This window comes from Balearica regulorum, chromosome 1 (genome assembly GCF_011004875.1).
Source record: "Balearica regulorum gibbericeps isolate bBalReg1 chromosome 1, bBalReg1.pri, whole genome shotgun sequence".
Lineage (NCBI taxonomy): Eukaryota > Metazoa > Chordata > Aves > Gruiformes > Gruidae > Balearica > Balearica regulorum.
Window position 1 is genome coordinate 199,342,000 of NC_046184.1, and position 59,825 is coordinate 199,401,824.

Here is a 59,825-nt window from a genome sequence, read left to right on the forward strand (position 1 = left end):
TACAGATCTTTACTTCAGTATACAGAAACAAACACACCGTTGTCAGCAGTACTTTATATACTCAGACAAGTTTTTATTATCTCACAAGTCATATATACAGTATTTCACCACCTTCTAGCTTTCCTACACACAGCATTCTTTTCCGGTAGGATTTTTGGTCACAGTGTTTTAAAAAGCAAAGACTCTTTACTGTGTTGTAGTCAAGCGTCATTTAATAGCAGTCATTCTTGGTTGGATGCTTTGGGAGAAGTGCAGGCTGTGTGAGGCAGACCTGAGCCTGACAGCAGTGCTGGGAATGCTTTACAATCAAAGCCCAAAGTGAGGGCTGCAGCGCTGATCCAACTAATTCATGCCTGACTGGCCATAACCTCCATCCTCAGAAACTTTCCTTAAAGATGGGGTTTAAAGGACACTATAACTAGAAGAGGCCTCTTAAATTTTTTAATCTGTTAGTAACAGAGATCAAGCTCCAAAAAATTAACACCTAGTGACTTTTCACATGGCAAGTAACTTTGATTCACTCTTCATACTTTCTGCTAGATTATTTTCTCTCACGAAAAGAACTTTAGCCTGCCCTTTGCGCAGTAGCAGTGAAATCAAGGGTGTGCCCGCTAGTGAGGATACCAGAAAGGTTTCTTACAGTTGTCAGAAAGCGCACAAGATTTCAAAGGAAAAACAACCATAAGTTTTACTTCTTAGCTGCCTGCTGCCTTTGCTATGCCTAAATCTGGCTACCACGATCATTCAATTTGTATCAAATTAGCAGTTAGTTTATATGTTCCTAATCTTCCAAGGTCAAGCCATCTAAGAAGGTCTCTGAGGTGTTTCTCCAGCCTTGCCTCACTCGACAGAAACCTGCATTTTATCTGTCCGAACTGGCCCCCGGTTACGATTTCCTCGGGCTGCCACGGCACTGGGGGCAATTCCGGAGGGACCCACAGGATTTCTGCTAACACTTGGGAATCAAACCCGGCGCAGGGCCGCTCTCGCAGGGTACCGAGCCCACTCTGCCCGATGCTCGGTCCCTTGGCAGGGCTCTGGGCAAGGACGTCCCGGAGGAACCCGAGGGCGCTCCCGGCGGGAGGCACCGGAGGCTGTTGGACCGCAGCAGCCCCGCTCTGACCCCCCGCAGCTCCCGCCCCACGCGGGACCTGCCCGGCGCCCCCGCTGCCACAGCAGAGCCCCTCGGTCCTGCCCCGCGGCGGGGATGGGCGCCCCACATCCGGCGCGGCCCTCGCCCCGCCCCGGGCGCCCCACCGCCTCCGCGGGCGGCCTGAGGAGTCCGGAGCGGGCAGGGGCGGGCAAGGGAGGGGTTAAAGCCGGCGGCAGGTGAACGGGGAGGGACCTTAAAGCTCCGGGGCGGCTAGGCTGGGACCGGCCGCTCCGCAGGCACCGACGAACTCCAGAGCGGAGCGGCGCGGAGCAGCGCAGCGCGGCGCGCCGGTCGCGTCCCGGGTGCCCTGCAGAGCTGTGCCAGGTGAGGGTCCCGAGCGGCTCCCGTGTGCTGGAGCGGTGGGATCGGGATTATTAGGCTGTGCGCTCCCCCGAGCGGGTCGGGATCCGTGTAGTGTGCCGGAGTGGGGCCCGGGCCGGAGGCGTCCCCGGCGGGGCTGGGATCGGGGACGGCCGTAGGCAGAGGAGAGGCGATGCGGGGCCGGGGTAGTCACGCCGCGTTCCCCTGCCCTAGTTGCCTGCGGGGACCTGTCGGCGAGGCAGCCGTGCTTGGGTTGGGGCTGGCCGCCATCGGCCCTCAAAGCCAAAACTGGCGTTTGCAAACGGGTGTCACTGACAGGAGGCCATGGCGATCGGCCGTGGCTTTTCCCGCCGCAAAAGGCTCGCTGCGGGCTCCGTGCCCGCCCCGGCGGTCCTGCCGCTCTGCACTTCAGCGGGAGCAAAGCTCGGCGCAGAGGGAGGGATAGGCTGGGAGCTGCCTCAGGGCGTCCAGCTTCTAACCACGAAATGGGATTTCGAGTGGTTTCCAATAAATGGTGTCTTGGTTGGCAGGGTGAGTGTCCCGGTAGATTCACTCAGTCCCCACAGCCAATTTCAGTGTTCCTGTAGTGACAGATGAGCAGAGAGAAATGTGGGGGTTTTTCCCCCCAAAACTTGCGGCACTGGTTCAGAACTGCAGTGTGAGACTGCGCTTGAAGCCCAGGCTGTTCATCCCACTGGGATATGCACTTCAAATACTTTCCCTCAGTCCTGATTAACCGCTTATGAAGGTTTCATTGACTTTAATGACTATGCAACAGACACGAGGAATTCTTAACAGAAAGATGGAGGTATCTGATCATAGCTTAGAGTTTAGGTCAATGTAAAAAGTTGCATAAAATGCTGCCAGTTTCAGCAGAGACAAAACATGAGAAGTCTAAAGAATTCCAGCCACCCTCTCAAAGCTTTTTTTTTTTTTTTGTCTTACCCAATTTCACCTTTCCTCGTCACAGTAAAACTGACCTCTCCCTGTTGCCTCAAGGCTTATCTGTACAAGCTAGGCCCTCGTACCAAGGGTATGTGTTGGGGCACGTTAGTCCTTTAGTTGTGTTGTAACTACATCAGGGTAGAGAAGTTCTTTCCCCCCCCTTTTTTTTCTGTTATGTGAGCAGGAGAGATTTTGAAAACTTTGACCAGTGTGGCATTGCAAGGTACCATACTCTGCCCACGGCACACAGCCTGTGCTGAGACGGAGCTCTTGTCCGTGGCCACTGTGGCTCTCCCACACAGCAAAGTTGAGCCCTAGCCCTGAAAGGTGATGGACCAGCAATACAAGTTCCCAGCTCTGGTTTCAAAGTGTTTTGTCTGATTCAATGATCGTTTCCAAATGGCTGTGATCAGTGAAAGCTGGAGACTGAATTCTGACTTAAGCAAAACTTACGTTTAACTTTCAAAGGAGCAAAGAATATGGATTTTAGTTTTCAAGAGCAGGAGGAAAGGAGGAAAGCTGAAATGGAGCTTCCCTGAAGTTTGATCTCGTGTTTATTCTGCTGGGGTGTGATAGCATCTAGAAAATCAACACAAACTCTTTAGCTGAGGGCTTTTTCCTCCCAACTCTATGGCTCTGCTTGTCTCCTTTTTGGATGAGATAGCAATGAATGTGGAAGGGCAGGCTCTGCAGTATCTTCCTTTGCCTGTTGGTTCGTGCTATATGTGCATGCAGCCCTGATAGAGCCGACTTGAGGCTTCTCAGCAGTGCTGGCAAAATGAAACGCTGTACTTCTGAGATGAAGGGCCTGTTGAGAAAGGGACGTGTCTGAGCTACAGCAGAAAGCCTTGGAGGTCTGCTAGAGGTGTCTGGGAGGAGTGGTGGCTTCTACTGAAGAAGGCAAAGTAGTACTTACCTTGGAGGCAAAGAAAGCACCAGCCCAGCCTTCTAGGGCTGTGGCATTGGCAAAGAAATCCTATGAAAACTACTCTTTTAGTAGAGTAGAAAATCAAGAAGTAGAAATCTCTACTTTGTCTAGGTGTGGCCTTAACTCATGCAGTGATAATAATTTCTATTGCTTTGGAAAATAGATTGAGAGGCAAAACACGAGAGTCAATCACAGAAAGGGAAATATCTCAAGAAAGGGGAGGAGGGCATAGAGAACGCACAGAGGAAATGTATTTGAAGATGTAACTTATTTCCTCCCCAAAGCCTTGTTGAGAAATATAACAAGGTATGCTTGTCCCATCATATAGAGAGAGCTTGATAAGCTGTTTGAATCCATAAACCTATGGGTGACATTTATGAAGATGATTTGTGTTTCCCTGACTCTTGAGTGAGTGTTAGGAAGTCTTCTCATTCATAGAAGGTCTAGAGCTGATTCTTCACCCTTTTGAAAGCTGACCATTTGGTGTATTATGTCATCCAGCAGGTAAAAGGACACAGAAAAGAAGATGGACTGGGGAAGTCTGCAGGCCGTTTTAGGAGGCGTAAATAAACACTCAACCAGCATCGGGAAGATATGGCTCACAGTCCTGTTCATCTTCCGTATCATGATTCTGGTTGTGGCTGCAGAGAGAGTCTGGGGAGATGAACAACAAGATTTTGTCTGCAACACACTTCAGCCTGGGTGCAGAAATGTTTGCTATGACCACTTTTTCCCCATCTCTCACATCAGACTCTGGGCCCTGCAGCTGATCTTTGTTTCTACACCTGCACTGCTGGTGGCCATGCATGTAGCTTACACCAGGCATGAGAAGAAAAGGCGGTTCAGAAATGGTGAGAAAATTGATATTGAAGAGCTGAAAAATGAGAAGATTCACATTCGGGGCCCCCTGTGGTGGACGTACACCAGCAGCATTTTCTTCAGGGTAGTCTTTGAGGCAGTCTTCATGTATGTATTCTATTACATGTATGATGGGTACCAGATGCCTCGCCTGGTGAAGTGCAGTGCATGGCCCTGCCCCAATGTAGTGGATTGTTTTGTGTCTCGGCCCACTGAGAAAACAACATTTACTATTTTCATGCTTGCTGTGTCTGGGATCTGCATGATGTTGAATCTGGCTGAGTTGTGTTACCTAGTGATAAAAATTTGCATGAAAGAACCCAGGAAAACAACGGTTTTAAAATAATTCCCCAGTTTCAGGATTTTCTAGCTCCCCGTTTCCCTCAGACTTTCTTAGGTGTCAGAAAACAATTGGCAATATTTTCACACTCGAGGAAAAGGATGAAAATGAAAGTTCATTCACGTTTTAGAAATGTTAGCCTCCCTGGGAAGCTGCCACTGAGGCAGGTTTTAAAGATCATGAGCTAATTCAGTATTCCTGCATCTACAAATAGAGAGAACAACTTTCTGGCAGCAGCTTTTCCAAGTATGCCTACTGCTGGGATACTGTTGTTGGGACAGAGTCACTTTGCAAAAAGTGGGAGTGGAAAGGCCCAGAGAAAGCTCAAGTGCCCAGAGGAGAGCCAGGAATCACAAACACACTGTGTCATCTTCAGAGGCAAGCCAATAACAAGGGGTTTTGGTCAAAAGTAGGGTGAAGGGTTTTGGGGGGAAACTCACAGCTTGCAAAAAGGAAGAAGACAGGGAGGTGATTGTGTTTATAGCAAGTGTCCTATTCTCTCTCTTAAATATTCTGGAGAGCAAGGAAAAGGGCTAGGACACAGCATGCATTGCCATGGAGTACTTATCAGCTCTGCTGGGCACCAGCAATGGGTTTTATCTTTTTATCTCCTCACCTGTACTGAGGAACATCTCCTGCAGGGTTGGAGGTGGCCAGTCTCAACTGCTTGTGAATATCATCAGGTCAGTGCTGCCTCCCCACACTCACAGGGGCTGCAGCAGCGGGAGGAATTATGTTTGTTTTTTCATTCTCTTGGTCAGGTGAAAAAAAGGATTGGAGAAGGTGGGGGCTGTGCAACTGTCTTCCTCCTTCTCTTGTTCTCCCCAAACACTTTGTGAAAAACCTCAGTACAGTTTATTTTATTCAATGAATAGACTTTTTACTGCCTGCCTCCTTCAGCTGTGTGCCTTTAAAAGTTGGGTTTTTTCCAGTAAAAGCCAAGAAAAATTGCCTTGTTTCATTCTGTTTGTTATCTGAAAGAAGTGCTTCAACACTTCCAGCATGATATGCAGTAGATTGCACCTACTAGTGCTCCTTCCATCAGTCCCTTTTTCCTGTCCAACCTGCAGTTTTTCTCATAAAACCTTCTCCCTATCTGAGGTAGCTTTCAAGCGAGTCCATCAAACCACTTCCAATCTCTCTGACATTCCCCACTGTGAGATTGAATCACCCTTCCTCTTCTTACAGTAGGTCTAGCAGGAATTACAGACAACTTACAGAGCTAAAATAGCAAAGGAACCCAATCAGAAATGAGGAGGAACTTGCTATTTTTCTTAAAGCTCACATTGCTGAGGTGTGAATTGTTTATTACTAATTTGAAAAACTATGTGAGTCAGTCTGCTCTTGTCTCTCCAAAGTAGTCTGAAAACAGTCTGAAAACACATTTTATGCATGTCATAGGTGGCTACACCAGCACATACGGCAACACGGTTTATTTCCCAAGTGCCTGCCCATTGAACCCACGTCTAGAAAGCTGGCTATTTCTCCTCCTTAGCTTTAATAACTGGCTTTACCCCAAAATGAGTGAGCACTATCTCACCTTCTCTGTTTGCATCCATCTTTTACTGTACATTTAAGTTTATCAATGTTGGAGTAAATAAAGCTGCATTAATTAATACCCATGACCCCTCACTGTGCACTGGAAGCGGAGAATAAGCAGGCTCTCATTGCTTGTGAGCTACATCCAGTGTTACAACTTGCCTGCAGGTGGAAATTGTCATCTAAGAGGGGAGCAAGAAAAAGAGAAAAACACCATCCTCGGAAGCATGAACAAAAAGATAGAAAGTGATTAATAGTGAGCTGAACTGGAAACTTGGACTGTGAAAACATCCTTAATTCAACTCTGAAGAACAAAGCTTGGCACATATCAGTTTTGTGCTTGGTAAAGTTCCTGCATTGTTCTGTGTACAAGTACGAAGAGAACAAACTATCTACTCCCAGTGCTCTAGTATTACATTTCTTTTGTAACAACAGGATTTTTATTTTTTGTCTGAAATTATAATTAAAGCACTCTTGTGGTGTCTGTTTTCTGTATTACTTGTACATGCTGTGTATTACCTAATGTGTCTAATGAAAATCTCTTTACCGTAATGGAAAATCTATGCACCAATACTACATTTAATAGCCAAGGGCTACTGGAAGGATTTTAGCCTGCTGCTGCAGGTTGATTTTTCAATTGATTACATTGCCTGTGATCCTGCAGACTGCAGGAGCTGATAGTGGAAGGTCACATATGTGCAAAATCAAACGTGCAAAGTCAGCCTTGTACTAGCAGAACTGCAGCTGGAAAAGGTTGGTAATAAATAACATAACCAGCTCTATAAGGGAGAAAGTTTGTTTTCCCAGCCTGCCTTTGAGTTTAACTGGAACTTGGAATGACCAAAACTGGTCACACTACCACTATGAGATTACCTTCAACTAGCAGTCAGGCAAGCAGATTATCACAGGGGAAAAAAAGGTAGAAATAGCAGAAGTGTCTGGAAGTGGCCAAGAGAGGGCTTCAATCCAGAACTGTAACATCAGGTTGTAATAGCTGTAGCAGGATATATGTACTGTCTGTGAGATTTCTGTGTATGTTAAATTTGAGTAAATAGCTGCTTTCTAGGGAAAAAAAGTTCAGATACTTCATAGGAACTAAGCCCTTTGTACCTGTTTCTGTGTGCTACATTGCATGGTTGGCCTACAAGTGGGTTTCATACAGATTAAAATACAATGCTGTGTTGGAATTGTGCGTGCTCTTTCCTGAAATACACTAAAAGTGTCTACATTTTTGGCACTTGGTTCCAAGTCTGAAGTCATGACTAAAAGGGAGGCTGATTCCTTACTGCCCACAGTCTAGTGTAGCCAGGATATAAAGTGTCAAGTAATGTGGTATCAGAACTGGGAAGTGTAGGAGTGAGACTGGCTAGAATTATATTGTGATTGAAGTTACCAGGAGTTTACCATTGGCTTCATCAAGGCTAAAATTTCATCCAATACCTTGAAACCAAATCTACAAACATTTTTTGTCAGAAAAGGTGGGGTGGGGGAGGAAACTAAGCTATTAACTCATAGACCCAGCTAGAGAAAAATACCCTAATTTAAAAGGAAACCATAAGTCTGTATTTAAGACCTTTATTAAAGGTTTTCTTAGACAAAAAAAATTAATAAAAAATATCCTTCAGGTGTTTTACAGTTATCATGAGCCAATGTACTGTGTTATTTCCTATCTGACAGCAAGAATATAAAAGTCAAATGGTATGGTCCATGCAGAGAAGAGCACTCCTGTACCATGGAGGTTCAATTTGAAATAGCAACACTGTTAAAAGTTGCTTTATTTTGTAAAAAGTGTATGCAGCAAATGAGCAACAGCTAAGAGCACTTTACTACAAAGTGAACTTGGTGAAAATGAACCTGTTTTTCCCCTGATCATAATTCCCTCCCCTGCAAGTTAGGCTAATGTGTTTTACCAGGCAACAAAATCACACTCAAAGAATTGCACTGTATTTTGTCATCACCTGTACTGATATTCAGGGCAGCCACTACCCTGGGTGTTAATTACAGGTTTCTTTAGATTTTCACTTGCTTATTATACAGTCATTTGAACCTGTTTGTAGACAGTGGCAAGAGTAATGGTAACTATCTGAGGCTTAATGAGCTGAGACTAATGGCAATGACTATCTTCAAGATAGTCCAGGAGGTACATACACTTTTTTCCCCACATCTGACCAACCCAGCTTGTTGTAATTTTCTTTTACAGATTATATTTCTCTTCTGTAAAGTTGTCCCAGCTCTGACCTGGATATTTTCTCTCTAAGCCTTCCTAGCCACCAAAAAACACGGCTTTCTAACCTAAGTTTGGAAATGTATGAAGCTTTAATCAGCATCCCCAGCTGAGGAAACAAGTCACATCTCCAACTTTCCACCTTTGAGAACATAGCTTGCCTCTCCTATGGTTGGTCCCCCCATATTACCATAGCATTCAACCTCAGAACTGGCCACATAATTGCACCTACCTTTTCCCTTTTTCTGCCCATTAAATCACTGCCACTAACTCAATGATTATTTTACACCTGCCTGCTCTATGCTCAATTCATTGTATTTTACTAAGTAAGTAAGTCATCTACTAACAGATATCCTCTCAGAATACCACCAGTTAGTCAGATGTTTGCATAAGCCTTTCTGGTAAAGGAGTGATAAAGTATCAACATGACATACAGTTTAGGAAAGTACATTTTGAGTGAACTGTTAGAGAACTTCTACAGTTGAGCTATGAATCACTGCAGGATGTGGATGAATGTTTCGAACAGCAGGGTATATTCTGCATGCTGCTAAGAACCAGCATTTCACTGACAGCCCGGCACAGTACTCAGGATAATGAATACTGTAGTGTGTGAATGCAGTCACACTGGACTGAAGCAGGTGGCATTTTGCCAGTGGACAAGCAGTGCTGGGCAGGCTTACTTGCTTAGGCGAGGTGTATCTTTTCTGTTGTCTTGGCAATTATGGTAATATAAGCTTGTCAGCTGGGAAAGACAATAGCAGTCTTAAAACTTTAAGTTGTGAGCATGAAATTTGGTTTAAAAGTGTTTTGCAGATCATTTTCTACTGATGTTCAATCTTTCTTTAAGACAACACATAAAAATTCCTCCCATACCTCTAAGTGACCCACACATTAGCAGGAATGCTGCACCTTCTTTTGATAGGGTGACTGGAAAACTTGCTATCTGTTTGGTATCCAACTATCAACATTTCTTTTGTCACAAGACTTCTTTCACTTGATTTGAAAGTATTATGGCAGTCCTAGTACACAGAGTGAACCCTGAATCTCATTGTTTCTGAGTTTCCCAAACTGAAGGATAAAGGTGACAACTATGTCATGTTCACAGGGAGCAGAACAGTTTAATCAAGCATTATTTGTTAAGATCATTGCAACAGGTGCCAGGAAAAAAAAATAATTACAATTATTGTGTGGTAAAGATTTCAAACCTATTATATCTTGCATCATTAGTGTAATGTCTGCTTACAGTTAGTCATGTCCCTGCCCTAGGTGTTGCATCCTTTCCAAGGACTGGGTGTTTAATACACAATTTAAATAGCTTCAACAATCTTTCCAGCACAAATAAACAAAAACAGTCTATGCACTTACCCGCACATATGTGCACACAGACACAAAGGAGCAAACTACCTAAATCATTATCTCCCTGTTATCTGATAGAAGACTGAGACATTGCAACATGGATTTGTCAGGAATGATTTCTGCCTATGCCATGATAAAAGCTTTTGTGTATAACAGTAAAATAGTCATTAATGACTCATTGTCAGATCGTAAGGATCCACCAAATGGGATAAACTGTATGCAGCTGGGAGGAGCTGCAGGTACAGGGGAAGATAGAATTCAATAAGATCTTTATCACCAGGAGAAATGGTTTAACAAAAGCAGTTTGAGAAGTTAGGAAGGACTAAATGCTACTATTGTGAAACACTAAGCACTTGCAGAAGTGTAGGATGGAGACCTGTTCTGAATCAGAGAACAGTTTCATAGAGAAGAGCTGGAGTTTGTAGTAGATCATTAGTGGAACATGAGTCAACATTGTTGACTTGGAAAAGTATCATACTGGTATGAATTAAATGTTTGTCAAAAATAAGACGTTTGAAATAATGTTTCCACTCTTCTTAGCACCTTAAAGTCCTTATCTGGACCCTACTTTGGGGTGCCATCTGCCCCAAAAGCCCATTTATCAGCTGGAGAAATCCAGGAGTCAGGAATAACATAGGACTAAAACACAGAACGTGTGAAGAAAGCTTGAAATAAATTAGTTGGCCTGGAAAAGTCTGAGGAAAGACCCAACAGCACTCTTTGAGTATACAAAGAAGATTAAGATATTTCTCTTTACATCCACTGACAACAGGACAAGAAATAATAGGCTTACATTGCAATGAGGTGTACACTAGTCACTGCAAAACCTCTCTGGGAAGATGGCTAAGCATTGAGTTGGATGACAGACTTTTCATCTCTGATGACTGTTAAATGGTAACTTCAGCCCAACATCTGTTGAGGATGGTCTAGGTACAGGACTCTGCTCTGGGACAGAGGGAACCTGTAAAATCCATGAGGAAGGGGACTGCAACTGAAAGAGTCAGTGGTACAGGTTCCTTTTGCTGAGCCAAAGTTCAGCTGCTGAATCAAAATCTTCATATAAATTCAAGTTTACTTGTCAGTGCAGAGTCTATCCAGCATGATCTCTGTCATCATGGTTCCTTTGTGCTTTTAGCAATTGTAATAATACATTCTTCTGCTATAATAAATTCCACCTGACAAAGCATATGAGGTGGCTTTGTGAAAAAATAAAATTGTATTTAATATAAATGAAGTTGATTATGGAATTTATGGTGGTTTTTTTTTTCTCCTCAGCACAGTGGGTAAAAACCTCGTTCTGCCTCAGTTGTGTGTTTCACAAAACAAGTATTCCTCCCAACAGGAGGAAGACTGAAACCTAGATCAATTTTCAGTTTTGCTGCCCAGTTGACTATATACACAAACATTGGTGGAGTTCACTGAAGCCTGGTCTGCATCCAGGAGAAGTTTCACAGCAATAGCATGCCATTTTCTGTTACTGGTTTCTTTCATTTCAAAGGCAGACCATCACATTGTGCAGCAGTTTGAATTTTATAGAGAAATTGTCCTATACATGAGCTTGTTTTTCTATTTCAAAGCAAGATATCTGTTGCTGTTCCTTTCTGTGGAAGGTAGCCAGTATTTGAGGCTTTTACAAATTCATCATGCATGTCAGCAAGGTATATTCCTGGTAAAACACACCATATTTGCTCTTATCCTCAATACAATGAAAAAGAACATCCTTGTTTAGGAGCTTTGGTTGTGGTTTGGCACAATGAATTGTTCACTGGTAGTACTAGTTTAAGGCATTAACACTGATGTCATCCCTTCCTGCTCGTTCTTATCCTGCCTGTGTCTCCCTCCTACCCCATTTAGCACAGTCCCTCCACTCCAGGACCTTGATCTTGCAAGCACAGTTGTTTGCACAGCTGCGTTCAGCACTGGATTGGCTGACTGTTTTAGCTGATGAAGAAACAAATGTTTTGCTTTGCTGGATTGGTTTTTAGCTGGATCAATTCCTTTATCTGGCTTACTGGAACGCCACATGAACTTTTATGCTGTCGTGACTGTGGGGCAGCAGGACGCAGTGTTGGGCAAGAAGAGTTGCAGGGAGTGAGCGGAAGGGGCGGAGGGAATGGAAAGGTGTTAAGTTCTATTTGCTGCTGCACACACTGCAATTTCAAACCACAGCCTCTGGCTGTATTTTCTTAAGTGACTGCAACTAGAAAGACAAAAGTCTTACTGCCTTTTCCCTCTTTTGCTGCTGTACCCTCCCTCCTCTCCACTGCTCTATACTGGCTCTGCTTCTCACCTACTGGCCCTTGCTCTGACACAATCTCACGTTTGTACGAGTTGATTTAACTCACTAACTCAGCAGAGAACTATTTGAACTCTGCATTTTGATTTGTTTTCAGCTCAGTTATCTTTCTGCCAGGCTTGTGGAAGGCATGAATGTATTTAAAATATCAGTAATTTTATTTTTTCATATTTCTGCCAGTAGTATGGGGAAAAAAGCATCACACCATGACAGAATGATAAAAAGTATCATTCCTCTTAGGATTCTACATGTCCTATGTCTCTCTTTTTTGATTCTTCCTAACAGATGCCTGGCTTGTACAGTTACAGGTCTTCCTCTGCTACATCTCACATGGAGCTTTTGCTTCCATGAAGATGACCTGAAAGCATCTCACTGCTACATATCCCAGAGCAGTCTGGTTTTTTTGTTGTATTAGGAGACGTCGCACAGTTTCCAAAGGACTTTCGAGAGGAAGCTTGTTCTGGTGGGTAAAATGCCAGCCTAGAATCTCAGTGCCATTCTCAGAACCGTATTACCTAGGATGAGTTATTAAGTCTTCCACTGCCTCCATTTCTACAAACTAGAAGTCACAATAACTCTTCCTACAAACTAGAAATCAGAGTAATTCTCCCTGTCATCAGTTCTTATTTGTTAATATGCTGTGTTCTCTGACGTGCTTGTCAGTAGTGTCTAACAGAACAGAACAGAACACTAATGACTAATTGGGACAATAATAATAATAATTACTATATGACATTAAATGACTACTTCAGTCTTTTTATTACCATTTCATTTATTAGTTAATTCTTTCTAAATTGTTTTGATTCATCCATGTAGAAAACAACTAGAGAAGAAAAGACTTTAATCCTTGCTCCAAACTGTGCCTCCTGAGGTGGCAGTACCCTTTCTCAGCATTTAACTATCTTTAGTGCCATCTTCTGTAGCGCAGCGGCATGTCAAGCGCAATTCTTTTTATTGACACCCTATGCAGTGCCACAACGGGCTGAACTGAAGGCATCTGTAGCTCTTTTTTTAGGCTAACTGTGTGGACAGAACTGCTATCAGTACTGCTGAGCCACCTGCCACTTTGGCATGACTGACAACATGTACCACAGTTTAGGGCTCCTTCCACTACACTGGGTTTGGATGCACAGTTATGGTAAGAGCGATCCTCTTCTGTACTTCAAAATAGATGCTTAAATTAGAAATAGCATGGGGTAAACACTATTTTGGATCAAAACTGATCTGAAAAAGGTCCATTTTTCTTTTTGAGCAGCAGCTCAGGTTCAGACTAAGATCAAGACATCTGTCTTTAACTTACGAGATCTTTTTATCATTTCATAAAGCTCGGTGCCTCTTTTTTATGTTCTTTCTTTTTACCTTGCCATGCAAACCCAATTCTTCTGATCTTAAAAATACCTACCTGCCTGTTCTGTCTACGCACTTCTTGAATTCACCTTGTTTCTGTGCCAGGCAAATCATATACTGCTAAAGGTCTGTCTATGCATAGAACAGGGGTTGTCACCTGTGTGGAGGCTTGGATGGAAGACAAAAAGTGGTACTAAAAAGATAAAGGAAGGCTGAAAATTATGTAAATATGGACTTTAATGTAAAAATGTAAATATCACCTTAAGTTTTATGTTGCTGTCTAGTGGTAATGACAATGGAGGGAACTCTTTAAACATAATAGGGATTTGGAGCACCCCAAAGTGGCATCTGGCTGCTGGCAGCGCTGTGCACCTTTAACGGTAAGTGACAGTGAGGAAGCTAGCAGGATGGCTCTTTCATGGGAAGAATCCCTCTGTCAGAAAGTCTACATGAAGAGATACTTTTTAACACCATTGTTTAAATCTGAGCATATCTTCCTTCTGAATAAATTCCTCAGGGAGACAAGTCCAACTTTTTCTATTTCCCCCTAGTTTAGATCCTCCTATTCTAGTATGTGACTAACAGCCCTCCATACCTGCTCAGCATGCTTTCATGTTTGGGCTTTCACCAGTACATAATTGGGTCTTTATTTTTAAAGCTGTTTCCTTCAAGTTTCCCTCAGGGATTTAGCATCCTTGCCTGTCTCACTTTCTACAAATGTCCCAGAGGGTTTTGTTGGCAGCCTAGACCTCTTTTTGTAAGAATCCACAAGAGTTCTTAAAAAGGAAATTGTTATCTGATGGCTGTATCCCATGGTAGACAGGGACTGCATCAGATTATGTCTGTTCGAAATGTGTTGAATTCTATCTTAAAACCCTTCTGTGGCAGTACTGAAAGGCTGCTCTAGAACCTCACTGCTCTCCTGAATATTTTTTCTTACAAAAAGTTGTCAAGGCCAGTTTATACAGATGGTGTGAAATGCCACTTGAAACCTTCCAGAGACTGAAAAAGCAATCATGGAAACACCCAGTGCTTCATGCTATTAAACCTTTTGGACAGATGGTTGGAAGTGAGAGATTTCTCTCTACCTCTCCCTAAAATCAAACCTCCTGCCCTTCAGCTGGTGTGATGAGCTGAGGGACTTCACTGCATGAAGGAAGTTATAATGTCAGGGGTTACTGGGATTCCCTCCTGTGCCCTACAAGTCCCTCATGCCCCAGTGCTTCAGCATCCACACTGTGATGGTACTACACTTATAATCATGGCAGCACGGTGTTTCAGATATATCACCCATCTCCGAATAGAGTCATTTGTCCTTGTGCCACCACTAGTGCTTAGATCAACAGAGATCTTCCTTCCTACTGTTTTCAGCTGAAAGATTTATTGGGAGCAACCAAGCATTGCAAGGATGCAAGAACATGGGAATGGTCTTTCCATTTGCCACCAGTCCTCTGCTACACACAGCTCCTCAAAGCTTCTCAAAATTTTTCTTGGATGGTATTTTTACCGAATAGAGCAACTGAGAGCCTTGAGAATGACCCAGTGTGGTTAAGATTTTGGGCTCTCTGACTGTAGAGTAGCTGTCAACAGAAACTCATGCATTGTTGCTGAAGAGTCGTTGAGTCATCATGCTAGTTTAAGTCATTCTAATGTTTTCCTTTCTCAGGGCAACACTAAAGAACACACAAACACCTAAAAAATATAGGTGATAGTAATATTTTTGAGTACTGATACTGAAAATATCAAGAGCCGCATTTAAATCATCATTTTGAAAACAGTTACATCTGATCTGATTTTTCAAATAGTCTGTGCGCAACAGCTTGACAGCTAATCTTGAGTGAGGGAAATCTGTGGGGAAAAAACCTTTTCAAAAAAATTATCCATAATGCCTTCTTTTCCTAACATAGGCTCAGTCCCAGGTATAGGCTCTCAAACTTTGAAGACCCAGGCTTGTCATTTATAAAATTTGACAAGTGTCTTGCACTATTGCAAGGAGTTGATGCAATCCTGCCTTCAGTCTGAAAACCAAAGGATCTGCCTTGACTGAAGGGCAGTAGTCACCACCTGTGAAGCACCCCGGTTCGCAGGGCTGGCAGCTCTTTGGGGTTCTTCATACAGGACATGCAGGCAGCAGTAAAGTTTACCTCCTCTCAGGAAAAAACCCCTTCCTTTCTGTGAAGAACTTTTTCTTGTCTGGTCGTTTTTTTATTATTATTTTTGCGTAAAATATATCTAAGACCTCATGGATGACAGTAGGTTTCTCTCCTTTAAGATTTACGGACAGTGAGGGAAGCTCTCCGCTGAAGCCAACCGGCTCCGGCCAGCCGTTAGGAGCCCGCCAACGGCCGGGGCGCGAGAGGGGCGCGCGGCCGCCACTGGGCGGCGCTGCTCCGCCCAGCGAGAGAGCGGGAGTGTGTGTGAGAGACCCGGGGACCCTCTCTTGGACGCGCGTTTTCCTTCCTGCAGCCCCGCGCTGGGTGGGCGGGCACCTGGGCCGTGAGCTCTCTTCCTCGGCCCTCAAGGTGCGGCAGACAGTGCCGGCAGCCGTGCCCCGACTACCAAGCGCCCCCTCGGGCGGCCAGGACTGCCGTGTCTGAGGGGGAGCAGGAGGCGGGGGTGAAGGGGGGCGTGCAGGTGGCGGCTCCCTCCGCGTTGCCTTCGAGCGGAGCCCTGTGGGGCGAGTGAAACCCCCGCGGGGAGGGGTTTCTTACACTTTTATCCTCTCGGAGGAAGGAGCTGTTTATTTCTCAGGAAATCCCACTCTGGCCCGCGAAGGAGGATGGATTATCTGCACAGTGACAACGTTTTAAAAGCCAGGGAGAGAAGGGCAAATGTCCCGGTCGCTCCGCTCAGAGCTTCCCGGGTGAGGACGCAGGGCTACCGGCCCGGCCCGCAGCCCCTCCGAAGGGGCTGCCTGTGAAGCTGTCAGCTCTGCCCGCTGTGGGAGGCGGGCAAGGGGAGGAGAGAGAGGGAGGTACGGGTGCCCGGTGCCTGCAGGGGAGGCCGTCAGAGGTCCCCTGCTACAGGCGGGCTGTGGGCAGCCGGCCGCCCGAGGGGCGCGTTGCCAGCCGAGGCAGCAGATAGGGCGCTGGGCACCGGCCTCCCGGCGCGTCCCGCCCCGCCCCTGCACCCTTCTCCGCCGCTTTTTTCCATAGCCCGAGCAAAGTTTGGGGCCTTCTTTTCCCCCCAATTAAACGAGCTATGCGCCAACACTGTCTGGACTCTTCTGAACGAGTTAAGCTTTTGCTACTTAAAATAGCCTTGTTCCCGCAAAGCGTAAGTATAGCGACCCTGGGCTGTGCCGCTCGGCAGACAGCTTCAGGGCACGGGCCCGCAGCCCGGGGAGGGGGGCTCCGCCGGAGGGGACGTGGCCGCCGGCAGATTTGGAGCCTGCGCTGGGAGCGGGAGGCGGGGGCCTGCTGGGGCCTCTGCCCGTTTGCCGTGCCCCTCGGCTCTGGGCTGGGCGCCAGGGAAGGGCAGGACGAGGCCGAGTTCTGCGCATCGTGCTGAGGAGGAATAGTAGAAAGGGCCGCTACTGCTTTAAATACCTCTGTGAGGGACCCTGGTGTGAGCGTCCGGCTGCTCCTGCCCCGGGGAGGGAACCGTTTGCCGGCAGCGGTGCTCGCAGATGGGACTGATAACTGAGCCTGGTGTGGCAGGGACAAGTGTCCAAACCTCGCACAATACTTCAGAAAATTGCAGTGGAGGGGGAAACACCACGTATTGTTTGTGTCCAGCATTGTTGCAGCTGTTGCCCACCCAAGTGTGTATGGGTAGGGCCATGTAATTCCTTTAAGGGCTACCACTAACATTTGAACATTTATGTGCATTTCAAGCCAGTTTTATACTGGGAGTAAAGTTAAATACTAAATATGAAGCAGAGCTAGAACTGCTTTCACCCTTGTAAATGGTGCCATACAGAATTACAGAGTTCACGAGTGTAACCCAAGATGGTTCTGGTGTTTCTTGAGGTGAGCTCTGAGTTACCTGGCCCTTACAAATACTTTCTCCTGATAGTGGGGAAAACAGCTAAGTGGCCTCCCTGCATTGATCAGACTTTTACCTCATTCTGTTCTAAGAGTTAGCAAAACCGTGCCGGTTGCTCACTTGTTCACTTAGGACTCACAAGGGATGCAAAGTATTTGACATGAATAAATATTCTTTGGAAGATATTTATAGCTTGATTAGGCAAAAGTTTGCTGATGTTATAAGCAATAAAAGTTTGTGGGTTTTGTTTTGTTTTGTTTTTGTGGGTTTTTTTTCCCCTGTAGTCAAAAAGAGTATCAGAAAAGTATTTAGGTTCATCCCTGACTCACTGAAGATATCACATAAGCCTAGGATGTTATTAGGAATCCTGAGTGTGTGTTAGGTCTTTCAGACTTTGGCATTGATATGAGGAAGGAATTGAACTGAGTAGCCAGAACTACTAGAGTTCCCCTTTATGGGAAATTTAAAGGGAAAAGGGAAAATCCTACTGGAACATTTTAGAATTAAACTAGAAAAAGATTTAAATGGTTTCCATAAGACAAAAATGTAGGTTAAGACGTTTGAACAGGGTGTATAGCACTGTCTCCCTTGCAGTTATTGTAACTTGCCTGAAGTCCCCTCAGACTGATACCTGTCTGTTGGGGTAACTGCTTCTCTGTGGTGAAAGCAGGTCTTGAGTCTTTGAACACCAGAAAGGCTCATCTTTCCTTTGTATATCTGGGGTGGGGGGCGGGACACTCCTTACTGTGCAGTTTTTAGATCCATGTGGCTGATCATATGTGGGCACCTGACAAGTCTGTCTCATTCATGCTTCACTCACTCGGGATGTAGGGACTGTTGCCCTTGTGTTTGATGGCTATTCTGTAGTCCCCTGGTAGCTCCACGCCCTTCACACCTTTCAGAGTTTTATTGGTAAGTCACTGTCTTTTAGTTCCAATGTAGAGCTCTAAGATGGCATTTGAGTTTTGTGGGGGAGAAAAGGAGTTACTTTTTGTTCCTGTTTTTCTCCTGCAAGTAGCAAATCAGAGCAAAGGTTTGTTATGCCAGGGAAAAGAGGAGTTTAACAGGTGGGGTGTAGCTCTCCTCCTGGGCTCAGCCCTGCGCTCCTTGCGCTTTTGCTTTACTCAGGCCAAACTTTCATTCAGAAGTCAAGTGAAGTCAAGAAGAAGTCAAGCGAAGTTTTGCCTGGGATTTAAGGAAGAGGCTCCATAGCAGTAAAGTAAGTTTAAGAAAATAATAAGATCATCTAAGGGATTAATTTTTAACAAGTGTTTAAAATACAATGAAAATGATAATAGATGTGTCTGAAAGTATGACACTGTGAACAAGAAGAAAGGTATTTTTCAAGTCCTCATTTAAACAAGTTTATAAAGCAAATTATGAAACCTCAACCATTGTGTTTCATATTTATGTACATGAACAAATATCATTAGGTTTCATTGGAAATTATAGTAGCTCAGTCTGTCCCTTCACATCTGTCAGTCTGTGTGGAATGACACGGTCATGCTGCAGACTTTGTGCAGGGTGACTACTTTTATCAGATTTAAATTAGCAGAGTTAAAAACCTAGTAATAGTGGAGATTCCTGATTGTTTAGTGTAAAACCATAGGAAATATTGCAAGTTGTTTTCTCTTTTAACAGCATTTTTTTCTCATATTGGTTTGTAAAATCTAGATAGTTTTGAAGATAAAGACCTAAATCCCAAGATTTGAGACTGTCACAAGAAATGAAAGAAAATGTGGACTGAATTTAAGAAATTGTATTCAGACAAGGACATGTTAGGTTTAAAAATAATTGCTAAGGCACATTTTTAAGATATACCAGTATAATAAAACCATGAATATACCAGGTGTCATAATCGGATAATGTATGTAACATAGCTGTGTAGTTATTTATGTGTGTGTATGCATGTGTACATGTATATAAGTACATAAACATATGCATATATGAGTAAAATTATAAATAAAACTATTCTATGATTCTAAGAAAATTATAAATAATTAAAACATTGTATTTCACACACTTCATACATAGTGATGAACCTCTTTGGTGACATCATCAGAAATAGAAATAATAACTGGCAAGTTTATAGATGCCAGATAATAATTATTTCTTTCCTGTAGAGGGATATATATGTGTCCTGGTTTACATCACAGCTTTTAAAATTTATTCTCTCACTTGCTTGTTCTCTTTGTCACATACACACACACCCCCCATCCACAAAGTGTATTTGTGTGTTTAATCTTAGTAATTAATGGCACAACATTGATTCTTAAACAGAATGCCATGCCAGTTTTTATGAACTGCCCTTTTTTCGATATTTGTCTCAGAGGAATGATTTTCTAAGTGACACAAGCAATATACGATTCCTGGTTCTTATTAAATGATCCCAAGGTTCATGAAGCCCTTGCTTTTCATACCATTGCATTGGATTATTTTCTGAGACAGATTCTCGGTCATTCCCTAGCGGGTATTTCTGCATGAATGTCATGAAATACAGATAAAGATGTTTCATTTCTTAATCTACATTTTTTCCAAGCACAGAAAGAAAAAAATATCTTCTTTCACAATCCGTATGTAAGATTAGGGTTTAACAATTGCCTAGCTCTATTTCAGCAGCGCTGACAGTAGCACTGTACAGCTGAAGTTTATGTAATAGTACAAAAGCAAGCTTGGAATTGTTCTCAGCTAGAATACTGAGTTGTGGCTGTTCAAATTTAGATTTAGGTATGTTATTGTTGAACTTAATGGTGACAACTCAAATATTCTGTGAGCTCTGTGAGCCCTCTGGTTTTGTTTGATGTCATTTAGTCATTATTTGTATCAAGGCACCCCTTTAAAATTGTTGATGTGATTTTTGGCTGAGTTATGTTGGCTTTAAGAATGACTCACTGGAGTGACATTGAAAAAAGATACGAGACCTGGATTTCTGAGAACCCTCCAGCCAGTGGAGATATATATCTTTGCATTGCCCTTGGAAAATACGTCCTTCCCATATTTATGTATTATGTGTTATACGCATTTGTAGTGAAGGCAATGATTACTGCAGTTCATACTAAGATGAAAGCATGGAGGTTTTCACCTCTGTACAGTTAAGATGCTGTGAAGTATCTGCTCACTGCTTAAATGCTTTGTGCACAGGGTGAATTTTCAGGCTCTGACATACAGAAATAAATCTTTTAATACAGAAATAAAGCTTTTAATTAATGTAAGCATTAGAATAGCTTTTTAAAGTGTACCCTTTGAGAAATGCATCATGTCACATCTTTGGTGTCCTGAATGATCTCAGCCTGGGCATTGTTGGCCTGTAGTAAAAAGAAAAAAAAATCTTCAGTAGTATTAGTGAATGGGGAATGATTGAGAATAAATTAGATGGTATTATTTGTCATCTTTCCTTTACATTTTACAAATTTTTCTTCTTCCACTAATCACTAGATAATTCTTCAGAAAAGCACAAAAAATCCTACTTTTTTATTGTAGTCAGCATAGCCTATTGATCTCCGTAAGAGATATACTACAGTGTGCCTATAGGGGAAAAAAAAAGATTGCTACCTTTGTTCATCTTACATTGCAGGGGTTATAATTTTTTTGTGAGGGCAGATGAACTTCATTTTTTAAACAATAGAAGGTAATATCTGTCTTTATGAAGAACAGTGTGCAGCCTCTGTGCCATTGAGGCAAGGGTAACGGCAGCCATGCTGAAAATGGACCATAATTAATGAATTAAAGAAGATTTAATATGTGCTAAGTTTTGCTAATTAATATACTTTCTATTACAAATATTAGTAACAAAAGAACAAACCGTAACTTTGACTACTTATTATCTGAGCTGCCTATTTTGCTTGATCTGGATAGAAAAGAGCAAGGTACAGAGAACTGAACTGAGAGGCACAGAATAATGCAAAGTATAGAAGAGAAATGAAATACAGGATTTAGGATTAACTAAACTTCTTTAGTCCATCAAATATCACATTATTCATTTTGCTTTTCCTACATAACAGTCTTTACAGCTCAAAATGAGAACATTTCCAAACAACAATTTAGTTCTGTCCAAAGATGGAACTAAGCTGATTATATCTTCAAATGGTTTTGAGCAAAAAAGATACAAAATTTGTTCATTATTCCCTGAAAAATTAATACTTCTGAAGGTTAAAATTACTTCACCATCCAAAATATTGTAAACGTCCTAAAAATAAGACTGAGGATTAAATTTTAAAATCATATAAACATATTAAATTAGGATTATAAAAATAAAGTATTCTAACAACATTTATTCTGATTTACTCTGATCAGAGGGCTGGAGCACCTCTCCTATGAGGACAGGCTGAGAGAGTTGGGCTTGTTCAGCCTGGAGAAGAGAAGGCTCCGGGGAGATCTAATTGCAGCTTACCAGTACCTGAAGGGGCCTACGGGAAAGCTGGTGAGGGACTGTTTATGAGGGAGTGTAGTGACAGGACAAGGGGTAATGGGTTTAAGCTGAAGGAGGGTCGATTTAGATTAGATGTTAGAAAGAAATTCTTTACTGTGAGTGTGGTGAGGCACTGGAACAGGTTGCCCAGAGAGGTTGTGGATGCCCCATCCCTGGAAGTGTTCAAGGCCAGGTTGGATGGGGCTTTGGGCAACCTGGTCTAGTGGAGGGTGTCCCTGCCCCCAGCAGGGGGGTTGGAACTAGATGACCTTTAAGGTCCCTTCCAACCCAAACCATTCTATGATTCTATGATTCTATGATTCTCTTTGGGGTTACTGTTTCAAGAGGGAAAAAACTACATTCCTTAAAAAAATTAAATATATTTTTAAAAAATGATTAAAATTTATTTTAGGACCAGGGACATTACTACACAAAATTGGTATTTCATTGTTAATATCATCATTTGCAGTTTATCATGCTGTGCTGGAAAAATAATTCAATTGCATTAAAGAGAATGTCTTCTTGTAGAATACCAAAGATCTGAGGTTTTTAGGGGGAGTTTTTGTTGAATTAACTTTGTGGGGATAAAAAGTGAATTACTATTCCAGGATTTACAAAAATGCAGAATACTAAGGGGTGTGGTGTTGCTTTTTGAAAGTATACTATTCTGCAGTTCCAGGTATTTCACTGACTCATAGTAAAATCAACTTATTAAAAAAAGTAACTGAAATAACTTTAATTTCTTTAATTCTCTTAAATAAGACACTGAAAGAAGTTCAGTGCAGACTTTGGAAATGCTTCCTCTGGAAAAACAGTGACATCATTGTTGAAAATCACAGTAAATACAATACTGGAACAGTACATTTTCTCAATGGTAAATTCCTACCTGTAATGGTGAATGCTTTTTCTTCTTCGGAATTGTAAGATACATGGGTATTTGGACAGGAAGTATAAAAATAAAGAGAGTAAAGTGTAATTTACATTTGTAAAATATTCTGAGATTTTTAAGCAAGAGGATAATCAGTCTTTTCTAATAGTGTTTTTTTGCATGCAAATTGTTTTATCTGAATTAGAATTATGAGCAACCTGGTCTAGTGCAGAGTGTCCCTGCCCGTGGCAGGGGGGTTGGAACTAGAAGATCTTTAAGGTCCCTTCCAACCCAAACCACTCTGTGATTCTATGGTCTAAGTATTTTTGAAAATATTGAAGTTAGCTGAAAGTAAAGTTTTGTGTTTTGTTCGCAGTTGAAGGTTGACATATAAAATAGAGACCTGTGTTCATTATGAGAATGAAATGTACTTCTTACACATTTTCCAATATTCTTACACATATTCCAATTAGCAACAGGACAAGGATAACAGAAGTGATACGAGCAGGTAATAGCTTGTGTCTCAATTGAAGGCAGCTTGTGAGGAATCTGATCTTAAAAAAAATCTTATACTTTAAGCCTTTCCAAATCAGAAGTTGTATCACTGCCTAGAATTGAACATGGAAAGCCCATCATACATGAATTGGTGGAAACCATTGAGAATACATACCAGTTAATTATCATAGAAGTAAGGTCATAGGATATAATTTTATTTTTCCAAGAAAATCTCTGTGCACAGTTGCTGAAGTGCCCTTGAGTTGTTTCTTTGTTTGTTTGTTTAAATAATGTTGCAGTACATGTGGTTCAGTGACACCAACTGGCAGGACAGAAGGGGAAATGGCATAGAAAACTTTCCACCATTCCTCTCAGAATTTCTAATTCTTCCTGATATTTCAAGTTGTTCAAATAATTCTATCTTTTTAGAAATAAACAAACTTAAACAGGAGTAGGCTTTGAGAACGTGCTTGTTGGTGGTGTACATATTCCAAAATTAAACTGTAAATTCCATAAGTTTGGAGTCATTATTTTTCTGTGTTTATACAGTATGAAAATGGCAGAGACCTGGGACATTACTGACCTCCTAAATGCTGGAGTAAATAAGTCCTGATAACAATAAAATTATTAGAGTTTGGCAAACTTTGTATCACACTCTGATACAAGTGCAGTTACATTAATTGTAGGAATATTCTGTTTATTGAACTGACTTCCATCTGTTCTTTTCTAAAAAAAGGCAAGAACAGTTAGAGGTATCTCAGGTGGAGGAAACAGAGAAATCATGTTTTTTAAATCATGTAGAAATTCTGGTTACGAATCTTTCTTGCCTGTTATTGTGTATAGACACTTAAACCTGTATTGGCTAGGTGAAAGCACTGAACATCCCACTTCTATGCTCACTGAAACCTATGGCTGCATGGTCACAGGGTTATGTAGTTCTTAACACAGGTGTGCAATATTCTGCAAAACGATGTGCACTTCAGAAATGTCATTTGTTGAGCATCAGTCTGTTCCGCCCTGGCATTGTGTAATTACAAGATTTTTTAACATTGCTCTAATTGCTCTAATGTTCTTATTGTAGGTTAGAGATCTGAAACAATGGGTGACTGGAGCTTTCTGGGGAGACTCTTAGAGAATGCGCAGGAGCACTCCACAGTTATTGGCAAGGTTTGGCTGACGGTACTGTTTATCTTCAGGATACTGGTGCTGGGGGCTGCTGCTGAGGAGGTCTGGGGAGACGAGCAGTCAGACTTTACATGCAACACTCAGCAACCTGGTTGCGAAAATGTCTGCTATGACAAAGCCTTCCCCATTTCTCACATCCGCTTCTGGGTGCTGCAGATCATTTTTGTTTCCACTCCAACCCTCATCTACTTGGGCCATGTGCTGCACATTGTGCGCATGGAGGAGAAGAGGAAAGAGAAAGAAGAGCTGAAAAAGAAGGCAAGCATCAAAGACAGCAACTACCCAGGAGCAGCAGCATCTGGTGGTGGTGGTGAAGGAGGCAGCAATAACATCAAGGATCTTCTTGGCAAAAAGGGGAAGGAGAAGCTCCCGATTCGTGATGAACGTGGTAGAATCCGTATGGGGGGTGCCCTGCTCCGTACCTACGTCTTCAACATAATTTTCAAGACACTGTTTGAGGTGGGCTTCATTGTGGGCCAATACTTCCTATATGGCTTTGAGCTAAAGCCAGTCTACCAGTGCAGCCGCTCACCTTGCCCACATACTGTGGACTGCTTCATCTCAAGGCCCACTGAGAAGACCATCTTCATCATCTTCATGTTGGTCGTGGCCTCTGTTTCCCTGCTGCTCAACATGCTTGAAATATATCACTTGGGGTGGAAGAAGCTTAAGCAGGGCATGACAAGCCGGTACAGCCTTGAGATGCCTGTCGCAACAATGACACCAGTCATGGTAACAGGGGAGTCCAAACCTGTTGCCCTTCCACCACCAGCACCACCCGTGGTGGTAACGACTGCTGTGCCCCCCCCTGTTCTGCCTGACACCCGTGCTGTCACACCGCTGCTGGCTCCGGTGACCATGACACCGTATTATGCTACGGCTGCTCCAAGACCACGGCCCCCCTCCAACATGGCCTCCATGGCCAGCTACCCTGTTGCTCCATCAGCTACTGAGGAGAGGCGCCGTGCTGTGACTCCCACGCCTATCTCCACTCCTGTCACCATCCCGACCCCCATCCCCACGCCCACGCCAGCCGTCATCAACTACTTCAACAGCAACAGCCATGTCCTAGCAGCTGGGCAGAACTGGGTCAACATGGCAGCTGAGCAGCAGGGGAAGGTGCCCTCCAGCTCAGCAGGCTCCACTACTCCCAGCAGTGTCCGGCATCCCCTTCCCGAGCAGGAATTGCCGCTGGAGCAGCTATTCCCACCCCCAGCTGGGCCTCCTGTTGCTGCAGCCAACAGTGGCAGCAGCACCAGCCTGAGCGGGGCAAGTGGCAGCAAGTGGGATGTGGAGGGTGAGGAGGAGCTGTCAGAGGAACGGCCCATCTCAGCTGCCTGCACCACCGTGGAGATGCATGAGCCACCGCTGCTTGTAGACACACGGCGCTTGAGCAGGGCCAGTAAGTCGAGCAGCTGCAGAGCCAGGTCAGATGACCTGGCCGTGTAGTGCGGTCACTCCTGCTCAGAGGAGCAGGTGATGGAAGGCAGAGTGGGCAGGGGAGCTGCCTGGGGAGGCCAGGCCTGGCGTGGGTGGGAAGGCCTGGATTTCAAACTTTGACGCTTGCTGTTTTTGCACTCTGTGAGTTGTAGTGGGGAAAAATATCAACATTTTCTAATAGGTCAGGGGTAGCCGAAGCGCAGCCCATGGGCCAGGGGCCAACCCCACTTTCCTTCATGTTCATGGTAAATCTCCCAAGGGCAGCAATAGGGGAGGCCTGCACAGGTAACAGGTAGTAATGGTATCTGGTCATGTGCCCTGAGGCTGACTTTCATCTGAGAACAATATCCCTAGTGCCCATCATCTCCCTCTCGCCCTTGCCTTCAGTTCCACCCTTTTTCACATAAACTCTACATGAGTAGATGTGATGTTTTCTTCCTCTTAAATCTTATGTAGCCCTATGGCAAACATCAGGGTGGCATACTGCCTACTGGCACTTGTCTCTATGGACCAACTTGCCATATTAAAGGTGACTCATTCTTTTCCATATAACATGAATTAATGAAGCCTTTGTGCTCATGGCAAATCACCAATGTGGTCCTCGGCCGGGCAAAGTTTAGGTAACCCCTGTAATAGATTTTTGAGGTTCATCTTTCTATAATTTGTTTTTACTCTTGACCTGTTAGGAAGTGTTCGGTTTGACCTTCTATCCAGTGTTTGCCGACCATGATCACACCATGTTTTTAAGCCCACAAATATGTTTGAGCATGTTTGATTATAATTTTAGATGATGTCTGAAATTGCTTAGAGGAGGACAGGAATTTAAACCACACCTCAGAAATTATTACACAGAACAATTTCTCTTCAGAAAGCAAGGATTATTATTTCAATACATTGTGGCCCCATACGTTCCCCGTGGACAAACAATAGGATAAAGTACAGCTCTGCATTTTAGACTATTAAGTATCAGCTTAAGTTTGTTGGAAAAATGCTTTTTAGAAGTAAACTTGAGTGCATATTTTTAAGTATTTGAACATTTTGAGAATAATTTTGATCTGTAGGTTTAAAGTTACTTGACTGTGTACTTAATAATTTTAGTTTGATCTTTGATCTTACAAGAAAATGTAAGGGGAAGGAAACTTACTAATGGTAAAATTCCCAAAGCAACATTATTTCCTGTTGTGTTCTACCTTTTCCTTTAACAACAATCTGTAGTGTCTTGCAGGTCAGTGAAAACAGATTTAGACAATATTGTATTGGAGAAAAGGTGGGTAAAATATCTGGGCAACATGTGGTGGCTGAAGGGTCTGTTCTGATCCCACTGAAGTCACTTGCAGAATTTCCATTCAATTTAACAAGGAGCAAGATTTGGGGATGGATCTTGCAGGCCTTATTCAAGCAAAACTTAATATTTGCATGGAATTTTGGGAGCCAGAAGGAATGTAGATTTGGGGCCTTAGATAAAGACATTAAAATCCTGCTTTTGAAAATTGTGTGTTTCCCTTGAAAATGGTTGAGGAAAGTACTGGGTATTTTTTTCTAAGGTGCAGCTTTCCCTCCAGCTGGCTCTGTCCTTCATTCTTTGTAACAAGTACTCTCACAGACATTAGTCAGAATTTTGAATGCCTGATAAGGCTTGGGAGAGTTTGGGTACAAAAGGAATGCAGGATTAGGCCCAACCTCTCCTCTAAGCAAAAGCCAAAAGAACTGAAGCTCAGAGTCGGTCCTATTGCTGCTATAAATCAAAAGTACTGCAATTGGAGAAGAGCAGTCAAACATACTGGGATAGCCCTTGGCATCTTCAAAGTATTTGGCCTGGCAGTGCAGTCCTTACTCAGGCAAAGCAGGGTCACCCTCTAGCAAATAGTTACAATTGCCAGTTATCTCTGCTGTTAAATGTTTTCCTGAATGTGTTTATTTTATGCAACAGTTAAAATATATTCCCACTGCTCAAGATCAAACATTTATTTTTACTGCTTTCTGACTAGATACAAAGAGTTTCTCATGATCAGAGGCACTGTTGTGCAACCCTTGGGCATGTTGTCTCATGACTTCCTTGACCTGCTTGTGGTGAACCAGGTGAGGAAAGGTCTTTCTGCTGCCACTGATCTTGGAGGCAGACACTGCATTAAAAGTCAATGTACAGTAGTACAATAAAGATATTTACTATTAGATGTTCAGCTTCAGGCATGCTGTCATGAATTTTCTGTGTTATAAGCCATAAAAACACTTTCTGCAAGAAAGCTAAAAGCTAAATTCTACTTTCTCTTGTATCCATGTAACCATACTTAACTAAATTTGATAAAGTTGCCTAGATGTAAACAAAGGCAGAGTTTAACACTCCAAATTTTTAGATTTACTAGCATCGATAGTAGCAGTTTTATAAGTTTTGCTAAATGCCAAGTAATTATATTGCTGAAATAATGCAATATGCATCTCTGTATTTTAGTACATCAAAATTCATGGGCTATATTTTCTTTTCTTTTACGCTTCTGAAGAATGAAGTCAAAGTCTCTCTGGAGTCTATTTATATAAACCACCTGGAAGATGTGCTTTTTTATATCAATGCCTGAGAGCAAAACTGACTTCTTGTTTTATGGAGCTCTGAATCTTGCAGTCCTTACTTTAGTACACCCCTCACAGAGTGTGTCCTGCAGGATTGCATTCATATTGTATATAAAAAATAATAACAGAGATAGGTTTAATTTAGGATCAGCTGATACCTAGTCTGCCCTTTTCAAGTTAATGTGTGTGGTTAGACCTGCAGAGAGTTCAAGTGCTTTTGAGGAATATATGGTATTTTCAGGCAGAGTAACTACTGGAAAGCTGTAAAAGGTCATTTTTCCTGTTAGGTGAAGCTCGGGGGGAGAAATGTAACTATTGCAACCTCCAAGAGAAATCTGACAGAGCATCCAAGCAGTGCTGGTCTGAGAAAGCAAAGCTACAACTCACAGGTTACATTTTTAAGATCAGCTTAAGTTTCATCACATAACTATACAGTGTCAGGCTTCTTGGTTACCTACAATTTCATTTGGAGTTCAGTAATTGTTTCTTCATTTAAGCTCAGGTAACTGTTTTGGCAGAACTCTTCCTTAATGCTTACAACTGCTTTTAGTTGCCACATTGCATCTGGGATTGGATTTGTTGAAAAAAATCCTTACTGGTAGAGCCAATTTTGAGTACTTTAAGTAATCTTTGCTCATGAATGATCACTGAATTCAACATGCTATGACTAAGGCATAACTATGCAGACTTCCATAGCTCTAGATAATATGTGCAAACACCAACTAACTTGAAGAACAGAGTCTGTTGGCAAAAATAATCTGCTAATTTCCAAGTCGTTTACTCTTCCGCAACAATTAATTCCAAAGAGGGAGCTGGTAGCAAACGATACTGGTCATATGGCTGTTCGAGCCACAACCGTGAAAGATCTTATACACACACCTAACATGAAACCAGCAGGTAAGTTATTGCAAAAACATATCAGAACAGGATCATGCCTGATATTAAGCAAACTGAAAAAAACCCCACTCATTTTTGCTCTTTGAGAAGAATGATTGTGGGAAAATTATTCTCTCTCTTACTTGAAGGTAAAAAAAAAAAAAAAAAAGCAAGCTAAGGTAAGCTGTGGGAAAGAAAAGGAGAAAACTGGAAAAAAAAAACAACCTCCTTGAACAAGGTACCAGGTGTATGATGTGCTACTCTTTTTGCAATAAGTCAACTCACTGGTACTAGTTGACCCTGCTTGGAGCATAGGGGGTTGGGCTAGATGACTTCCAGAGGTCCCTTCCAACTGCAATGATTATATGAAACATATTTTCCAAATCACTGATTTCATTAGTACATTTTTCATAATAGTTTCAGAGAGATATAATAAAAATATATCTGCATTGCATATAAGTGCATAGCTTCTTGGCCATGGGCACAGTTGATCTGCCTTCTATCACTGAGCTTTTTTAATTAGTGTAGATGTCAGTTAATAAAAAAAAAAAGTATAGACAATTTAAAAGCCCACATTTCTTCCCTTTGTATTTTGATTAAGGCAGCCTGCTAGAACCTTCCCTTTAATAAAGTGGAATATTTTATCTATGAAAATCAATCTCTTGTTTTTTCATAGATAAAAAAGTGCTCCTTGAATTTGTTGGTCTCTGCTGGCATTGAAAAATCATAGCTTCTTGAAAATAGGTAGCATGCACTGAAAAAGCAGATGAATTATGTTCTTTTCCGGTGTCATTTGGAAGCCAGTTGTGTACAAAGTGGTACCAGGGATTGATTTGGCTTAGTATCTTTGTCGTTCATAATGCACATAGAGCTAATTAAATGTCTGACATTTCACAGCTCTTGAGATGATTTTCTGTATGAATACGTAAGTGTAGGATCAGTAAAATAATTAAAACAAGCTTGAAAAATCAGATCAGTACTTGGGTCCTTTTTCAGTTAGTCATGGGACCACCTCCTCAGCTGATACAAACTGTTGTATTCCACTGAGTTCATGTGGGTGACAACAGTCTGCAGAAGCAGAGCGTTGAGCCCCCAGGTCTTTTTGTTTAATTCAGACACTAACACTGTGGATTTGAACAGGCTGGGTTGTTTGTTTGTTTGTTTTTTAATTCCAAATGTTTTTGTTTCATTTACTTTGATTTTTCTTGTGAAAAGTGTGCTCTTGTAATTTTGATTTTCTGAAGTTTACATTCAGGTTTTGATTTCAGATTGCACATTTGGATGAAATAATAAACTCTTTTCTAAGTTTACATTTGTATAAGAAATAAAAGAATGACTCTGCCAATATGTTAAACCTAAGAGAGAAATGTCTTACTACAACACAGGAACTCTTCAGACATAAGGCAGTACCATTAAAGACAATTTAACCTGATCACTGATCTATAGTATCAGTTTTCTCTGTATATTTATAATATGAGAGCTGGCTGTAGAGGGAGCACACGATGGAAAAAGATACTTTTCATCATAAACTCAATTATTACCAAATAAATTAAGGCTCATTATTATTGATATGCCTTCTTGTGTGTTTAGAAGTTCAATGACAAAAACTAGCTGTGACATATGTCCTTTAAGAGCTAAATTTACAGCCTGGTTTAAAATTCCAAACAAAATACTTGTGGAGAAACACTGCACTGTTACACTGTAGAAGATTTTACAAAAGATAAATGTTTTGCTTTCTAGCTAAAAATAGGGCTCTGAGCCTGCAAATAGAATTTGATGCAAGTTATTTTTACTCTTGCAAATAAGGCCATTAAAGGTAATGGGACTATTTGCATAAGCAAAAAAACACTGATGTGAAAACGAAATTGTAGATTTGCATTTTAAGTTTGTTGTAAGATGCCAATCAAATTCCAGAAGTTTCAGTCCTTGAAGAGTTACGCAAGATATGTGAACATATTTTAAAGTGGAGAATATATTCCTATTCCCATTGATGCTGTTTCTCACAGTTGAAGGGTTGTGAAGCGTAAGAAAGCTTATTCTGAGCTTTCTTGTTGCTTACCGAATGTTTGTCTTTTACATGACAGAATCTGACAACCAATGCAATGAGTTTTCTGGGCCATCAGGAACTTGTAATAACAATGAAACCAGCTAAAAAACAGTTAAAAGTGCTGTCTTCAAAGAAGTGCCTCGTGTATTAAATTCTGTAAGAAACAAGTTGATGTAAACGTTAATTTACCTCATATGTTTACAAAATCGTGACTAAATAAACTTTTTGTACCACAGCATTGTCTCTTTTAGATTAAATTTTCGTGGTTGTGTAGATGGTCTTTTAAAATACTAATGTGACGGAAGAGTTGACCAAAGTCAGTTAGCTCTCTCCCTTTACTCACTTACGCTGCTGCTTCCCTTCATATGAAGCGCTCACTCGGTTGCATCTGTTGGAAAACTGGCTGTTGAAACCCATCTCCATGCAGAACTCCCAGTTCACAATCCAGAAGACACGTGTGATCAAGACCCACTCTAGCAGGTGCAAGGGGTGAAATGCCGACCCCCATGAAATCAGGGGGAGGTCTACCTCTGCCTTCCGCCGAGTGCGGGTTTCACCCTTGGCTCTTACTCTGCCACGCGAGTCACTGTTCATCTCATACCGTGTCGTGTGGTGGTAATGGTGACTCCATCTTTTCCCCCTGCACTGACTCACCGTCTTTGATTTATCCATCTATCCGTGTGTCTCATGAGACTGTTACCTGCACATGCACAAAGGATTTTTTGGGCAGGAAAGACGTGTCCTTCCTGGGGATAATGTGGAGTGCCCACTGCATTTGAAATTTGCTGATTTGCCCTGATAGGCAAAGTTCACAGTTTAGCACATGGAAATGTAACCCAATTTTGTACTGAAAATGTACAATGTACTCATGGCAAATTATGTATTGTATAGTCCCGTGAAGAGGTCAGGTCCAGGTTTCCAAGAAGCTGTGAAAAGCAGCAACTGGGCAAGACTGAGGGACTTTTGCAGAAGTCTTAAAATAAGTATGAATGTTTTGTAAACCTTTATTCCATATGCAGCACTTCTATGGACCTGGCAGGGCAGGATAGTTTCCATCCTGTAGTACCAAGTGTTTGTCTGTCTTGTGTTAGTACAGTCGAGTGTATTTTTTTGGTGCCTCCTGTGCTCAGGCAGTGCTGTTTCTGCTTTACAGGATGTGTCCGTATGGTAAACCAGATTATTCACTGTCTTGGAAGACTGGGCAGGGGTAGAGCAAGCTGACAGGAGGATAATATGGATAGTACTAAGATGATGAAGAAGTAATAAGCTAAGGAAGAAAGTGAATAGAGTGATATGGTAATACCAGCCGTATTGCTGAAGATAACTCACTTGCCTCTGACCAAGAGCACTTTTTACTATAAATATATGTGGCCAGAATATGTTGCATACTTTCTATTGAGATACACGTTTCATCACAAAGTTGCACAATTTTGTCACTTGAAGAACGGGCAGGCAGAGTACTCCCCAGAGAGCCGAGAGCACCAGCTGGTGAGATGCAACTGGGCCCTGGGCTCTCCCTCCCCTGGGACATGGCCACACTGCCGTCACCTTGCGTCCACTGTCTCCTAAAGAATTTCTGACTGGAGTATGAAATATGAATGTTGCTACTCTTGATCTCTGAAGGCCTGTGTGATGGAGTGGGTACCTTTTGCTGCCACATCGAGCAAGACAGCTTGATATGAGCATGTGGAAGAAAGGTGAAAGGTGTGCCTGGCTCATTCACAGCTGCACAGTGAAGATCCTGGTGGTAATGGGAAGAGGTGTACTGGGGGCAAGCCCTCACCTCCTCCAGTAAAGCTCCTCTGTACAGTCGTGCTGAAAACCAAATGAGGAGCATCCCACACACTCCTGTACTGCTGCTGTTATCCCCAGGGAATTGGCACAGGAACCGTCAGCTGGGCTTTAGAAAGCATTGTCACTGTGACTGCCCAAAGAATGGCCGTAACTAACCTCATCAGTGCTTTCCCACTCTGTAGCAGGAACAGAACTGGAGGCAACGCACATTGCCTCCCAAGGAAACAGATGTCAGATAGTCAGGCCTTAGTGGGGCTGACATTTTGGTCATTTTTGGCAACTAGATGTGCATCAGGTCTAACCATCTTTGTGTCTATTTTTAGCTGACCATAGAATAAGCAGATGCTTATCCAAAATCCCAAAACTGTAGAGAGAGCCTTCTCATAAAGATGGCCAGGAGGAATCTGTTATTCTTGGAGTGTCGTAGTCCAGGAAAACAGGGTGTTTAGGGAAATATACATTTTAGCACTTACAGATATGTGAAAGAATTTATTATGCCAGAATTACAGGTAACTTTACTGCTACTGCATTAGTAGAATAGTTGGATTGCACCAGCTGCACTTAATTGTGTAATTTTTTCTCATTTTTAGAAAGAAATAGCAACAAAACATTGTCCTTCCTGCGTAGTTACCTCCTTTTCTTTTTCTTATGGTAGGTGCTCTGTGTATCTTTGTGTCACTAGCAGCAGTACAGGGTCTATCAGAACTATTTAAGTATCTTGAGGAAGATCTTCAATGCGTGGACTTTCACCATACCTTGTTTTTAAGGGTGACTCTCAGCACCTATGAAAGTGGCTACAGATGTGGTTAAGGTGCCTGATGCTGCAGAGAGCGGGGATGGGTAGGCTAATACCAAGGGCACAAAGAGCTGCCCGGGCTCACTGTGTTTGACTGCATCACTAACATAGCCAGCTCTAACCTATGTGTGGTGGGTGCCTTTTGCATTTTAGAGGTTGTCTCCTGAGGAAAAAACCAACCAAATTAATATCTGCAATTTTTCATCCTCATTATTTATTTGTCCCATGAAAGCATGATAAAAAAATTAAAATGTCTGTACCTTTGCATTTCTAAGTAGTGTGAGACATGGCTTTTTAAAGAGTTCCTGTGCTATCTAGAGAATATTTTTGAAAATACAAAGGGCTTAGCAACTTCAAACTCTCAAAAAGACAATACATTTTCCTGTGGGATATATTTTTCCTCTGTTTGCACAAGATCCACCAAAGTCAGTGAACAGATGGAGTAATGTGAAATAAAACTTTACTTTCCACGTGAAAATATGGGTTTTATTTCTATACACTTCAATTACATGAAAAATAAAAAGGAGGAGCAAACAGTTATCGGCTATCGTATGTCTCACTTCCCATTTTGAGAAGATTAAACTTTCTAAAGATTTTGGCTTTAAGGAATGTTGTGGTCTTCTGAGCAGAGACTAAGGGATAATTATGGTTGAACTATCCAGCCCCACAGAGGAACCTACTGTTTGCTTTGCATGGCTTATGTGGTGGGGTTTGCTATGTAAATTCTGCACAAAATGCAGAAGTAAGCAGCTGAGGGTAGTTTGCCTGAGCAAACTCATTCATGTTTGGATTATGGATGCTCTGCAGGGAAAGTACCTTTTCCATTATGAGCAGTGGAAGACGAGGAAAAGCAGAGTGAGTTAAATGTAGTTACATTTCTTTCCAGCTCTCTGTTGAGGTGTTTAATGCTGAATTATACCAGGTCTCTAAACCAGAGGTAGCTTTCAAACCCCCATGCACCATTCCTCCTTTCTGTCTCTGCTCTGTAAGAGGCATTTAATTTTTTCTTTAAGTCATAAAGTTGCTTCTGTCTTTCAGACTGCCAGTACATCCTTTAGGGCCTGGTACGTGTCTCCAAATAGTCCTGTGACTGAAATTTGTATACAGTAAACCCAACAAAATCAGACAACAGAATGAGCAGTCAGGACTGACAGCATGAGTTAAACTTTCTTATATTAACCACATGTAAGTGTGGCTGAAGCTTTGTCATGAATAGCTGTTGCAATGCTGAATGTGATTTGTCCTAATTTATTTATGACTGTGAAGCTCTACTCATCACTGTCACATGTAACAGAAGTGCTCACATATGTTTTGCTCAAACAAAATAGTGATTTTTTTTTTTTGTAAACCACACCAACTAGTTTCTTGAGAAGACAGTCACCGTTGCCATGGTCTGGACAGAACTGAGAAAAACCTGCAGCAAAGCCAGCCTGGCTGGGATACCAGAAACACACCTGACTGACTCTCTGGCTTTTCAGCATCCCAGAGTCTTTTAAACTGTTTACTTAATTAAAGTAGTAAAGCCCAATGCTTTGAGAGTGAAATTCTTGGCCAAGAGTCTACAAAATAATGCCTGCATTTACATTTGCCTGTGAATGCGGCGGTACTAGTTTGGGATTTTGGAGCACAGAGAAGGATGCAGTCTGCACCAGCCTCTTGCTGTGGCCTGCATGAGAATTACGAGTCTAACTTTGGGATTTATTTTTAAAAGCTTTGGTCTTCATTGTTCACATGAGTGGACCCCTTTTTTCAGCATATCTGTGGCTGTAGGTGGAGTTGCAAGTGCCTGCCTGTTGGCCGCCTCCATGCCATTCTCGTTGCAGCAAGCCAAGTCAGTCCGTCAGAGCAGCTTGGCAGCACAGGCTGCTCCTGATTCATCCAAGCTGTGTGCCTTAATTAAGGCTCAGAACTGACTTAAGGCTAGGAAGAAATTCTTGTCTTCCTGTGTAAGACAAAACCATCTTTCTGTGTTGCTTCCCCACTATGAAACCCCAAATGTCTGGAGGGTCCCAGTTAGCACAGTCCCCTGCAGTCTGCTGCAATCGTAGCTTCTGGCCACGGTGTACCCAACATTTCTTCCAAGAAAAAAGTATTTGATTGGTCCCAACAGCACCAGAAATTTCATAGAGTTTTGATCCCCTAGGGCTGAAAAATAACAAGCAGGATTACTGCCCACTCATCACACTGTTTTGATCAAGTAGGATCAAAAAGAGTCCCTGTTTGTCATTCATGTGTTTATAGAACAACTAAAATAGCAAGTAAATCTTTTCAAGCCTGTAAAAAATCATGTACCAGTATGTCTATTCCTGTAGAAATAGTACTTTGCTTGAACAAGTGCATTTTGAACTGGGAAAAGCCTTTGCACACTGCACACAACTCAGTGAGTTTTTTTTCATTTGGAGATGAAGTTTCTGGATGAAGTGAAAGGAGGCAAGCTTGAGACCGAACCGGTTGTGAGAAGGCAGCTGGAGGCAAACTCCATTCATATTTTAGGGCTACAGAACTAGACACTAAAGCTGAACCTAGTAAATGACCATTTTTTGTTTTTCTTTATTCTTTTTCCCTTTAAAATAAAAGCCTTGGATGCAAAAAGATCACTAAGAGTTGAATTTTCACCACTGTCCTCAACAGGGAGCAAATTGTTAGTGAGGAACAGATGACCCGTAGGCTCCTTGCTGACAATCAGTTTCCCTCACCTAGCTTTGTTCTGCCACACGTTACTTTTGAAAAGCTTCTTTCTCTTAGAGAAAGATTATAGACTTTAGAAAAATGCTTTCAGGAAGAGGACTGTCCCTGCTTCTGTTGGTCTGGTCTGTGAAATAAGAGCTCATCATTGCAAAATGATAATTGCAACTAAGGTCAGCTGACATTCAGAATTTTTATTTCCCAAGAGATCCTGAGATTTCGAATCAGAATGCAATATGTAGTCACATATTCTTCATGAAACCAAGCCTGAGAAATTTCCTCTAAAACATTTTGCAGTAGAAAAACATCCAGATGATCACTTGGGAAGCAACGCATCATTCTAGATTTAAGTTCTTTTTTCTATTTATATTATTTTAAAAATGTCTTGCAACACATGAAGGGTAGCTGCGCCCCACGCACCATCAAGCCAAACAGAACGGAGGTGGTGATGATGAGGTGATTTCTGAGCTCTTCTCTTTAAGCAGCTAAATTCCATGTATAGTTGTGTTTTAGACACCTAGATGTTATTTTGAATCTTATTCCTTCATCCTTGAGTTCAAAGCTTTCATACCCAGAATGCTGAAGTGTCATCTCTGTAGATGATCCAGATGGGAGAAGAATCCCATTGCTGCCTTGTAAAAAGGAGAGTATGGACTGCATGCCATCCATGCGTAACGGAAAAGCTTAAACGTATTTGCTTAGATGTTGAAATCTGTTACCGCTAAAGCCATGACCTAACTTTCTAACAAAGTTTTGTGTATCGGTCTGAATTCCTTTTCCCTACAGCTGCTATAGCAAGTCATGCATGACACTGAAATGTGCATTACAAGTTTTTTGGTGTATAGGAGAAGTGCAATGATCTGCATGTAATTTGGGCAGCTGTCTGTCTTTTCAGCTGAAAGAATTCTCTCAGTTGCAACAACATAAATCCAGTATAACTCCACCACACTGGTGCAACACAGATGAGACTTTCTTTGTGTTTAAATGACTGCAGTGAACAAGATCAATTGCAGAAAGAATAGTTCTTTTTTAAAGAAAGATCTGCAAGTTTAGTACATAATGGGCCAAATTAATCTCCTCTGTAAGTACACTCATTTCAGTGGTGTTGCAACAGGAATGAATTTAGCCCGAAGCAACTTTACAATAACTCATATATAAGCATGCACAACTAAATGTATTACACTTTAAACAAACTCAGCATTGTCTGGAGCACAGTTGGTCTGCTGAACCTGTGAAGTTAGGAACTAGCCATTGTGTGTTGAGTTTGTTTAGACAGTACCATTTTTGTTCAATTGGCTACATCCGCGGTATTTTAGTGACAGCAGAAATGTTCCCTCTAGTTACAGAGTGACATTATAGCTGTCAGATATGATTTTTATTCTAGGATGCATATGCCTTAACTCTTTTGTGCACTTTGAAATAAAATCATAACCAAATATAAATAGTTTCACCAATTTTGCAATGTTTGAGCTTAACTCTTTGAGTTACCACTTTAATTCAAAAGGGGTTGAAATGCTCTTACAGAAGAAACCTCATACGTAGTGGAAGGAGTCAAAGAGTGTGAAGACTAAAGCAAATCAAATACAGAGAGAATTAACTCAGCTTTAGATAAGTTAATGTAACATTAATTTTTCTCTGGTTTCAGGCTGGATTTCTGTATAGTTTTCAGTTACAAATGCTATAAGTGATATAACCCGTTGCTACACCTGCTGAGTCTCTCAGCCTACAGTGAATGCAGTTCTTTTGGAGATCATTGTTCGGGCTCCACCAGAGGAACATATGGGGCGCGTGTTTTAGGCAATCACTGTCTGTCAGAGTTGCACAAATGCCTTTTACTTCTTCATGTTTTTCTGTAAGGAGAGGAGACGAAAAGTGTCACAGAATCATAGAAATGCTGGTTGAAGGGGACCTCTGAAGATCTTTAATCCAACCTCCCACTCAAAGCGGGACAATCCCAAACACTAGATCTAGTCAGCCAGGTCTCTGTCTAGCCAAGTCCTCAATACCTCCAAGGACAGCGATCCCACAAGCACTGTCCTCTCTAGTTTTCTTAATATCCAGTTGGAATGTCCCAAGCTACAGCCTCTGGCTGTTGCCACTTTTTACACTATTATCTGCCATGACCAAGAAGAGTTTGGCTTTATTGTGTTTGTAACTCCCTTACAAGTAGTTTTAGGCTCCTATTACCTCCTCCTTTAGCCTTCTCTTCACTGGACTAAATAAGCCCATCTCCCACAACCTCTGGGGCTCCAGGCCCCTGACCATCTTGACTGACCGTTGCTGGACCCTCTCCAGTTTCTCCATGTCCCTCTTGAACTGAGGGCTGTGAAACTGGTCACACTACTCCAGGTGTGGCCTTACTGGTGCTGAGTAAATTCAAGCAAGTTGCCCTCATTTTCCTCCTTGAGAAGATGAGTCCCAGCACAGCCACCGCGTGACCGTGAGCATTCAGAGAGGTATGCAGTTAGCTTTCTGCTGGGCAGGAGTGAGATTTCCCATTCACAGGTAGATTTGAAGTAGCCCTTTAAAAATCTTCAGCAGCAAGAAGAGATCAAACACAAGGGAACCCAGGAGAGAGTAAACTGAAAGCATTGCATAGTATATTCTGGAAGAACTGGGTGACGAATACTCCTGTGCAAGACCAAGTTAGCTTTTATAGATGTTTGGTATCATGGCTAGGGCCAGATTTGAACCTATTATTTGGGCTGTTCCTAGCAAGAATCTTTGCACTTAGAACAATATAACCTTCTATGTTGTGCATTGTCTGCTTTCCTGCATTGTCTATCAAATGTCCTGTATCTCCTCTTGGGTTTATTGACTGTGTATGGTGGTCAGATACCCAGTTGTCACCTCATCAGATACAAAGATTCAGGCCTGGCTGAAGAGCTGACTATGACGATGTGAGGTCAAGTCCAGATCTGGCAATTCTGCTTTTGACTTGATGGGGTGGGGACAGAGGAGGTAGCTGAAGAGGTTTCAGCACACCAAGGGTGATTTCCATTTTCTTTTTTTTTTAGTTGGCCACTCTAGGAAGACTAAGGGCACGCTTATCGCTTTGGATATTTATAGGGTTTCCTACAGCAACATAGTTTATAAATAACTAGGGATCTCAGGGCAGCTTTCCATAGCAGAGAGAAAGGAAGTTTAGGCTTTCTCAGAGTTTAAAAAGCTGCTGCTTGTGAAGCTTTTCCTCTGATTAGAGCTTCAGTCCCAGTGACTGTGGTTCAGCAGAGCTGTCCAGGCAACTTGCTCACATCTCCCCCCCCGCCCCCTCCCTTTTTTTTTAATACAACTAACTTTCAGGTCCTTTTCAGCACCCTGAGACAATCTTGCCCAAGGGGTAGTCTCATCTTTGCAATGTCAGGCAATATTGTCTTGCAATTTTCAACCCTGCCTGCAGTGAGGTTAATGGCCTCACTGAACTGATGTGTTTGAACTGAGCTGCATCCAGACTCTGGCACGTCTGCAGCTTGGCAGGCTTTCTCGTGTACAGTTGCCACGACAGCCTGGAGTTTAGGCAGAAATTAAAGTGCTGATGATTCTTGGGAGCTCTCAGCAATATTCTCCCACACATTTGGAGCTTGGGTGCACAGTGGCTGGGGTTTGCTAAAGAGGGTTGGTACTTTGGGAATACTCTCTTCAATTGGAGAGTCACAGAATCACAGAATCACAGAATGGTTTGGGTTGGAAGGGACCTCAAAGATCACCTAGTCCCAACCCCCCTGACATGGGCAGGGACACCCTCCACTAGACCATGTTGCCCAAAGCCCCATCCAACCTGGCCTTGAACACTTCCAGGGAGGGGGCATCCACAGCTTCTCTGGGCAACCTGCTCCAGTGCCTCACCACCCTCACAGTAGTGAAATGCTTCCTAATATCTAATCTAAATCGACCCTCCTTCAGCATAAGGCCATTACCCCTCGACCTATCACTACATGCCCTTGTAAACAGTCCCTCTCAAGGGAAAGTCCCTCTCAGTGGAAAAGACTCCACTGGCAGGGACAGAGACAATGTGCCATAGGGCTTGGGGGACTTCTCTTGGTGACTGCAGTTTCTTAGTCAGGTAGAAAACCATTAACAAATCCCTCAAGGAGATCTCTTGCTCTCCAGAGATCCCGGGAAGCTATGATATTGCTGGCCATGGGGGTCTGGGTTAGTTGGTTGTTCACCTAAGGAAATGTCAGAGCCTTCTGGAGACTGGGTTTATGGACTCCTTAGCCTTGGTGCTAACTCTGGGTGCTGGCATTGGCAGTCTAGGCATTTAGGCCATTGGTTAAGCACAGTGTCCTCAATCTGTAAGGAGAGCAAGAGATCCTGGGGTGACATGCATGTGACTAGCATGGCAGAGCATTGCCTTTGCATTGCTAATCCTTTTTCGTTTAGTGTTTTTACTTCCTGGCATCCTGGAGTAAGATATAAAACCCTGTCCCCATTTCAACCAGCTACTGTCAGTACTGTGGCTGAGGGACCTCTTACCTCTCATGCTGGGGGCAGGTCAGTGCCCTGTAGGGACTATCTCCATGACGGGTCTCAGGTAAATGCCAGCAGAAGTAGGGAGGCTCCATTGTGGAGAATGTACAATCTGGCGGAGTAATCAAGATGTGTTTTGAACAGCATGGCCAAAGTTTGATGGCGTCCTCCTGATCCTGTGCTTGGTGCTGTGTTGGTTTCTATTGATGCTGTGCTGTTGGAGGTGCCCTAGAAACCAGATGCTGGAGGTCAGCATTTTGTTGACACTGGTGTCTGCAGTGACTTTCTACTCAGTATCAGTCCTTTGTGAAAAGCCTGAGGTGAAGTGCAAAAAGGTGATGTTTGAACCACCATCTGAGTATTAGGGAGGAAATCCCTCCTAAGGAAGAGAAGGAGGATATCAAAGGTTGGCTGGAACTGGCTTTCAGAAGGACTGTAGTCCAGCATGTTGGTACAAAGTACCTCATTCCCAGTTAGGGAATTTGTGGGCAGTCCCTGGAGCACTGACAGTGGGAGTTATGTTGATATAGATGTGGGATCTACATAAGTGCATAAGAATTCATTATTAAATGTAATGTTCAGAAAAAGGGAGCTTATTTCTCAGTCTTGGCCTCTAAACTCATCAATTTTAAATTTAACTAGACCACATGCCATACAGCTGATCCTCATTTTTATATTTGCACAAGAACTTTTTAAATGGCAGTATTGCTTGCTGCAGTGCAGAGAGTCTCTGACTGGTTTGTTTTTCCTAAAACTTGACAGTGTGTCATGTGTTCAGAGGTTAAAAAAAGGGTTCATTTAAGAGAAGCAACCAGTACTGGGGCTGGACTGAGCTTCTGGGTGAGGCTGCTGGGGAGCCCTTGGAGGGTCACAGCTGAGGATGTTCCCAGCCCACTCAGTCCCTCCAGAGGCAGAGGTCACTGCTTCCTGGCCACCTGAGAACAGCTATAATGTCACACTGACAGATTTCTTTAGAAACCTCATCTAGACTATTCTCTTTAACTCTTGCTGTAACTCTGTGCTTCATTCTCTTCCCCTTGTCCTCACATGATCTGCAGTCACATCCCTTTACAATTTCTCCCTCACCTCCTGCTTTTCTACTTTGCCCTAACAGCAGAGCTAGTCCCACATCCCCATCCTTCTCTATTTATGGTGGCAACCACCACAGCCATTCCCCTGTTCCTGTCCTTTCTGCCCAACAGCCTCACTGTTTTGTGATGTGTCCATCTCTTCCCTCCCTTCTCCTGCTGTCTCTGGACACCCATTTCACTTCTGAAAATGTCACTGCCAGCAACATTCTCCTGTGCTGCTCTTTGCAACTCCTTATTCTTCCAGATAAACATCTCACCTTTCCATGAGCCTTTTGGCTCATTTCTCAAACTATCCTTTCATCAGACTTCTTTTTTTCACTTAGGATTTTACCAGTCCCTGCAGAATGTAGCCTAACTTCCCCCATTCCCCAGCTCACATTTCTTCTTCCCCTATTCAACAGCTGTCAGACATGTAGTTTGTCTTCTGCTCTCTCCTTCTAGTAACTCCATTTGCCCAAATGGTCCTCTATCCTCTCTTGTCCAATTTCTTATTCTTCCTCATACCCACTCCATCTCAGCCTTTTCTTTCTCACTCCATTTGCCTATCCTCAAGCTCTTTCCCTGCACACAACAGACTTTAGCGCTTTTCAGCCTACAAAAAAAGGCAAAATCTTTGGGTCTCTACTTGGATGTCTGACACCCACCTTCCTGTATCTTGAAGTTCAGTCACTCTAGTCCAGGATTTGTGCCCTTTCTTCTATTTTCCTTTTTTTCTGTTCCACTCTTGCCTCTTTCTAGTCTGTCTTCCTTCCCTACTGCTAACTCATCACACACCAAACTGCCTTTAATGCCTTCTGCCAGGCCAAACCTCAGAGTTGGTGCTTCCCACACTCTTCAGCCCCTCAGGAGCCATGCTCTTCTTGAAATTTTACCCTCCTTTCTTTCTGAAGTTTTTTTGTCTTCTCCTTATCCTCTCCTTACCTCACTAATCAGTCTTCCATGTGTCTTTTCAAGGAGTCATCTCATTTCTCTTGTAACTCTTTGTAGGAGTTTTGTGGGTTCTTAGTGTCCCACTCTTCTCTTTACAGACTGTGGGGTTTGGTAGAACTTCTTACAAACTTAACTATCATCTCTTTGAGTCTATCACACATTCCACGCTAAAACCTCAGCCTGTCAGATACATAATTTTGAAGATGATCATCAATCCCAACTCAGCATAGTCACAGACAGTCAATGACCTTCCCTTCCTAACATTTTAAGTTACTAAATGCTACCATCCACTTGGTCACTTATGGACATTATCTGGCTGTCAATTTCCATGGAAATTTCTCTATACATTCTTACAGCTGGACCCTGCCTACACTGTGGGTAATATAAGGACTGCTAGGGGTCTTTCTGGGTAATATTTCTAATATATGACCTGTGTGGAGTGGTATTGTGTTAGTGCTGATCCTCTAAGCTTTCTGTGCCACCTTATAGAATATTGTTACTGGTGCTACCCCTATGCTCAGAATCTGCTTGAGCTTGGCTTCCTGCAGCTGACATTGTTGAGCCCTGTCATGTCCTGGCATCAGCCAGTCCATGTCCTCTGCAGTCCTGGGCACCTCCCCAGGCACTGTCTGACAGCGTGTGGAGCAGATTAACCACCTAGGGAGGAGTGAACCAAATCACAGGAGCATCTCACCAGAGATGGTCTTCTTACGACCTTGGGGGCCATCAGCGGGACATACCTATGCTTCAGAAAGGACTCTGGAGGTATGACTGCCTATGCTAGATGCTCGTGCCTATATATTATAATCATTATAGATACCTGACATGCAGGAGTGCTGCACCAGGTTCCTGGGTCTCGCTTGCCAGGGTGGGTTGGCAGCATCAGCCCTGTAACAAGGTTAAGCAACAACTTCTGCTGATCGAGTTGCCAAAAGTTAGACCCTGTGAAGGACCAGCAAGGACTTCCAGGAAACATGTGGAGTGTTTCCAGATTCTGGTGAAAATCAGTGTTGATTTCTGCTTCTGAATAATCTCCAGCTCCACAAAATCCCTGCTTTTAAATTTGCTTGTCAACACCTGAGTTACTTACAAAATTGAGAGACCAGTTTCACTTAGGACCAGGTGCTACTAAGCTTTTTTCTAAAACTAGCCCTCATGTAAATGTACCTACATATCGTTTTGTTTTAGCACTACAGTGAACCTTCCCTTAGCCTAATTTTAAGCAGAGTTTCATAGGTGATTTCTTGAGACACACTTAAAATATAGCTGAAAAGATAACAGTCTTAAAAAGATGCAAACTCGAAAGGTGCTTGGGTTGCACTCTATAAGGTCAGTCATGAAAAATGAAGCAAGCCCATGCATATTAAATATCTCACAGATAAACACGCATCATGAAGACATCCAGATGTAAAAACCTGCTTAGTTCTGGGAGAGCTTCCAAGGACAAACAGAGAGCTCTGTCTGTAAAAATAAAATATTTTTCCTGATAGGTTGGCTAGTACCACACAGATATGGCAGGCTGAAAGTGTATTTTGCCTTCTTCATGGGTCCGTTTTTATTTTTTCTTGAGTGAAATGTTCCACCAAGCACTGAGTCCTTTAGTTGACTCTGGTTCTGGTCCCCAAGTTATTTCATTTAATGCTCTCAGGCATCTCTGCACTTTGCTGCAGTCAACAGTGTTGACACATCCCCCCCACACTGGAATCCGCTCACTTCAGGATGCTTATCTGCCTGCAGCAGAGCCCAGTCGCACTGAGACCCTGTGCAACGGTGTCTCCGGCCAGATTTTCTGCTAACTGTGTGATGAGTCTTTCTGCATTTCCCCCCCAAGAGCAGCTGATCGTGGAGCAGGTCAGTGGGTTTCTTACTGCTGCCCTGGACCAAAAAGGGCATGCTCACAGAATACATCCATGCTTGACTTATAAATATTTTGTACCAGAAAAATAACAGAGGATTATCTGTGATATGCAAAGGGAACTTGCTTATGTTTAACTGTTTTCAGCTACTGGCCAAGAATGATAATTTTTGTCTGCAGGGAGTCCCAGCCGGGCTCCTCACCAGGAATGTTCTTCTTTGATGTTGCAGACAGAGCCCTTTGTTGTGCATTGACACCAGCACTTGGCTAGGTGGCTGGTCTTTTGGCCAGCAGTGGTCAAATGAATTTTTTGAGCTCTGCTTTTCAGGCTAAGATGCCTAATTTTTGTATGTAAGAAACTAAGATAAAACTCTGTCTATTGGTGTCAAAGCTGCAATTTGTTGGCTGTCCTTGCATATGCACCAAAGGTGGATAACCCTGAAGAGGAGAGCTAAAGGGTTAAATCTAAAATGTAGTCACCAAGCAACTATTTTCCCTTCTGTATACAATGCTGGTTTATCGTTGTGCCGCTCAGAGATAGGCGTGAATGACACAGTGAAGTGGGCCTGGGAAGCGTGATCAGCTTCATGTCCCTTACTCCTGCAAGCTCGGCCGGTCCGGTTAGAAGAATATCTGCAAAGCGCAGGACACCAAGCCAGAAAAGCACATTCTGAGTATCAAAACCCCAGCTGATCTGTTGACTTAACTGAACATTTGTCTGTATCTCTGAGTTGGTGTCAGAAAGGCGAGGAATTGCGAGCTGCCTGGGTATGTCAGCGCAGCATTGCTGAGGAGGGCTAGCTGGCCGGAGTGAGCTTTTCTAAAACCGACCTCCTGGCAAGGCTGGATTCACACAGCAGGAAAGCTTTGGTACTCCCTGCCCTTCTTATGAACTAAGTGCAATAGCTTTTATACCAACTCTTCTCCAAATGATCCCCCAGTATTTTAGTGCTTTCTCCTTATGCTCAGTGTTAATCCCACAGCTATGAAACCTCACTTCTCTTAGCAATGCCTTTGCACTAAGGTTGAGAAGGTCCTGTCACTGCCCAATGCTTCCCTTTCCCCATCTGCAAAAGGGGGCCATGACTTTCACCTGCTTTAAGAAGTGCTTTCACATCTGCAGATGAGAAGTTTTATGTTGTACAGAGATACTTTCAGGCATTGGAAAGGAGGCAAATTTTGAAGAACAGACTATGGCAATTTGTATAAGCTTTTGCTTATATGCAAATACACAATAATATTAAAAATTTAGCAAGCCTGTTTTAGAAAAATGTATATGATGGGCAAAATACAGGTCTTACGGAAAACAACCTATGAAAAAATTATTTATTTCTAATCATAACATTGCTGATTCTGTATATCACTTCATCCCTTACTACAGCTCTAAAAATCCCTGCCATGTTTCTATAGCTTCACTAACTAGCTAAGGACATTTCAAACTATCCCATATAGTTCCATGACAATTACCATAGTTGTCTTTCAGGTGAATGACATGCCAACAAGTCCTTAAGATATGAGCCAGAGTAAATTTAGAGGGAAGCCCCAAACTGAGGAAGAATTTGAAGCCCTGCTGTGAGCAATGGATGGTCAGTGTAACATGGAAAGCACCAAAGCATAACTGACAGAGATGTAAACAGTGTTATGTGGGGAAATGAGCTGAGAGGGGGAAACTTTGTACATCTCCAGGCTTGTTTTGTTCATCGTGAGAAGGCAACTGCAGTGCGTTACTGGTTATCTGTGTTAACTGGGTTTTCATGCACTGGAAAACAATAAGAAACTTCCCACATTTTGAAATACCACATTTTGTGGGATCCACCAAGCAGGAAGCCCTGCCTCTGCACTTAAAACCTAGTGCAATGTCTTCATGAAATTGGGAAAACTAACAGAAGGAGTTTATGGTTGTGTCTCAGGAGGCTACTGCTGAAAGTATATTGTGGGATTAAGACAATAGTTTTTATAATGTCATTTTATTGATTCTGCACTCCTAGGTTGTCTTTTATATCCTACTAACTCTGCCCCAGAATCTTTCAATGGAAAATATCTACCTATGGTTGGTTTCAAAAGACAATTATAGATGGCAATCTGTTTTTTGGAGGATCTTCGGAAGTGGAGAGCAAGTGCTTTGTGTATGAAGCAAGTAGGCTTGGGCATGATCTAGACCTTGGACAGGATGGCACAGGGACTGGTGGGACTGGCAGGAGCCTCTGGGCTGTGGACATGACTCCATCCAGTCTGCAGCAACAGAAACGGTCCCTGGCTGTTCGTCTCCCCACTCCTGTGCAGATGTTGACACACGGAAAGCCACTGTCAAAAGAAACAACTTGCTGACAGTGCCAGCAATGAGGTCAAGCACCGAAAATGCACCAGCACTTGGTCCTTCACTCTTTCTCCTCCATTATGCCGGCACTTGAGATCCTAGCTGGAAGTGCTCTGGACTCATGTGGATGGGAGAGGGTGCTTCTGATCTGTTGAAGGAAACTTCAACGTCATCAAATTGCTGTTCCCCATAGACAGTAACTTTCAGCTTTGACAGAAAACTTGAGGGAAAATGTTTAACACAGTGAGAGCTGAAATGCTTTGAGCATCTTGTTAGGAAATTAATTTCGCATTGTTTTCAGATGGTAAAATATCACATTTCCTTTGATGCTGTGCCACACAGAGGAGACTAGAGATTATTTCTTCCAGAATAAACTAGCAGTAGATGCTGCACAGATATGACATTGGTGTGCTGCAGCTACAGGCCAATGTTAAAGATAAGATACTAGAATACAAAGAGATGCTGAGGGATGCAAGGACCGATGACGCAAAGACTGAGAGATGCAAAGATACTGAGAGATGCAATGATGAGAGATGTGAAGGCAGAACCAACGACAAGTTGGATGTCGGCACCTGAGGTTTGGAGGTTATGCTTTCAGCTTTATTTTGAGAGAAAATGAAAAATTATTTGTGTGAGATAAAAAGTATGATGCTGTAGCATTTTATCTTTTACATACCTGAATCTCATTTAACACTATTGTGTTTACTGACATATTGGCTTCATGCAGGTGGTAAAATAAATGTCTAAAACTGGTAGAGGCAAAACAGACAATGTCATTAAGGCAATTCGCTTAGGCTGCCCTGGCACTTTGAACTGATTTCCACAAACACCACCACCATCTTTTTGTTCATAGACCTTACACAGGATATTTGCTTCCAGGAAGATACTCTAAGATGGAACAAGTTATTGCTGTCTTAGACACAATAAATGACAAAAAAAAAAAAAAAAAAAAAAAAAAGAAAACCACAATCCCTTATGCTTGTTGAGAAAACAAACCTGGTCCCTTTTTTCTAAACTGTTGGTATTTTTCAATTTCTCAGTTGCCTTTTTTTTTCTTTCCATGCACTCTCTAATGACAATCCCCAAACAAATCCCTAAATTCCTTTTTGCTTGAAGAAGCATATGAGGCTGTACACAGCTATTGTAGGGTTTGTGTGTCTCCATCCTGCACCAGCCTGGGTGGAGGCATGTCAGAGTCACTTCAACAACCCCCATTCAGAAAATGATGACTTCTGTGGTCAGAAAGGAGTGTCAGGAGACCATAAGGAGGCAACTACACCTCCAACCCTGCCATGCTCAACATTTTTTTCAATTTAATCATCTATTTTGCAGTGTTACTAAGCCATCCTCTCAGACATTATGTTGTTGATACCGCTGAATCTGCTTTGCCAGGAATAGAAAAACTAGAGAAAAGGTTAATTTCCTTGTATTTGAGCTTGTATTAAATTTGCTAGAATTTTAATTTGTATAAAACCCCCAGTATTTTACAGAACCAACGGAGCCAGATAATTTCAGGAAGTATTTATTTAGTGTGAAATGATTCAACATGGCAAAAATCTGTGTGGTGCAAAGTTCCTGCTCTTGATTCTCCTTTCATAAATCGTCTTCGTAAGAACTGTGTGTTTGAAAATCCCAGTGTCTGCAAAGTCTTTCTAAACTGATACCCCCACATACGATACTCCCTTATGGGAAGTTTCAAAGTGGGATATAACCATAAGGAAGGTATATATGGTGAACACTGTCCCAGTAGTGCATGTTGAACACCTGAGTTGGCAAACATCGGTGAATTATCTTTAAAATGGAAAATAACTTTCCAGTTTATGAGTTTGATCCAGAAGTCTTGAAGGCTTCCTGACATTTCTACAAGTTTGGGATCAAACTGAAAAATTATATCCTAAAAGAATGAAACTGCTTTTAAAACATAGTCAAAAGATGTACCTCCACTCTCTGATTTCTACTTGTAATATTTCTATTCTGATGCTTTATATTTATTCATTTTGCCAATAAAATAAAGAATGATTCTGAATTTCAGAAGGGCTTGGCTGGTGGGGACCTGAACAAGCTTTCCTCTGCTGGGAAAAGTAGTTACTTCTGTCCAGTTTTGATCCTACCTGGCTTTTCTATGTGCACAAACCAGAAGTCTGTGTTGTTCATCTTTTCACAGCTCATAAATATAGTCATGAATATACCTGATATTTCAGTTTCTGTATGCCTATAGCCCCACACAGGCTGCCTAGGCTCCTACTTTTCTCGGAAAATGGCAAGGAACAACAATAGCCCCTTTTCTGGAAGTTTTGTGTGCTCTACTCCTCCCTTCCTACAGCGCTGATAACCCCTGCTACGACTTCTGAAGGGCTCACTCAGAAGCCCAAGGACAGTTGACGGTAAAGCCCAGAGCAGTTCATCAAATTCAGAGGATGCCTGGGCCAGGGGATGGCAATTAGACATCTAAAGGCCCAACTACAACAGACAAACCTATCTTAGAGCACAAACATATAAAAGGTTAGTCCTCATGTCACATCTCTTACTCCCACACCCCATTCTCCCGTGTGAAGGGTAGAACACATCTCATCCAGCGCCAGTTCCCCAAGTGCTGCACAGCTGGTCCATCCCATTCAAGCAGGCTCATCCAGTAGAATGGGGAGACAGTGGTATTTCCAGAGAGCGATTTATCCTGCAGTCCTCTGATTCCTCAGTGCATGACAAACTCTTTATTTCTCCCATGCTTTCCTCTGGCAACTGCTTTCCTAAGCCAGGGCAGAGGTGTTAGGGATGCCTCGGGGCTGATGAGCCACGGGCAGGAAACCTACTCTGCTCCCAGCACAAGGGTATGGGAATTCAGTGTCCATTAGGAGATATAAAACACTTTTCCAAGCAATCCTTTTCTAAGGGCTTATTTGTCTAATAAACAATTCACTTTTTTGATGTGCTTGTTTTTTTCACGGTTTTAGTGCTTTGCTTTAGTTATGAGACTTTACAGGCATCTTTCCTGCCATTTAAGCTGTTCATACTGCTTTTGTTAATTGCTGTTTTATGAAAGTCAGAGGTTGAAAAGACATTGATATCACATAATGTCCACACCCAATCTCAGCAGAATAGAGCTGCCAAGAGCAAACCAGCCGGATGTGGAAGCCATGGTTGCTGTATGGACATACTTGTGAAGTTACCTACAGAGAAATGAGAGATTTTTCTCCGAGCAGGGTATGCTGATGCAAGAAGATGCCAATGCTGAATAATCAAGCCAGGCCTTTCTGTTTTCCCAGGGAGCATCTGGGTTTGTAAACTCCTACTCACATGAAAAACATAATTCTTGCTCTTGAGGAAGTAACAAGGATAAATAGCCAGGTGTCCTCTGACATTCCTCTTCCTCCAACTTCAGAGGACAACACCTTGCCTTGAACATTAATTCTCCTGGGAGCTTTGAAGGAAGACAATGTCATATGCTGATTACCCAGTGAAGAACAAACTGTTGTTGTACTCTGAATGAATTTTGAGTTGCTCAGGGATTTTTTTCTGTTGCTAACTATTTGTCCTTCTAATGCTGTGCTGCAGTCCCAGCCTAAAGTCTTTCCAGCATGCTTTTCCTCGACTGATCTTCTCCTTAGTTTCTTTAGTCCATTTCAACTTCATACTTGTGAACATAAAAAAAAATTCCATGTTGATCATTTAGATGGGGCACAGTATTGCAATGTTCTAGCAGTACTGTGTTTAGTTCAGCAGTAAATCATGGAGCTCCAGGATATAGGAAACCACGGACATGATTTCTGATAACATACAGTAGTGACCTTAATTTTCCTTTCCTTCCAGCAGAGCTGTGTGAAAATGTTTCTGATCCAAAGGCCACGTTTTGAACTCGTACTGTGTCGTCACTATAAGGGAGACAGAAACCAATTGAGCAGAGAAAGTACTGCGGGCACAGCAATCAGCAGCCACATCCTTCATTTCACCTATGCTTTTTGCAGTCTTGTCCCTCAAGTGCAAAACAATGTGTCTTGCTTTTGCCAGGTATTCAGAGACTGAAATAATGGTAGAAAGAGGGTCAGATCAAAAAAAAGTCTGTATGAAAAAGGCAAGTGATACATGGCCGACATGAATCATATTTCCTAGCTGCAGTCACCTGACTCTCAGGGCTACAGAAAATTATTTTCTGCCATATAGCCAGGTCCATGTCCATCTTCTCCAGTAACTCCTGTTTCACCGTGGAAATCAGCACTTCCTTGTATTTACCTTGGATTTCAGAGATTTCATATGCTAATGTGATGTAATGATTTCCTCTGGGAATTCTGGCACACATGTGAATATTAATGAGGTGCAAACTTTGTAAACATATACTTAAAAGAATTCGATTGTAGTCAGCATAAGAGACATCCTGCATCAAGAACTTAGGGGAGATTTTCCGTATGCAAAGAGTGTAAGAATGATTGTTATGGTTGAGGAACCAGAGAAAGACTAATGCACAAGTTTAGGCTCCACCTTTGCTGCAGACTTCCTGTCCAACCAAATGTGCAGAATTAACGCTTTTTCTCTTTTCTCTTTTCTTTTCTTTTCTTTTTTTCTTTTCTTCACACAGGTTGCCCAGAGAGGTTGTGAGGTCTCCATCACTGGAGATATTCAAAAGTCATCTGGGCATGGTTTGGGGCAACCGGCTCTAGGTGGCCCTGCTTGAGGAGGGGGTTGAGCCAGCTGACCTCTGGAGGTCCCTTCCAACCTCAACCCTTCTGTGGCTCTGGGAAAGACTACGAGACAAAGCAAACTCTGGCAATGCTTATATCATCTATCAGCAAAGAACATATAACAACAAAGCCAGACAATTGTAAGCAGAGCTTTCCTTCAAAAACTAAAAATGTGGTCCAATGCTAAGAAAGGCCCTGTGCAGGAGTGGTGACATGATCTTATTCATGAGCCTGCAGTTCTGGAAATGGAAAAATTGTTACACTCTGTCACTGCACTGTTGTTCCCCATAAGGATTTCTGCCATGGTATACCTCTTCCAAATTTACATTTCCTAGTTCATATACTTTCATATACTTACAAAACTATTTTACAACCCAAGTCATGAAGATTTTTTTGCCACTTTTCATCTCAATCAATGCATTTAAAACCCATGAAACCAATAACGTCCTGTTGCTGAGGTTCCAATGATACACAGGGCCCCAGAGAGTGGTTATAGCCAGTCTCCAGGACATCAGTGACATATGGCTTTATAGTAATGTTCAGTTAAAATTTGATGATTAGGGGGCTGGGTGACGAGATGAGCAGTGCAGCTTCCTGCTCCAGGAAGCTGAGGAATCAGGCAGGTGTGCAGTGCGGAGGGGAGGCATGACGGTCTGGTTTGGGGTGGCAGAAGGCAGTGGAAATGATGGCAATTCCTTTGTGCTTCCAAGCAGGACTTCCAAACAGTTTAAAAGGCCACCCAGAGAGGTTGTGTTCCAAATTTTATTATCAGACAAGTTTACCTGGTTGTTGGCAACTTGAATTAAGTGAGTGCTTCCCACTGATATTCTCACTAACCCTGCCAGGAGTTACTGCTCTTTCCCAGTCCTGTGAATTAAACTAAACAAGAAATTAACTAAATTATTCATGTAAGGCAGAATATGTTCAACAAGTCAGCTCTAGGATCTGGAGCAACATGAGTGGCTGGGCAGACTGGCCCCCACATTGGTGACGGTGTTATAACCACAATTTCTGAGTGATGATATGGCACTGGAATGTCTCACCACATACCTCCCCTTCAGGTACAATATTTTTTGTCTGTCTTGAACACTAGAAATATTTTGTGATATATGTAACTAGAAGATTGGACGGAGAGTTGAAGATGTGTCAAAATTTACAGTATTTTCAGGCTTTTTGTCCTACATCTTGACATAAAACAGAGTCTATAGCTTAAGAAAATTAAAATTAAATAACCACTAGAAATAATTTTCAAACAGAATTGGAGTTGAACTTTTAATATTTTTTTATTCAATAACACATCTTGAATTCACTATTTAAAATTTTGCAATTTTTTTTAGTATAATAACTAAGTTTATTTTTCACTTGAGCTCAGAGATGGAATGATGGAGGTGGATACTGAATGCACATCCCCTTTTCAGGGGATGAATCCTCATGCCCTGAAAAGACACTTGTTCTAACCTAAATGAGCTGGAAATACTTGCACTTATTTTAACTTCAGTTTTTCCTAGTTATCCAAAAAGATCACACTGTACTTGCTTAAACAAAACATTTAAAAATGCAGTTGTCATCCATTCTATTCCTCCTGTAGCTGAACACTTTGTTGTTTTATAATAAATGGTGACATTAGTTCATATCATGTGATTAAAAAGGATTCATCACACATTAGAGCCCATAATCGCAGCCTATAGTCTCATTTTAACATTTCTCACTGGCATATCCTACTTGACCCTGCTTACTGCAGCACTTCTATTATGCTGTCTAAAAGGACAAGAGGACTGAACAGAAACAAAAATGCAGGGGTGAACATTGCTTTCACACTCATAGCTATGTGTTCAGTACTGTTATAGCTCTAGATGAATAGAAGAAATCTGGAGTCTGGCCAACACCGCCCGATAGAAATCTCCATCTTCCAAAAAAAATGTCCTGATGTGTTTAAAATAAACTGAACAACTAAAACAATGAGCAAGAACCTTCTTTCACAGAAATATAGGACACCACTCAAGACAACCTGGTGTAATATGGTATCAGCTTCCTACTTTATGCACTATCGCTGTTTAGTGGTGTTTATTTTCTTTCTTGGCACATTGGCAACATATAATGAGAATAAATATCAAAAAGTTGAAGGCTACTGATTAGATCTTTCTGTTCAGGTTTGTAATAGGTAACGCAGCATTGATGTATTGCTTAGGGAAGAAATCAAGCTGTAATAAAGCAAAAGTGCACCTTCATGTTTCAACTATGATAACGCATGCCTAATGTCCACACTGCCTTGTTATGGGCTCTGCCACGCACCTCTCCACATCAAACCTGCTCGGGACCGGGCTGGCTCAGAGCACTGTGGGCGCTGTCTTCCTGGTGCCTCAGGGCTGGGGAGTTGGTCTGGACTTTCTTTTATTTAGCAGTTTTAGAATAGCCTTGGAGAGCAGCAGGTCTGAATGAAAGCTGTTGGGGGGGTGCATGGTGTGGTTGGGGTTAGGCAGTAAAAGTCCCTCTGTCCTCCTAACCCTGCTCCTGGGCCCCAGGTGTGGCCACCTGCACGTTTCTGAGCTACACTTCTGGCTGAGCCAATTTAACTCATCTTCTGTACCAAATCTTCTCCAGCTTTGCTGAAATCCCGGTGCTCAATGGTGGCTGGTGTCCACTGAACAAAACAGCAGTTCTCCTTCCTGAGGAAAAAAATCCCAATCAATCATCTGAATCACAACACCTCGGTTTCTTCATTTTAAATCCCTGCTCCACAGTGCTTATTGCTCCTCTCTCAATTGCTCACATTTTCTTCTGCGACAAAGAGACACTCTGTTCCAGTGGCCTCTTTGTTGCTTGGCAAAATCAAGCTAGACTCAGGTTTTCCCTAAATCTCTCATAGCCTTCAAAAAACGATATGTCTCCCACAGTCCAAAGTATTTTACACCTCCCCTGAGGGATTTTGCTCAGGTTTTCAAAATTAAACAAAATCTTCCCTGCTTATTTTGCAGAGGCTGGTTATCCTGGCTGGGACTTTTTTCACATTGTTTAACATAGTTTTCATTATATCTTCTAAAGTCCAGCTTTTGGGGCTGTCTTACACTGGATCTCTTTTATTCTTCCAGCGTGGCTAGTGATATCCTGCCTTTCCATAGCTTTCATGGTCCTGTTGCATCTCAGCTCTCCTCCCACCTGGGTCCAGCCCCTTGGGCATCAGTCAGCTGCTGCCCCTTTTTGCTTGCACTTAGACCACAGAGCTCTAACGTGTGGATAGGGTCCAGTGTGGGAATCAGCGTGACCATTCCCACAGCTTTTGGGGCTCCCTCCCCACAGGAAGGGAGCCCTTTCTCATCTCCTGCCCACCAAAACCAGATCCTCTGCTGGCTACCACAGAAATCTTCCATTTCTTCTAGAATCCATTCTCCAGTGGTGTTATTTTACCATTTAATTAGCATTTATTCAGCAAAAGTAATAGTTAAATGATAATTTCAAGCAGTATCTAAGTACTTATGTAGTGGTAGTTATTGTAGCATCCAATCTCCTCATACTCTGTAGCACCCAGGCAAGGAAGGGAAAATTTGTCAGGCAAGGAAGGGAAATTTATTTTGGTTTGTGACTTTGGTTTTCCAGGTTCGGGGTTTTTTTTTCATTTGCCCACAGCCATACAGAAAAGCCACAGTGCAGCCCAAGTTCACACAGACTATGAAAAAAATCCAGACGTGATGTGGCTATTAACACAGAAATATTCCTCTAACACCCCTCTATGACAGCATCTTGATTTTGACAGGTCAGGATAGTGCATGTTTACATCTATTACATCTAGAAAAAGAAGTAGATAAGGTAAAAGAAATAGAGATCTTGAGAGTTATTTGGGTCATTTAAACACATTTGGGATGGGACTCAATTGATCTAAGCTTAGATGGGAGTAAATCTGGGTTCCTTTAGAGTCCATGGTGAGAGACAGGCACTTCTGCAGTGTGATTCATTTGATTTGCTTCAGATAGCCGCACTGGGATTCGCACGACAGAGAGCTGTGCCCCAAAACTGCCTGTTCTCTTACTGAATTTGGAGGGAGCCGAGGGGGTGAGCTGTGATGGAGACCCCAGCATCACAGGAGGGGACTTCCCTCCTCACAGCCCTTAATTCCTGCTCTGTTAGTAGAGCGGCTACTGATGTGCTGGTGATATAATACAGTGAGTGACACTCAACTTCTCTCACTCTAAAAGCCACCACAGCGCTGCATTCTGGTCCGAAAAGCTGCAATGGTTTTTCTGTTATCTTCAAGTCACAAAAGGTATCTGTTATCCAAGTATCCCTCATCTGTGCCCACAGGAAGCCTGGAGCAGGTGAGGCTGAACCCACGGAGTGGCTGCTAGCAGGCAGCAGAGCACCAGCTTTTAGAGTAATTTCTTAATTTCTTTGGAATGCTTTGCTCTAGATTTGTTTCTTCAGCTTTTGATGTTACGGTCACCAGTGCCACGAGTGCTGGGTAGACACCTCCAGTCCTGTCTCCAGCCAGAGACCCCGCTCCCTCCCCAGCCTCCCCCATGTCCTTTTTCCCCAGTCAGTGGTTTGGGCAGTCCCAGACCACACCGTTCCTCACTGCTGTGGGTCACCCAGGGCTTTCATCTTCAGTTTGGAGTTAGAGACTCCATCATAACCTCTTCCCTTACACTTTTGCCTGAAAGACCCTGTTCCTCAGTTGTGCTGGGTGTCTGTGGGGCTCGAGCAGAGACAACTGAAGGCCACAACCACCACACAGATCCAAGAGTGATCCCAGCAGTGTGCACCTTCTTTTTATTGCAATAAAGCTCCTCTTTCCTGATGAAAAGCATTCCCAGCCAAGATATGCTCTCCATAAAACATAGAAGGAAATGTGGCTAAGGCTTCCTCTGGCCTGCAGACTTCACCTGCTCTGGGCTCCAGGCTGGTGGGCATGGCCAGTTTAGGCCAGTAATTTCTCTTTGCAAGAGTACAATCGCTTTGCGTACAAGGGGGAAAGTGGTGATGCTGTGTACCCAAACCACAGTCATACCAACTCACCTCTGAACATTTCCCAAAACTGCTGCAAACAAAACCAGCGATCGCCATCCAAACCTGTTCACAGTGTGGTACTCTCATACAGATTCCTATGTGCATGTTGCTCCCGTATACGCGGTGCGTGGTCTGCAGCGTGGTGCTCTTGTGTAATCGGTCCATTGTCCTTATCATGGTGATCCTGCAATGTGGCACATGGTCCTCAGCGTGGTGCTCCTGTGTACATGGCACATGGTCCTCAGCGTGGTGCTCCTGTGCCTCTGCACATGAAGAGAGCTCGGCTCCCGTGCCGAAGAGGTGTCAGGAAAATTGCAGTAACTGTCACAGGAGGTGGCAGAGCACTCTTGCTAGGCTGCAACCTTTCTCGTCTCAGACCCAGCCACTTCTCCCAGGCCACCAGGACTCAGTGCTTCTTCCAACACCTCTCCTTCCATGCTGAGGGAGGCAGCTGTCAAATCATCGCTGCCCAGGTCAGTCCTCCTCTAGGCCAGGTACCCACGTGCCCCATGGCTGGGCAGCTGCAGGTCTCCTGCAGTGCTCAGCCGCCTCGCTTCATTTTGCTTTGGTCTGTCAAACAGGAAAGAAAAATGTGCAGTGTAAAATTCCTCCCCTCCTTCCTGACTGCTTTTTAATCATATATTTTTGATTGAATTTGTCTGGTTAACATTGGTTCTGTCTTGTCCTGCTTTATTGTAGCACATCTGTATGCCTGGAAACCAGCAGCACTGAAATACAAGTTCAGAAAAGAAGAGAGTTGAAATTAGATTACTGTTTTCCCCCTCATTCTTAAATAAAATTGATTTCTTTGAAATCTTTTGCTTGTTAACAGTATTACGTAATTAACATATCTCATTTCACTTTAATATGAAACTCCCTGAGACCTGCACTGTTCATGTTCCTGAGTTTTCACAGAGTTAACAAAAATGCGGTTACATCAAACTTTCATTGTATGTGGTGTCAGTTATGTGCTGAGGGCTTTGTTAGGCACTGGCTGCGCGTGTGCCCACGTGACCATCTCAGACACCTCACACAATGGCATAAAAAGGCTCTCGTCTTGTCAGCAAGACCAAATTTATTGAAAAAGAAAGAAAAAGATTTCAAACAATTGTCTTATGTTGGAAGAGCGTATATTTTAGTAGATAGCTCTGATGTATCATTTATCTTTTAATGCAATCGATACAATATTAATTTAGGTGCTGACAGCATCACATATTATTTAAGAAACTGATTCTGATTGCCTAAATTTTTACTTTAAAATAGATTTATCACCAATTGCCGGGGACTTGTGTAATTCTGAAATTTTCCCAGTCTGTTCTTGCTCATGCTGTTCTGCCTCGCTGAGAAATGCGTGATGGCTGCACTGTGGTCTGCCTTCCCTCATGTACCACCAGCTATTTTGCCTGGCACTGCCAGTGAGATTCCTGTTTAGCCAGAATATCTTTTACAACACTTGGAAGATTGAACAGCTGAAAATTATGTTGAAAATGAGTACGAATACAGAGTAGCATTATATATAAGGTACTTGCCTACTGACACATACTGTTTCTTCTGTGAAGATGACTGTTGAACTTCTTCTGACCAAGACATGTGGAAGTCAAATCTGGCAGAGACTACAGTGATATATAGTAGACAGAGTTAATGTTCCCATTTACAGAAAAAATCTGATTTAAGTCTTACTGTAACTGAGAAACATAATCACCATAATATGTCCATTGCGCTATATCCAAAGCTCAGAGAAACCAACGTCACTGCTTTCCTTTCCTGCAGCCACCACTGGATCAGGACCTCTCAGTGGCAGGTGATACAGCTGCTAGGAGATGAGCTTCTTACAAAGGTTAAAAGACAGGTAGCATTTCTGTATTAAAGAAATACTGTTTGATGCTGTTTAAAGGTCATCTAGTCCAACCCCCCTGCAATGAGCAGGGACGTCTTTCACTAGGTCAGGTTGCTCAGAGCCCCATCCACCCTTACCTTGAATATTTCTAGGGATGAGGCATCTACCACATCTCTAGGCAACCTGTTCCAGTGTTTCACCACCCTCATTGTAAAAATTTTCTTCCTTATATCTAGTCTAAATCTACCTTGTTTTAGTTTAAAACCATTACCCCTTGTCCTATTGCTACAGGCCCTGTTAAGAAGTTTGTCTCCATCTTTCTTATAAGCTCCCTTTAAGTACTGAAAGGCTGCACTAGGTCTCCCTGGAGTCTTCTCTTCTCCAGGCTGAACAACCCCAACTCTCTCAGCCTGTCTTCACAGGAGAGGTGCTCCAGCCCTCCGATCATCTTTGTGGCCCTGCTCTAGACTCACTCCAACAGCTCCATGTCTTTCTTGTCCTGAGACCCCCAGAGCTGGATGCAGTACTCCAGGTGGGGTCTCACCAGAGTGGAGTAGAGGGGCAGAATCACCTCCCTTGACCTGCTGGTCACGCTTCTTTTGATGCAGCCCAGGATACCATTAGCTTTCTGGGCTGCAAGCACACGCTGCTGGCTCATGTCCACCGTGTCATCCACCAGTACCCCAAGTCCTTCAGGGCTGCTCTCAATTCCTTCATCCCCAGCCTGTATTGATACTGGAGGGGTTGCCCCAACCCAAGTGCAGGACCTTGTGGAACCTCATGAGGTATACATGGGCCCACTTCTTGCGCTTGTCCAGGTCCCTCTGGATGGCATGCCATCCCTCAGGTGTGTCAACCACACCATTCAGCTTGGTGTCATCTTGGTGTGAACTTGCTGAGGGTGCAGTTGTTCCCACTATGTCACTGATGAAGATATTAAACAGTACTGGTCCCAGTATGGACCCCTGAGGGACACCACTTCTCACTGATCTCCATCTGGACATTGAGCCATTGACTGCTACCCTCTGGATGTGACCATCCAACCAATCCTCATCCACCTAACAGTCCACCCATCAAAGCCATATGTCTCCAATTTAGAGAGAAGGATGTTATGGGGGACCATGTTAAAAGTCTTACAGAAGTCCAGATAGACATCCGCAGCTCTACCCTTGTCTACTGATGTAGTCACTCCATTGTAGAA

The 59,825-nt window shown here is 42.8% G+C and overlaps 2 protein-coding genes across 3 annotated transcripts; both read left to right on the forward strand.

Annotated features, from left to right (window-relative positions):
* The first annotated feature begins 1,336 nt into the window (after positions 1 to 1,336).
* On the forward strand, positions 1,337 to 5,069 carry LOC104631235 (gap junction beta-6 protein). Its single transcript, XM_075742224.1, has 2 exons — positions 1,337 to 1,477; positions 3,849 to 5,069. The coding sequence occupies exon 2, from the start codon at positions 3,874 to 3,876 to the stop codon at positions 4,549 to 4,551; it is 678 nt and encodes a 225-aa protein (XP_075598339.1). The 5' UTR covers positions 1,337 to 1,477; positions 3,849 to 3,873; the 3' UTR covers positions 4,552 to 5,069.
* An 11,298-nt stretch (positions 5,070 to 16,367) lies between these two features.
* On the forward strand, positions 16,368 to 31,267 carry GJA3 (gap junction protein alpha 3). Of its 2 annotated transcripts, XM_075742225.1 has the most exons (3): positions 16,394 to 16,583; positions 18,423 to 18,513; positions 24,147 to 31,267. In XM_075742225.1, exon 3 carries the CDS (start codon positions 24,164 to 24,166, stop codon positions 25,697 to 25,699), a length of 1,536 nt encoding a protein of 511 aa, XP_075598340.1. In that variant the 5' UTR covers positions 16,394 to 16,583; positions 18,423 to 18,513; positions 24,147 to 24,163; the 3' UTR covers positions 25,700 to 31,267. The 2 variants fall into 2 exon arrangements, with proteins under 2 accessions (XP_075598342.1, XP_075598340.1); XM_075742227.1 differs by lacking the exon at positions 18,423 to 18,513 and having other exon boundaries at positions 16,368 to 16,583; positions 24,147 to 29,682.
* The last annotated feature ends 28,558 nt before the right edge of the window (positions 31,268 to 59,825 follow it).

Coding starts and splice junctions, on each gene's coding strand:
- LOC104631235 (XM_075742224.1), top strand. CDS start 3,874: ATGGACTGGGGAAGTCTGCAGGCCGTTTTAGGAGGCGTAAATAAACAC.
- GJA3 (XM_075742227.1), top strand. CDS start 24,164: ATGGGTGACTGGAGCTTTCTGGGGAGACTCTTAGAGAATGCGCAGGAG.